The sequence below is a fragment of the Salvelinus alpinus genome, chromosome 27, assembly GCF_045679555.1.
Source record: "Salvelinus alpinus chromosome 27, SLU_Salpinus.1, whole genome shotgun sequence".
In the NCBI taxonomy this organism is placed as follows: Eukaryota; Metazoa; Chordata; class Actinopteri; order Salmoniformes; family Salmonidae; genus Salvelinus; species Salvelinus alpinus.
Window position 1 is genome coordinate 7,955,810 of NC_092112.1, and position 67,058 is coordinate 8,022,867.

Here is a 67,058-nt window from a genome sequence, read left to right on the forward strand (position 1 = left end):
ACAAGGCAGGTCCTACAGGCCCTAGTTTCTACCTTCTTAACAGCACTATCAACAAGGCAGGTCCTACAGGCCCTAGTTTCTACCTTCTTAACAACTATCAACAAGGCAGGTCCTACAGGCCCTAGTTTCTACCTTCTTAACAACACTATCAACAAGGCAGGTCCTACAGGCCCTAGTTTCTACCTTCTTAACAACACTATCAACAAGGCAGGTCCTACAGGCCCTAGTTTCTACCTTCTTAACACTATCAACAAGGCAGGTCCTACAGGCCCTAGTTTCTACCTTATTAACAACACTTTCAACAAGGCAGGTCCTACAGGTCCTAGTTTCTACCTTCTTAACAACACTATCAACAAGGCAGGTCCTACAGGCCCTAGTTTCTACCTTCTTAATAACACTATGAACAAGGCAGGTCCTACAGGCCCTAGTTTCTACCTTCTTAACAACACTATCAACAAGGCAGGTCCTACAGGCCCTAGTTTCTACCTTCTTAACAACACTATCAACAAGGCAGGTCCTACAGGCCCTAGTTTCTACCTTCTTAACAACACTATCAACAAGGCAGGTCCTACAGACCCTAGTTTCTACCTTCTTAACAACACTATCAACAAGGCAGGTCCTACAGGCCCTAGTTTCTACCTTCTTAACAGCACTATCAACAAGGCAGGTCCTACAGGCCCTAGTTTCTACCTTCTTAACAACACTATCAACAAGGCAGGTCCTACAGGCCCTAGTTTCTACCTTCTTAACAACACTATCAACAAGGCAGGTCCTACAGGCCCTAGTTTCTACCTTCTTAACAACACTATCAACAAGGCAGGTCCTACAGGCCCTAGTTTCTACCTTCTTAACACTATCAACAAGGCAGGTCCTACAGGCCCTAGTTTCTACCTTATTAACAACACTTTCAACAAGGCAGGTCCTACAGGTCCTAGTTTCTACCTTCTTAACAACACTATCAACAAGGCAGGTCCTACAGGCCCTAGTTTCTACCTTCTTAATAACACTATGAACAAGGCAGGTCCTACAGGCCCTAGTTTCTACCTTCTTAACAACACTATGAACAAGGCAGGTCCTACAGGCCCTTGTTTTGTCGCACCTGAACTACTGTCCAATCATGTGGTCAAGTGCCACAAAGAGGGACTTAAGAAAATTACAATTGTCCCAGAACAGGGCAGCACGGAGAGCTAACATTAATAATATGCATGTCAATCTCTCCTGGCTCAAAGTAGAGGAGACATTGACTTCACCACTGCTTGTATTTATGAGAGGTATTGACATGTTGAATGCACCAAGCTGTCTGTTTGAACTACCTACACACAGCTCGGACCCATGCATACCCCACAAGACATGCCACCAGAGGTCTCTTCACAGTCCCCAAGTCCAGAACAGACTATGGGAGGCGCACAGTACTACATAGAGCCATGACTACATGGAACTCTATTCCACATCAGGTAACTGATGCAGCAGCAGAATCAGATTTAAAACAAGATACAAAAACACCTTGTGGACAGCGGGGACTATAAAGAGACACACATATAAGCACAATAACATACACACTATACACACAATAACATACACACTATACACACAATAACATACACACAATACACACTATAACATACACACTATAACATACACACTATAACATACATACAATAACATACACACTATAACATACACACTATACACACAATAACATACACACTATACACACAATAACATACACACTATAACATACACACTATAACATACACACAATACACACTATAACATACACACTATACACACAATAACATACACACTATAACATACACACTATAACATACACACTATAACATACACACTATAACATACACACTATAACAAACACACTATAACATACACACTATACACACTATAACATACACACTATAACATACACACTATAACATACACACTATAACATACACACTATAACAAACACACTATAACATACACACTATACACACAATAACATACACACTATACACACAATAACATACACACTATAACAAACACACTATAACATACACACTATACACACTATAACATACACACTATAACATACACACTATACACACTATAACATACACACTATAACATACACACTATAACATACACACTATAACATACACACTATAACAAACACACTATAACATACACATTATACACACTATAACATACACACAATAACATACACACTATAACATACACACTATAACATACACACTATAACAAACACACTATAACATACACACTATACACACTATAACATACACACTATAACATACACACTATAACATACACATTATACACACTATAACATACACACAATAACATACACACTATAACATACACACTATAACATACACACTATAACATACACACTATAACAAACACACTATAACATACACACTATAACAAACACACTATAACATACACATTATACACACAATAACATACTTACTACACACACAATAACATCCACAATATACATACACACAATAGCATACTCACTTTACACACTATACACACAATAACATACTCACTATACATACACGTATTTTGTATTGTAGATATGTGGTAGTAGAGTAGTGGCCTGAGAGAAAACACTTAATATGTTGTGAAATCTGTTCTGAAATGTAATAAGAAACCCCAGGAAGAGTAGCTGCTGCCTTGTCAGGAACTAATGGGGATCCATAATAAACACCAGGAAGAGTAGCTGCTGCATTGGCAGGATCTAATGGGGATCCATAATAAACCCCAGGAAGAGTAGCTGCTGCCTTGGCAGGAACTAATGGGGATCCATAATAAACCCCAGGAAGAGTAACTGCTGCCTTGACAGGAACTAATGGGGATCCATAATAAACCCCAGGAAGAGTAGCTGCTGCCTTGTCAGGAACTAATGGGGATCCATAATAAACCCCAGGAAGAGTAGCTGCTGCCTTGGCAGGAACTAATGGGGATCCATAATAAACCCCAGGAAGAGTAGCTGCTGCCTTGGCAGGAACTAATGGGGATCCATAATAAACCCCAGGAAGAGTAACTGCTGCCTTGTCAGGAACTAATGGGGATACATAATAAACACCAGGAAGAGTAGCTGCTGCCTTGGCAGGAACTAATGGGGGTCCATAATAAACCCCAGGAAGAGTAACTGCTGCCTTGTCAGGAACTAATGGGGATCCATAATAAACACCAGGAAGGGTAGCTGCTGCCTTGGCAGGAACTAATGGGGATCCATAATAAACACCAGGAAGAGTAGCTGCTGCCTTGTCAGTAACTAATGGGGATACATAATAAACACCAGGTAGGGTAGCTGCTGCCTTGGCAGGAACTAATGGGGATCCATAATAAACCCCAGGAAGAGTAGCTGCTGCCTTGGCAACAGGAACTAATGGGGATCCATAATAAACACCAGGAAGGGTAGCTGCTGCCTTGGCAGGAACTAATGGGGATCCTTAATAAACCCCAGGAAGAGTAGCTGCTGCCTTGGCAGGAACTAATGGGGATACATAATAAACACCAGGAAGAGTAGCTGCTGCCTTGTCAGGAACTAATGGGGATACATAATAAACACCAGGAAGAGTAGCTGCTGCCTTGGCAGAAACTAATGGGACCATAATAAACCCCAGGAAGAGTAGCTGCTGCCTTGTCAGGAACTAATGGGGATACATAATAAACACCAGGAAGGGTAGCTGCTGCCTTGGCAGGAACTAATGGGGATCCATAATAAACACCAGGAAGAGTAGCTGCTGCCTTGTCAGGAACTAATGGGGATACATAATAAACACCAGGAAGAGTAGCTGCTGCCTTGGCAGGAATTAATGGGGATCCATAATAAACCCCAGGAAGAGTAGCTGCTGCCTTGTCAGGAACTAATGGGGATCCATAATAAACACCAGGAAGAGTAGCTGCTGCCTTGTCAGGAACTAATGGGGATACATAATAAACACCAGGAAGAGTAGCTGCTGCCTTGGCAGGAACTAATGGGGATCCACAATAAATACAAATACTAAAAGAAAGAAAGAGGAAGAGGGAAAGAGAGAGGAAGAAGTCATACAGAGAGGAGAGCAAGAAACTAAGAAAAGGGAGGGAAGCTGGAATAGACAGACACTGTTAAATACTCCCGTTGTTTTGAAAGACCTTCTGGTCACAATGTTGTGACATTGAAACCCTTGGCCCAGGAACACACAGCAAACGACATTGTAACCCTGGGCCCAGGAACACACAGCAAATGACATTGTAACCCTGGGCCCAGGAACACACAGTAAACGACATTGTAACCCTTGGCCCAGGAACACACAGCAAACTACATTGTAACCCTGGGCCCAGGAACACACAGCAAATGACATTGTAACCCTGGGCCCAGGAACACACAGTAAACGACATTGTAACCCTTGGCCCAGGAACACACAGCAAACTACATTGTAACCCTGGGCCCAGGAACACACAGTAAACGACATTGTAACCCTGGGCCCAGGAACACACAGCAAACGACATTGTAACCCTGGGCCCAGGAACACACAGTAAACGTGTAGTATTCAGACTAAAAGAGGTAGGCCTGCTGAACACTATCACAGTATAATCTTCACATTGGATTTCCTCTCACATTCGACACGTCAGTCAAGTCAAATGGAAGAACATTATTATTTTATTGACAGAAAGTATAAAGCAGTTATATTATATTAATGATGATATAATCTGATTTATAAACTGGCTGTGTATCCCTGGAAATAACCAGAATTCATGTACACATTCATTTAGAAAACATTGCTTCCCCCCCCCCCAAAAAAAAAGTGGTCTCTTGGAACAACTTACCCCAGGTACGGGTCAATTAGCCATGAAATCCCTAGTTTGAAAGTGACTTTACCTGAAGCTGTGCCATTTACCCTACATTTCCCCCCATGTGGGCCAGCCCGCTAGCAATTGGATAACGCTGGGCAGGCCTCTAGCTAGATGTCGCTCATGCTGATCCTCAACACTGGAGCCCCTCAGGGGTGCGTGCTCAGTCCCCTCCTGTACTCCCTGTTCACTTATGGCTGCACAGCCAGGCACGACTCCAACACCATCATCAAGTTTGCAAACGACACAACAGTGGTAGGCCTGATCACCGACAACGATGAGACAGCCTATTGGGAGGAGGTCAGAGACCTGGCCGTGTGGTGCCAGAATAACAACCTATCCCTCAACGTAACCAAGACTAAGGAGATAATTGTGGACTACAGGAAAAGAAGGACCGAGCACGCCCCCATTCTCATCGACTGGGTTGTAGAGGAGCAGGTTGAGAGCTTCAAGTTCCTTGGTGTTCACATCACCAACAAACTATCATGGTCCAAACACACCAAGACAGTCGTGAAGAGGGCACGACAAAACCTATGTCGTGCCCTCAGGCAACATCAGGAAACTAAAAAGATTTGGCATGGGTCCTCAGATTCTCAAAAGGTTCTACAGCTGCAACATCGAGAGCATCCTGACTGGTTGTGCCAAGTCTAAGACAAAAAGGCTTCTCAACAGTTTTTACCCCCAAGCCATAAGACTCCTGAACAGGTAATCAAATGGTTACCCGGACTATTTGCATTGTGTGCCCCCCCCAACACCTCTTTTACACTGCTGCTACTCTCTGTTTATCATATATGCATAGTCACTTTAACTATACATTCATGTACATACTATCTCAATTGGCCCAACCAACCAGTGCCCCCGCACATTGGCTAACCGGGCTATCTGCATTGTGTCCCACCCACCACCCACCAACCCCTCTTCTACGCTGCTGCTACTCTCTGTTTATCATATATGCATAGTCACTTTAACCATATCTACATGTACATACTACCTCAATCAGCCTGACTAAGCGGTGTCTCTATATAGCCTCTCTACTGTATATAGCCTCACTACTGTATATAGCCTCTCTACTGTATATAGCCTCTCTACTGTATATAGCCTCACTACTGTATATAGCCTCTCTACTGTATATAGCCTCTCTACTGTATATAGCCTCACTACTGTATATAGCCTCTCTACTGTATATAGCCTCTCTACTGTATATAGCCTCTCTACTGTATATAGCCTCTCTACTTTTACAGCCTCTCTACTGTATATAGCCTCACTACTGTATATAGCCTCTCTACTGTATATAGCCTCTCTACTGTATATAGCCTCTCTACTGTATATAGCCTCTCTACTTTTACAGCCTCGCTACTGTTATTTTTCACTGTCTTTTTACTGTTGTTTTATTTCTTTATTTACCTATTGTTCACCTAATACCTTTTTTGCACTGTTGGTTAGAGCCTGTAAGGAAGCAATTCACTGTAAGGTCTACTACACCTGTTGTATTCAGCATTTCACTGTGAGGTCTACTACACCTGTTGTATTCAGCATTTCACTGTAAGGTCTACTACACCTGTTGTATTCAGCATTTCACTGTAAGGTCTACTACACCTGTTGTATTCAGCATTTCACTGTGAGGTCTACTACACCTGTTGTATTCAGCATTTCACTGTGAGGTCTACTACACCTGTTGTATTCAGCATTTCACTGTAAGGTCTACTACACCTGTTGTATTCAGCATTTCACTGTAAGGTCTACTACACCTGTTGTATTAGGCGCACGTGACAAATAAACTTTGATTTGAGGTGCATGCTGCTACCTACTGTATGGGTTACTAAACTATAGAAGACATTCAAATACAAAATACAAAAACAGACACATACAATAAAAAAAGTCACATTCAAATTCAAGTCACATCCTTTGACATGATTTTTTTGCATTGCCTCGACTGTAAACTCATTGAGACCCAAAAAGCGTTCTGCTGCACTCACAATAATTAAAATGTTCTCCGATTTATTCTCCGTTTGTGCTTGTGTGTACAGTTTATGACCATTGCAATAAATGCTACAAAATCCACCTTTTTTTTAACATGCAAATATATCAGGATGGATCCCTTCGGTTCCTGGAATGAATTAATCTGGATAATCTCTTATCTGGGTTCATGCAACAAGTGATCACAGCGTCTCTCTCTGGCGCAACTATGGAACTACACCGTAAAGTGGTACGGGGGTTGCCATGGCACCGCGTCACAGTGACCAGAGCGGACCGACCAAAGGGCTAGGCGGGGAATCTGCCATGTAGCTGGCGGCGAGTCCTGTGCCTATCCATAGCTAGCTTTTAGTAGATCCACCCCAATTAGAGGGCAATACATTACCAATATCCTAAATAGATAGCTAAAGAGCCATGGACATATTCTGGCATAAATGCAGGGTAAAATGTTACTAGGGTGGCAGGCTTTGTTGTTGTTAGCTAGGTTGCTAATTTAGTTAACGCGTTAACGTCGTTAGCTATATTACTAGCTATTCAGAGCTAACGACCGGTGCTAGGTAGCAAGACAAATATCTAGACTAGTTAGCTACCAAGTTGACCAGACAGAGACCATTCCGCGAAAGGGAGAAGTCATGGAGACGTGACGCCAAGGTAATCTAAACGAGGTGGGTTGATAATGCCTCTTTCCAAACTTTTAATTTAAAATTTGCCTAAACAAATAGCAAATTGACTCAAATAAATGTTGATTAAATCTGGTGACGTAGCAGCTAGCTAACATTAGCCACATGTTGCTTTCTTAATAACAATGATGGGGGGCTAGCTGGGGATTACGTTTTGCAACGGAAAGGCTTTTATAACTAAACCAAGATAGACCACAGCTTGTCGTTTCCAATGGGAACAAATGAGTCATAGTGTCCGGAAGAAACAATTAGGTGGCTTGCTAAGCGAAACACCCGCTGGGGATATCTTATTGACGCAGTCTAGTATACATCTGCATATTTCCGTTAAGGAACGCATACTCTTTGAAGTGTGCGTATGCAATAACTTAACTCACCTTTGCACTCCTTTATAAACAGCGTGATTAAAATAAAATAAAAACTTTTGCAAAGGGTGAAGTCTACAAAACGTAGTCCGTTGTGTTCATAACATATTTTAGTTTTGGTAACAGAAAACTGTATTGAGATCAAATGTTTAATTGATGAGAAGATTTGCAAAATCTCGGCCAAAATCCATCTCGTTCCGTCTTCTCCCACTGCCCGCCAGTGGGCTTCCTCTCACTACCAAATTTGGTAGTGAGAGGAAACGCCAACCGGATGCTTCACATTTATACATCCAGTGAAATGTCTGTGCGTTTACCGTTTACTGTTTAAGAACCAAACAGAGTAAACAGAACGAAACGGGGCAGGACCTACCTGAACTTGTCCAATAGAAAAACTATTTTTTGTTCAAAACGTTTGTTTGAGTTAACTTTTTGGACTCATCACACGCAACTGCTACTGTTCACTATCTGTCACTTTATTCATATTTGTGTATTTGATTTGAACATCGCAGTGGTCTAAGGCACTGCATCTCAGTGCTAGAGATGTCACTACAGACACCCTGGTTCGAATCCAGGCTGTATCACAACCGGTCGTGATTGGGAGTCCCATAGGGCGGCGCACAATTGGCCCGGCGTTGTCCGTGTTTGGCCGGGGTAGGCCGTCATTGTAAATAAGAATTTGTTCTTAACTGACTTGCCCAGTTAAATAAAGGTTAAATAAATAAAAAATTAAGTGAAAGCTTCTGAGACCTGTCCTACTGAATTGCATTACTGTGAAATACAATGACAAAATGGCTAAAGCTGGCACGAGATGTCCTCGTGCCAGCAGCATACCACCCTGCATACCACCCTGCATACCACCCTGCATACCACCCTGCATACCACCCTGCATACCACTGCTGGCTTGCTTCTGAAGCTAGGCAGGGTTGGTCCTGGTCAGTCCCTGGATGGGAGACCAGGTGCTGCTGGAAGTGGTGTTGGAGGGCCAGTAGGAGGCACTCTTTCCTCTGGTCTAAACAAAGATCCCAATGCCCCAGGGCAGTGATTGGGGACACTGCTCTGTGTAGGGTGCCGTCTTTCGGGTTGGGACGTTAAACGGGTGTCCTGACTCTCTGAGGTCATTAAAGATCCCATGGCACTTATCGTAAGAGTAGGGGTGTTAACCCCGGTGTCCTGGCTAAATTCCCAATCTGGCCCTCAACCATCAAGGTCACCTAATAATCCCCAGTTTACAATTGGCTCATTCATCCCCCTCCTCTCCCCTGTAACTATTCCCCAGGTCGTTGCTGCAAATGAGAACGTGTTCTCAGTCAACTTACCTGGTAAAATAACGGTAAAAAATAAATACAAATAAAGCAATCGACTGACTAGGCTAGGATGTTATGCCTTAGAGAGAATGATTAAGGCTGTGTACCAAATGGCACCCTATTGCCTTTGTAGTACACTAGGTTATATCAATGTTATTGACTGGTAGGGAGCCTACACAGTCAGTGATACAGACAGTGTAATAGGACTAGAATCATCGGGTTGACTTCTTCTGTGTATCCATCTATCCATATCCATGAAGAATCTCCTGTCAGAGGGACAACATGGATACCGAGAACATTCCTCACCCTTACGAGGACAACCGAGATGCGGAGCACCAGAGTCGTCAGTCCCGCAGGAGCACGGCCGGGAAAGGTTCCGAGGCGTCGGTACGAACTCTGAAACGGGACGAGAGTCGGGACGGAGAAAGAGATGACAGGGATAGCTGTGCTGGGGACCAGGCTAAGACACGGACACAGGAACCGGATCCGGACCGGGATCGCATGTCAGACAGAGAGCATAGGAGGAGCAGCTCATTCTACTCTGAGGACTACGAGAACCTAACACCCTCGGAACACACGCTGTCGCCCTACTCCCGTACGCCATCCCCCAGCCCTCGCAGAAAGGGACCTCGCGCCAAGAGGGTCTCCAGCAGTCCTCTACACAAAACAGGTACTCTACACCCACACCCACCCACGCAATGTGTCCAGTAGATAGCAGTGTAGCTAGCTAGCACACTTCAAATAGGGTCTCTGTACTACTCCTGTCCTAGTTGTTATGTAGGTGTAACACAGAGTTGTCCTCGTTGTTATGTAGGTGTAACACACAGAGTTGTCCTCGTTGTTATGTAGGTGTAACACACAGAGTTGTCCTCGTTGTTATGTAGGTGTAACACACAGAGTTGTCCTCGTTGTTATGTAGGTGTAACACACAGAGATGTCCTCGTTGTTATGTAGGTGTAACAGAGAGTTGTCCTCGTTGTTATGTAGGTGTAACAGAGAGATGTCCTCGTTGTTATGTAGGTGTAACAGAGAGATGTCCTCGTTGTTATGTAGGTGTAACACACAGAGATGTCCTCGTTGTTATGTAGGTGTAACAGAGAGTTGTCCTCGTTGTTATGTAGGTGTAACAGAGAGATGTCCTCGTTGTTATGTAGGTGTAACAGAGAGATGTCCTAGTTGTTATGTAGGTGTAACAGAGAGATGTCCTCGTTGTTATGTAGGTGTAACAGAGAGATGTCCTAGTTGTTATGTAGGTGTAACAGAGAGATGTCCTCGTTGTTATGTAGGTGTAACACACAGAGTTGTCCTCGTTGTTATGTAGGTGTAACACACAGAGATGTCCTCGTTGTTATGTAGGTGTAACACACAGAGTTGTCCTCGTTGTTATGTAGGTGTAACACACAGAGATGTCCTCGTTGTTATGTAGGTGTAACACACAGAGTTGTCCTCGTTGTTATGTAGGTGTAACAGAGAGATGTCCTCGTTGTTATGTAGGTGTAACAGAGAGATGTCCTAGTTGTTATGTAGGTGTAACACACAGAGTTGTCCTCGTTGTTATGTAGGTGTAACAGAGAGATGTCCTAGTTGTTATGTAGGTGTAACACACAGAGTTGTCCTCGTTGTTATGTAGGTGTAACACACAGAGATGTCCTCGTTGTTATGTAGGTGTAACAGAGAGATGTCCTAGTTGTTATGTAGGTGTAACACACAGAGTTGTCCTCGTTGTTATGTAGGTGTAACAGAGAGATGTCCTAGTTGTTATGTAGGTGTAACACACAGAGTTGTCCTCGTTGTTATGTAGGTGTAACACACAGAGTTGTCCTCGTTGTTATGTAGGTGTAACAGAGAGATGTCCTCGTTGTTATGTAGGTGTAACACACAGAGAGATGTCCTAGTTGTTATGTAGGTGTAACAGAGAGATGTCCTCGTTGTTATGTAGGTGTAACAGAGAGATGTCCTAGTTGTTATGTAGGTGTAACAGAGAGATGTCCTCGTTGTTATGTAGGTGTAACAGAGAGATGTCCTAGTTGTTATGTAGGTGTAACAGAGAGATGTCCTCGTTGTTATGTAGGTGTAACACACAGAGTTGTCCTCGTTGTTATGTAGGTGTAACACACAGAGATGTCCTCGTTGTTATGTAGGTGTAACACACAGAGTTGTCCTCGTTGTTATGTAGGTGTAACACACAGAGATGTCCTCGTTGTTATGTAGGTGTAACACACAGAGTTGTCCTCGTTGTTATGTAGGTGTAACAGAGAGATGTCCTCGTTGTTATGTAGGTGTAACAGAGAGATGTCCTAGTTGTTATGTAGGTGTAACACACAGAGTTGTCCTCGTTGTTATGTAGGTGTAACAGAGAGATGTCCTAGTTGTTATGTAGGTGTAACACACAGAGTTGTCCTCGTTGTTATGTAGGTGTAACACACAGAGATGTCCTCGTTGTTATGTAGGTGTAACAGAGAGATGTCCTAGTTGTTATGTAGGTGTAACACACAGAGTTGTCCTCGTTGTTATGTAGGTGTAACAGAGAGATGTCCTAGTTGTTATGTAGGTGTAACACACAGAGTTGTCCTCGTTGTTATGTAGGTGTAACAGAGAGATGTCCTAGTTGTTATGTAGGTGTAACACACAGAGTTGTCCTCGTTGTTATGTAGGTGTAACACACAGAGGTGTCCTCGTTGTTATGTAGGTGTAACAGAGAGATGTCCTAGTTGTTATGTAGGTGTAACACACAGAGTTGTCCTCGTTGTTATGTAGGTGTAACAGAGAGATGTCCTAGTTGTTATGTAGGTGTAACACACAGAGTTGTCCTCGTTGTTATGTAGGTGTAACACACAGAGATGTCCTCGTTGTTATGTAGGTGTAACACAGAGATGTCCTCGTTGTTATGTAGGTGTAACACACAGAGTTGTCCTCGTTGTTATGTAGGTGTAACACACAGAGATGTCCTCGTTGTTATGTAGGTGTAACACAGAGATGTCCTCGTTGTTATGTAGGTGTAACACACAGAGATGTCCTCGTTGTTATGTAGGTGTAACACAGAGATGTCCTCGTTGTTATGTAGGTGTAACACACAGAGTTGTCCTCGTTGTTATGTAGGTGTAACACACAGAGATGTCCTCGTTGTTATGTAGGTGTAACACACAGAGTTGTCCTCGTTGTTATGTAGGTGTAACACACAGAGATGTCCTCGTTGTTATGTAGGTGTAACAGAGAGATGTCCTCGTTGTTATGTAGGTGTAACAGAGAGATGTCCTCGTTGTTATGTAGGTGTAACACACAGAGTTGTCCTCGTTGTTATGTAGGTGTAACACACAGAGATGTCCTCGTTGTTATGTAGGTGTAACACACAGAGATGTCCTCGTTGTTATGTAGGTGTAACACACAGAGTTGTCCTCGTTGTTATGTAGGTGTAACACACAGAGTTGTCCTCGTTGTTATGTAGGTGTAACACACAGAGTTGTCCTCGTTGTTATGTAGGTGTAACACACAGAGATGTCCTCGTTGTTATGTAGGTGTAACACACAGAGTTGTCCTCGTTGTTATGTAGGTGTAACACACAGAGTTGTCCTCGTTGTTATGTAGGTGTAACACACAGAGTTGTCCTCGTTGTTATGTAGGTGTAACACAGAGATGTCCTCGTTGTTATGTAGGTGTAACACACAGAGATGTCCTCGTTGTTATGTAGGTGTAACACACAGAGTTGTCCTCGTTGTTATGTAGGTGTAACACACAGAGTTGTCCTCGTTGTTATGTAGGTGTAACACACAGAGATGTCCTCGTTGTTATGTAGGTGTAACAGAGAGATGTCCTCGTTGTTATGTAGGTGTAACACAGAGAGTTGTCCTCGTTGTTATGTAGGTGTAACACACAGAGATGTATGAAACTTACTCCTCAGATGTAAGAGCTAGCTTTTGAGTGGAGCGACCGGGTGAGACGCTTGAGGGAGGACAGTCATGTGTGTTTGTAATGCAGAGGGCCTGGGTTGGATCCAGGTATGTGCTGAATCAGAAGGAAGTGGTACTGGCTAAGGAAGCAGCGTGACATCCTGAGGGAGTGATGCATAGTTTCATGTCCTTTGTCTTGTGTGTGTCCCAGGTGTGTGTCCCAGGTGTGTGTCCCAGGTGTGTGTCCCCCAGGTGTGTACTCTGTGTAACCCTGTGTGTGTCCCCCAGGTGTGTACTGTGTGTTACCCTGTGTGTGTCCCCCAGGTGTGTACTGTGTGTAACCCTGTGTGTCCCCCCCCAGGTGTGTACTGTGTGTTACCCTGTGTGTGTCCCCCAGGTGTGTACTGTGTGTTACCCTGTGTGTGTCCCCCAGGTGTGTACTGTGTGTTACCCTGTGTGTGTCCCAGGCGTGTACTGTGTGTTACCCTGTGTGTGTCCCAGGTGTGTACTCTGTGTAACCCTGTGTGTGTCCCAGGTGTGTACTGTGTGTGTCCCCCAGGTGTGTACTGTGTGTTACCCTGTGTGTGTCCCCCAGGTGTGTACTGTGTGTTACCCTGTGTGTGTCCCCCAGGTGTGTACTGTGTGTTACCCTGTGTGTGTCCCCCAGGTGTGTACTGTGTGTTACCCTGTGTGTGTCCCCCAGGTGTGTACTGTGTGTTACCCTGTGTGTGTCCCCCAGGTGTGTACTGTGTGTTACCTTGTGTGTGTCCCCCAGGTGTGTACTGTGTGTAACCCTGTGTGTGTCCCCCAGGTGTGTACTGTGTGTTACCCTGTGTGTGTCCCCCAGGTGTGTACTCTGTGTGTGTCCCCCAGGTGTGTACTGTGTGTTACCCTGTGTGTGTCCCCCAGGTGTGTACTGTGTGTTACCCTGTGTGTGTCCCCCAGGTGTGTACTGTGTGTTACCCTGTGTGTGTCCCCCAGGTGTGTACTCTGTGTTACCCTGTGTGTGTCCCCCAGGTGTGTACTGTGTGTTACCCTGTGTGTGTCCCCCAGGTGTGTACTGTGTGTAACCCTGTGTGTGTCCCCCAGGTGTGTACTCTGTGTGTGTCCCCCAGGTGTGTACTGTGTGTTACCCTGTGTGTGTCCCTCAGGTGTGTACTGTGTGTTACCCTGTGTGTGTCCCCCAGGTGTGTACTGTGTGTTACCCTGTGTGTGTCCCCCAGGTGTGTACTGTGTGTTACCCTGTGTGTGTCCCCCAGGTGTGTACTGTGTGTTACCCTGTGTGTGTCCCCCAGGTGTGTACTCTGTGTTACCCTGTGTGTGTCCCCCAGGTGTGTACTGTGTGTTACCCTGTGTGTGTCCCCCAGGTGTGTACTCTGTGTTACCCTGTGTGTGTCCCCCAGGTGTGTACTCTGTGTAACCCTGTGTGTGTCCCCCAGGTGTGTACTCTGTGTAACCCTGTGTGTGTCCCCCAGGTGTGTACTCTGTGTTACCCTGTGTGTGTCCCCCAGGTGTGTACTGTGTGTTACCCTGTGTGTGTCCCCCAGGTGTGTACTCTGTGTTACCCTGTGTGTGTCCCCCAGGTGTGTACTGTGTGTTACCCTGTGTGTCCCCCCCAGGTGTGTACTCTGTGTAACCCTGTGTGTGTCCCCCAGGTGTGTACTGTGTGTTACCCTGTGTGTGTCCCCCAGGTGTGTACTGTGTGTAACCCTGTGTGTCCCCCCCAGGTGTGTACTGTGTGTTACCCTGTGTGTGTCCCCCAGGTGTGTACTCTGTGTGTGTCCCCCAGGTGTGTACTGTGTGTCCCCCCCAGGTGTGTACTGTGTGTTACCCTGTGTCCCCCCCCCAGGTGTGTACTGTGTGTAACCCTGTGTGTGTCCCCCAGGTGTGTACTGTGTGTTACCCTGTGTGTGTCCCCCAGGTGTGTACTGTGTGTTACCCTGTGTGTGTCCCCCAGGTGTGTACTGTGTGTTACCCTGTGTGTGTCCCCCAGGTGTGTACTGTGTGTTACCCTGTGTGTGTCCCCCAGGTGTGTACTGTGTGTTACCCTGTGTGTGTCCCCCAGGTGTGTACTGTGTGTTACCCTGTGTGTGTCCCCCAGGTGTGTACTGTGTGTTACCCTGTGTGTGTCCCCCAGGTGTGTACTGTGTGTTACCCTGTGTGTGTCCCCCAGGTGTGTACTCTGTGTTATCCTGTGTGTGTCCCCCAGGTGTGTACTCTGTGTGTTACCCTGTGTGTGTCCCCCAGGTGTGTACTCTGTGTTACCCTGTGTGTGTCCCCCAGGTGTGTACTCTGTGTAACCCTGTGTGTGTCCCCCAGGTGTGTACTGTGTGTTACCCTGTGTGTGTCCCCCAGGTGTGTACTGTGTGTAACCCTGTGTGTGTCCCCCAGGTGTGTACTGTGTGTTACCCTGTGTGTGTCCCCCAGGTGTGTACTGTGTGTAACCCTGTGTGTGTCCCCCAGGTTTGTACTGTGTGTAACCCTGTGTGTGTCCCCCAGGTGTGTACTGTGTGTTACCCTGTGTGTGTCCCCCAGGTGTGTACTGTGTGTTACCCTGTGTGTCCCCCAGGTGTGTACTGTGTGTAACCCTGTGTGTGTCCCCCAGGTGTGTACTCTGTGTGTGTCCCCCAGGTGTGTACTGTGTGTTACCCTGTGTGTGTCCCCCAGGTGTGTACTGTGTGTTACCCTGTGTGTGTCCCCCAGGTGTGTACTGTGTGTTACCCTGTGTGTGTCCCCCAGGTGTGTACTGTGTGTAACCCTGTGTGTGTCCCCCAGGTGTGTACTGTGTGTTACCCTGTGTGTGTCCCAGGTGTGTACTGTGTGTTACCCTGTGTGTGTCCCCCAGGTGTGTACTGTGTGTTACCCTGTGTGTGTCCCAGGTGTGTACTGTGTGTTACCCTGTGTGTGTCCCAGGTGTGTACTGTGTGTAACCCTGTGTGTGTCCCCCAGGTGTGTACTGTGTGTTACCCTGTGTGTGTCCCCCAGGTGTGTACTGTGTGTTACCCTGTGTGTGTCCCCCAGGTGTGTACTGTGTGTTACCCTGTGTGTGTCCCCCAGGTGTGTACTCTGTGTTACCCTGTGTGTGTCCCCCAGGTGTGTACTGTGTGTTACCCTGTGTGTGTCCCCCAGGTGTGTACTCTGTGTTACCCTGTGTGTGTCCCCCAGGTGTGTACTGTGTGTTACCCTGTGTGTGTCCCCCAGGTGTGTACTGTGTGTTACCCTGTGTGTGTCCCCCAGGTGTGTACTGTGTGTAACCCTGTGTGTGTCCCCCAGGTGTGTACTGTGTGTAACCCTGTGTGTGTCCCAGGTGTGTACTGTGTGTTACCCTGTGTGTGTCCCAGGTGTGTACTGTGTGTTACCCTGGTGTGTGTCCCAGGTGTGTACTGTGTGTTACCCTGGTGTGTGTCCCAGGTGTGTGTCCCTGGTGTGTGTCCCAGGTGTGTACTGTGTGTAACCCTGTGTGTGTGTCCCAGGTGTGTACTGTGTGTTACCCTGGTGTGTGTCCCAGGTGTGTTTCCCTGGTGTGTGTCCCAGGTGTGTACTGTGTTTAACCCTGTGTGTGTCCCAGGTGTGTACTGTGTGTTACCCTGTGTGTGTGTTTCTCCTCCATAGGCGTCCGTCGGGGTGTGTCTCGCCCTCCCCGTGTGGGTGCCCAGCCCCAGCGGCCTCAGCGTTGGGGGGTACGGACCGAGTCCCAGATCAAGGACTCCACGGCGCCCCCTAAAGATCTTGACCTGGTGACCAAGCGCATGCTGTCGGCCCGCCTGTTGAAGATCAACGAGCTACGCAACACCCTGGCTGAGCTACAGCTCCACACCGACCAGCTAACCAAGGAGAACCGCATCCTCAGACAGGTAACCAAGGAGAACCGCATCCTCAGACAGGTAACCAAGGAGAACCGCATCCTCAGACAGGTAACCAAGGAGAACCGCATCCTCAGACAGGTAACCAAGGAGAACCGCATCCTCAGACAGGTAACCAAGGAGAACCGCATCCTCAGACATGTAACCAAGGAGAACCGCATCCTCAGACAGGTAACCAAGGAGAACCGCATCCTCAGACAGGTAACCAAGGAGAACCGCATCCTCAGACAGGTAACCAAGGAGAACCGCATCCTCAGACAGGTAACCAAGGAGAACCGCATCCTCAGACAGGTAACCAAGGAGAACCGCATCCTCAGACAGGTAACCAAGGAGAACCGCATCCTCAGACAGGTAACCAAGGAGAACCGCATCCTCAGACAGGTAACCAAGGAGAACCGCATCCTCAGACAGGTAACCAAGGAGAACCGCATCCTCAGACAGGTAACCAAGGAGAACCGCATCCTCAGACAGGTAACCAAGGAGAACCGCATCCTCAGACAGGTAACCAAGGAGAACCGCATCCTCAGACAGGTAACCAAGGAGAACCGCATCCTCAGACAGGTAACCAAGGAGAACCGCATCCTCAGACAGGTAACCAAGGAGAACCGCATCCTCAGACAGGTAACCAAGGAGAACCGCATCCTCAGACAGGTAACCAAGGAGAACCGCATCCTCAGACAGGTAACCAAGGAGAACCGCATCCTCAGACAGGTAACCAAGGAGAACCGCATCCTCAGACAGGTAACCAAGGAGAACCGCATCCTCAGACAGGTAACCAAGGAGAACCGCACCCTCAGACAGGTAACCAAGGAGAAACGCATCCTCAGACAGGTTACCAAGGAGAACCGCATCCTCAGACAGGTAACCAAGGAGAACCGCATCCTCAGACAGGTAACCAAGGAGAAACGCATCCTCAGACAGGTAACCAAGGAGAACCGCATCCTCAGACAGGTAACCAAGGAGAACCGCATCCTCAGACAGGTAACCAAGGAGAACCGCATCCTCAGACAGGTAACCAAGGAGAACCGCATCCTCAGACAGGTAACCAAGGAGAACCGCATCCTCAGACAGGTAACCAAGGAGAACCGCATCCTCAGACAGGTAACCAAGGAGAACCGCATCCTCAGACAGGTAACCAAGGAGAACCGCATCCTCAGACAGGTAACCAAGGAGAACCGCACCCTCAGACAGGTAACCAAGGAGAAACGCATCCTCAGACAGGTTACCAAGGAGAACCGCATCCTCAGACAGGTAACCAAGGAGAACCGCATCCTCAGACAGGTAACCAAGGAGAAACGCATCCTCAGACAGGTAACCAAGGAGAACCGCATCCTCAGACAGGTAACCAAGGAGAACCGCATCCTCAGACAGGTAACCAAGGAGAACCGCATCCTCAGACAGGTAACCAAGGAGAACCGCATCCTCAGACAGGTAACCAAGGAGAACCGCATCCTCAGACAGGTAACCAAGGAGAACCGCATCCTCAGACAGGTAACCAAGGAGAACCGCATCCTCAGACAGGTAACCAAGGAGAACCGCATCCTCAGACAGGTAACCAAGGAGAAACGCATCCTCAGACAGGTTACCTAACTGACCCCTAACCCTCAGACAGGTAACCTAACTAACCCTGACCCTCAGACAGGTAACCTACTAACCCTAACCCTCAGACAGGTAACCTACTAACCCTGACCCTCAGACAGGTAACCTAACTAACCCCTAACCCTCAGACAGGTAACCTAACTAACCCTGACCCTCAGACAGGTAACCTACTAACCCTAACCCTCAGACAGGTAACCTAACTAACCCTGACCCTCAGACAGGTAACCTAACTAACCCCTAACCCTGACCCTCAGACAGGTAACCTAACTAACCCTGTACTCAGACAGGTAACCTAACTAACCCTGACCCTCAGACAGGTAACCTAACTAACCCTGACCCTCAGACAGGTAACCTAACTAACCCTGACCCTCAGACAGGTAACCTAACTAACCCTGACCCTCAGACAGGTAACCTAACTAACCCTGACCCTCAGACAGGTTACCTAACTAACCCTGACCCTCAGACAGGTAACCTAACTAACCCTGACCCTCAGACAGGTAACCTAACTAACCCTGACCCTCAGACAGGTAACCTAACTAACCCTGACCCTCAGACAGGTTACCTAACTAACCCTGACCCTCAGACAGGTAACCTAACTAACCCTAACCCTCAGACAGGTAACCTAACTAACCCTGACCCTCAGACAGGTAACCTAACTAACCCTGACCCTCAGACAGGTAACCTAACTAACCCTGACCCTCAGACAGGTAACCTAACTAACCCTGACCCTCAGACAGGTAACCTAACTAACCCTGACCCTCAGACAGGTAACCTAACTAACCCTGACCCTCAGACAGGTAACCTAACTAACCCCTAACCCTCAGACAGGTTACCTAACTGACCCCTAACCCTCAGACATGTATTGCCTAACGTTCTGACTAGGGTTGAAAAATTCCAGTAACTTCAAAACAATTCCCATGTTTTCTAACTCTAAATCAGGTAAAAGCGATGGTACTTAGTTGCCTTGTGTCCCCCCAATGTCATTTTTATTGTACAGTTACTTTAATACAGCCTGTCCATAGAGATAGATAGAGGACTATTGATGGATAAAACCCATTTTAGCATGGGCATTGCCAAGGGCTTCCACAATTTAAAAGTAGTCAACTGGGTATGGTTTCCTATGGGATCAGCCAATGATCAGAGCATTGTGTTTTTCATGTTGGGTTGCCTGTGATTTGTAAATTGCTTTAAAGCTATATCACTGCCATTTAGTGGCCACAATAAATTAATGACACATGATATTTGGTTTAGGTCAATCACCAATATAAGATTTATGCTTTTTTTTTTCAAAAACACAAAAGTAGAATAAAATGGACTACTTTAAAATGGAGATAACCTCAATGGTGCTGTCACAGACGCCATAATAACCCAGAATCCTCTATTTCAATGAGCCTGTCTGTGTGTGATTCCTAAAGCTACAGCACCGCCAGGAGAGGGCGCTGCAGCGATACGACGACACGGAGAGTGAGATCTCCCAGCTGCTGTCGCGCCACGCCAACGAGACCACAGCTCTGCGGGAACGTCTACGGCGGACACAGGAGAGGGAGAGGGACGCTGAGAGGCGTCTCAAAGACACACAGGTACGGAAAGCCAGAGGGCTCATACTTGACCAGATCTAAATGTAGAAAGTGTTGGCTTTTTGTTGGAAGAGTACGAAATAAATCAAATAGGTTTAAGTGTGAGCTGACCAGAGGTGCCTGTCTGTCTGTCTGTCTGACTGTCCCTCCATCCTCCCTCCATCCCTACATCCTCCCTCCATCCTCCCTCCCTCCGTCCTCCCTCCATCCCTACATCCTCCCTCCATCCTCCCTCCCTCCGTCCTCCCTCCATCCTCCCTCCATCCTCCCTCCCTCCATCCTCCCTCCATCCAGGAGCAGCTGCAGCGTAGCCAGTCGTCCCTGGGTCGTCTGAGGCGTCTGGCAGAACAGCAGGAGCTAGGTCCCAGGGAGGAGCTCACCAGGAGACTGGAGCAGGAGAGGACCAAAGACCAGGAGAACCAGCTAAGGATCAAGGTACAGTAGCTACTGACACACGACAGACTGGAGCAGGAGAGGACCAAATACCAGGAGAACCAGCTAAGGATCAAGGTACAGTAGCTACTGACACACGACAGACTGGAGCAGGAGAGGGCCAAATACCAGGAGAACCAACTAAGGATCAAGGTACAGTAGCTACTGACACACGACAGACTGGAGCAGGAGAGGGCCAAATACCAGGAGAACCAGCTAAGGATCAAGGTACAGTAGCTCCTAACACACTACAGACTGGAGCAGGAGAGGACCAAAGACCAGGAGAACCAGCTAAGGATCAAGGTACAGTAGCTCCTAACACACTACAGACTGGAGCAGGAGAGGACCAAATACCAGGAGAACCAGCTAAGGATCAAGGTACAGTAGCTACTGACACACGACAGACTGGAGCAGGAGAGGACCAAAGACCAGGAGAACCAGCTAAGGATCAAGGTACAGTAGCTACTGACACACGACAGACTGGAGCAGGAGAGGGCCAAATACCAGGAGAACCAGCTAAGGATCAAGGTACAGTAGCTACTGACACACTACAGAGTCCATCTCCTGCACCTGTTAAACGAAGATCACACATCACAGAGCTCTAAAGGTGAAGTACAGGACACTAGTTCACACACAGACACAGACACAGACACAGGCAGGCGGGCAGGCAGGCAGAGCAGAGCAGAGCAGACCGGCAGAGCAGACAGGCAGAGCAGGGCAGAGCAGAGCAGAGCAGAGCAGAGCAGGGCAGAGCAGAGCAGAGCAGAGCAGGGCAGAGCAGAGCAGAGCAGAGCAGAGCAGGGCAGAGCAGAGCAGAGCAGTACCTGTCCCCACAGGACACTAGTTCACAGACACAGACACACACAGGCAGGCAGAGCAGAGCAGAGCAGAGCATTCCAAATACCGGATTTTTAACAGGGTCGTTAGCATTTTAGTTTTCAGAGTATTTCCTGCACCTACCTAACTCGAGACGTCGGATTACAACGAGACTATAGCGTCCATAAAGCGACTATTGGACTTTAAAAAAAAATCAGATTGTCTTAAGTTTGTGGGTGCAACAGTTTTATTAAATGTATCATTTATCGGTTTCACATGCTAATTTCTGTCCATTAATTAATCAAAAAAAGTGTTAAACAAATCTATATATATATATCTAATCTCATTAGGCTGTATGTTTTTTTTAATGTATATTCTTCATTGCAAAAAATATATACAAATACACACAACTTTAAGCTCCATATTACATTTGATAGAGGTAATGAATTGTCCATTGATCAGCACAGCAACTGATAAACCAGGACCATGTTTGAAAAGTTTATGTCAAGGTAAGCTAACGGCTCCAGAAATCAGGAATGGAGACATGCTCTGTAGACCTCTGTATCTATCTGAGCTACTGTGTCCAACACACCACCACATGTTGTTATCCTCTTTGGGCTAGGGGGCAGTATTTTCACAACCGGATGAAAAGCGTGCCCAAAGTAAACTGCCTGTTCCTCAGGCCCAGAAGCTAGGATATGCATATAATTGGTAGATTCCGATAGAAAACACTCTAAAGTTTCTAAAACTGTTAAAATCATGTCTGTGAGTATAACAGAACTTATTTGGCAGGCGAAACCCCGAGGACAAGCCATCCAGGGAATTTGTTGTTGTTGAGATCACTGTGTTTTCAATTGGTTTTCTATGGGGAACTAGATTTATGAGGCACCTGGTTACAGTTCCTATGGCTTCCACTAGATGTCAACAGTCTTTAGAAATTGGTTGATGTTTTTCCTTTGAGAAATGTTTAGTGCGCGCGACCTGGAACTCGCTCCACTTTCATTTTATCCGCTATTGAACACAGTATATTCCGTCTGAAATTTTATCGATTATTTACGTTTTAAAATACCTAAAGTTGGATTAGGAAAGTTGTTTGAAATGTTTGGACCAAGTTTACAGTCGAACGCGCCAAATAAATGGACATTTTGGGGATATAACGAAGGAATTTATCGAACAAAACGACCATTTGTGATGTTTCTGGGACATATTGGAGTGCCAACAGAAGAAGATCTTCAAAGGTAAGGCATGAATTATATCCTTATTTCTGACTTTGTCGCACCTGCACGGTTGAAATATGATTTTCATGTGTTGGTATGACAGGGCACTGTCCTCAGATAATTGCATGGTCTGCTTTCGCCGTAAAGCCTTTTTGAAATCTGACACGGTGGCTGGATTAACAAGAAGTTAAGCTTTATTTTGGTGTATTGCACTTGTGATTTTATGAAAGTTAAATATTTCTAATAATTTAATTAGTATTTCGCGCTCTGCAATTTCACCGGATGTTGTCGAAAACGTTCCGCTAGCGGAACCCCTAATCGTAACAGGTTTTAAACCTTTATTTTAGCAATAAATATATTTCATAACTTATTTTTTGGTCCGTAGATACAGGATGTGGTGTAGGTAGAGGCATAAATACAGGCAGCCACCACATTACTAGAAAACAGCTCACCCAATCAAGCCTGGTGGTGTTGTAAGTACAAAAACAAAGCTTGAAAAGGTAGTGGAATGGGGTAATGTCTTAGTGTGGGGTGGGAGTAATGCAATACATTACCTTGTATGGGGTACAAATCACATTACTGTGGGAGTATGAATTATGCTGTTTGAGAAGGTTTGAATTCTAAGCAACCTGCACACATTGTCTGAAGTACAAGAGGACAACGTAGCTGCTGTAGCAGGTCAAAGCTGTGTGCTGAGAAACCTTGGTGGAGCATGGGTGGAGTAGGCATTGTGGTGCTGTAAAACCTTGGTGGAGCATGGGTGGAATAGGCATCGTGGTGCTCATGTGAATTTCCTTTCTTTTCCGGCTTCAGACCAATGTCTACTTCTCATTTTAAAACTTAGTTGTTGATGTTCCTAGTGTCCAGTTCCCTCTCCTTTTCCTACAAGGGTTAGAGTTAGCTTCTATAATGCAAATTATAGTGTGTGTGTGTGTGTGGGTTTAGGATCTGGAGCGCAGAGTGGAACTGAGCAGCAGTAGTTACCAGAGACAGCTAGCTACAGAGAGGAGGAAGACCATCAGTTCCCAGGACCAGGTCTCAGACCTACAGGAGGAGGTGGAACGACTCAGCAACAAACTCAAGGTACACACACACGGACACACACACACACACACACACACACACACACACACACACACACACACACACACACAGACAAACACAAACACACACATGAACAAACCCATGGACAAACATACACGGATACACACACACACACACACTGTACGTTGCTTATTGACCTTTATACTCCATCTACTGTATATCATGTGTACACTGCATTCTGAAAACTATTCAGAGCCCATAACTTTTTACACAATTTTTATGCTACAGCCTTATTCTAAAATAGATTCAATCGTTTTTTTCCCTCACCAATCTACACACAATACCCCATAATGACAAAGCAAAAATTTATTTTTGATTTTTTTTCCAAATGTATTTAAAATAAAACCCTAAAATAATCATATTTACATAAGTATTCAGACCCTTTACTCAGTACTTTGTTGAAGCACCTTTGGCAGTTATTACAGCATCGAGTCTTCTTGGGTATGACGCTAAAAGCTTGGCACACCTGTATTTGGGGAGTTTCTCCCCATTCTTCTCTGTAGATCCTTTTAAGCTGTCAGGTTGGATGGGGAGCGTCACTGCACAGCTATTTTCAAATAAAATCAAATCCAAAAAATTATTTGTCACATACACATGGTTAGCAGATGTTAATGCGAGTGTAGCGAAATGCTTGTGCTTCTAGTTCCGACAATGCAGTAATAACCAACAAGTAATCTAACCTAACAATTCCACAACTACTACCTTATACACACAGTGTAAAGGGATAAAGAATATGTACAAAAAGATATATGAATGAGTGATAGTACAGAACGGCATAGGCAAGATGCAGTAGATGGTATAGAGTACAGTATATACATATGAGATGAGTAATGTAGGGTATGTAAACATAAAGTGGCATAGTTTAAAGTGGCTAGTGATACATGTATTACATAAAGATGGCAAGATGCAGTAGATGATATAGAGTACAGTATATACATATACATATGAGATGAGTAATGTAGGGTATGTAAACATTATATTAAGTGGCATTGTTTAAAGTGGCTAGTGGTACATTTTTACATAATTTCCATCAATTCCCATTATTAAAGTGGCTGGAGTTAAGTCAGTATGTTGGCAGCGGCCACTAAAAGTTAGTGGTGGCTGTTTAACAGTCTGATGGCCTTGAGATAGAAGCTGTTTTTCAGTCTCTCGGTCCCTGCTTTGATGCACCTGTACTGACCTCGCCTTCTGGATGATAGCGGGGTGAACAGGCAGTGGCTTGGGTGGTTGTTGTCCTTGATGATCTTTATGGCCTTCCTGTGACATCGGGTGGTGTAGGTGTCCTGGAGGGCAGGTAGTTTGCCCCCGGTGATGCGTTGTGCAGACCTCACTACCCTCTGGAGAGCCTTACGGTTGTGGGCGGAGCAGTTGCCGTACCAGGGGGTGATACAGCCCGACAGGATGCTCTCGATTGTGCATCTGTAGAAGTTTGTGAGTGCTTTTGGTGACAAGCCGAATTTCTTCAGTCTCCTGAGGTTGAAGAGGCGCTGCTGCGCCTTCTTCACAACGCTGTCTGTGTGGGTGGACCAATTCAGTTTGTCCGTGATGTGTACACCGAGGAACTTAAAACTTTCCACCTTCTCCACTACTGTCCCGTCGATGTGGATAGGGGGGTGCTCCCTCTGCTGTTTCCTGAAGTCCACAATCATCTCCTTTGTTTTGTTGACGTTGAGTGTGAGGTTATTTTCCTGACACCACACTCCGAGGGTCCTCACCTCCTCCCTGTAGGCCGTCTCGTCGTTGTTGGTAATCAAGCCTACCACTGTAGTGTCGTATTTTCAGGTCTCTCCAGAGATGTTCGGTAGGGTACAAGTCCGGGCTCTGGCTGGGCCACTCAAGGACATTCAGATACTTGTCCCGAAGCCACTCCTGTGTTGTCCTGTTGGAAGGTGAACTTTCGACCGAGTCTGAGGTCCCGAGCTCTTTGAAACAAGTTTTCATCAAGGATCTCTGTACTTTGCTACATTCATCCTTACCTCAATCCTGACTAGTCTCCCAGTCCCTGCCGCTGAAAAACATCCCCACAGCATGATGCTGCCACCACCATGCTTCACCGTAGGGATGGTGCCAGGTTTTCTCCAGACGTGACAATTGGCATTCAGGCCAAAGAGTTCAATCTTGGTTTCATCAGACCAGGGAATCTTGTTTCTCATGGTCTGAGAGTCTTTAGGTGCCTTTTGGCAAACTCCAAGCAGGCTGTCATGTGCCTTTTACTGAGGAGTGGCTTCCGTCTGGCCACTCTACCATAAAAGCCTGATTGGTGGAGTGCTGCAGAGATGGTTGTCCTTCTGGAAGGTTCTCCCATCTCCACAGGGGAACTCTGGAGCTCTGTCAGAGTGACCATCGGGTTCTTGGTCACCTCCCTGACCAAGGCCCTTCTCCCCTGATTGCTCAGTTTGGCCGGGTGGCCAGCTCTAGGAAGAGTCTTGGTGGTTCCAAACTTCTTCCATTTAAGAATGATGGAGGCCACTGTGTTCTTAGGGACCTTCAATGCTGCAGACATTTTTTGGTATCCCTCCCCAGATCTGTGCCTCGACACAGTCCTGTCCCGGACCTCTACGGACAATTCCTTCGACCTCATAGCTTCATTTTTGCTCTGACATTCACTGTCAACTATGGGACTTTATTTAGACAGGTGTGTGCCTTTCCAAAGCATGTCCAATCAATTGAATTACCACAGGAATGATCAATGGAAACATGATGCACCTGAGCTCAATTTCGAGTCTCATAGCAAAGGGTCTGAATTGTTATAGTACCAGTGAAAAGTTTGGACACACCTACTCATTCCAGGGTTTTTCTTTATTTAGATTTTTTTAAACATTTTACATAATAGTGAAGACATCAAAATTATGAAATAACACACATGGAATCATGTAGGAACCAAAAAAGTGTTAAACAAATCAAAATATATTTTATATTTTAGGTTCTTCAAAGTAGCCATCCTTTGCCTTGATGACAGCTTTGCACACTTTTGGCATTCTCTCAACCTGCTTCATGAGGTAGTCACCTGGAATGCATTTCATTTAATAGGTGTGCCTTGTTAAAAGTAAATTTTTGGAATTTCTTTCCTTTATGCATTTGAGCCAATCAGTTGTGTTGTGACAAGGTACGGGTGGTATACAGAAGATAGCCCTATTTGGTAAAAGACCAAGTCCATATTACGGCATGAACAGCTCAAAGTCCATCATTACTTTTAGACATGAAGGCCAGTCAATCCGGAAAATTCCAAGAACTTTGAAAGTTTCTTCAAGTGCAGTCACAAAAACCATCAAGCGCTATGATGAAACTGGCTCTCATGAGGACCGCCACAGGGAAGGAAGACCCAGACTTACCTCTGCTGCAGAGGATAAGTTCATTAGAGTTAAGTGCACCCGAGCTTGCAGCCCAAATAAATGCTTCACAGAGTTCAAGTAACAGACACATCTCAACATCAACTGTTCAGAGGAGACTACGTGAGTCAGTCCTTCATGGTTGAATTGCTGCAAAGAAACCACTACTAAAGGACACCAATAATAAGAAGAGACTTGCTTGGGCCAAGAAACACAAACAATGGACATTAGACCGGTGGAAATCTGTCCTTTGATTTGATGAGTCCAAATTTGAGATTTTTGGTTCCAACCGCCTTGTCTTTGTGAGACGCAGAGTAGGTGAACGGATGATCTCCACATGTGTGGTTCCCACCGTGAAGCATGGAGGAGGAGGTGTGGGGGTTCTTTGCTGGTGACACTATCAGTGATTTATTTAGAATTCAAGGCACACTTAACCAGCATGGCTACCACAGCATGCTGCAGGGATACGCCATCCCCTCTTAGTGGGATTATCATTTGTTTTTCATCAGGACAATGACCCAAAACACACCTCCAGGCTGTGTAAGGGCTATTTGACCAAGGAGAGTGATGGAGTGCTGCATCAGATGACCTGGCCTCCACAATCACCCGACCTCAACCCAATTGAGATGGTTTGGGATGAGTTGGACCGCAGAGTGAAGGAAAAGCAGCCAAGAAGTGCTCAGCATATGTGGGAACTCCTTCAAGACTGTTGGAAAAGCATTCCTCATGAAACTGGTTGAGAGAATGTCAAGAGTGTGCAAAGGGTGGCTACTTTGAAGAATCTAAAAAAAAAAAAATATTTGTTTAACACTTTTTTTGGTTACTACATGATTCCATATGTGTTATTTCATAGTTTTGATGTCTTCACTATTATTCTACAATGTAATACATAGTAAAAAAAAAAATGTTTAAACTTGAATGAGTAGGTGTGTCCAAACTTTTGTAAATATGTATGTATTTAAATAAGGTATTTTTACGTTTTTTTTTTTTTGTAATCAATTTTCCCCAAATTCTTCAAAACTGTTTTTGCTTTGTCATTATGAGGTATTATGTGTAGATTGATGAGGAACATTTTCTATTTAATCCGTTTCAGAATAAGGCTGTAATGTAACAAAATGTGGGAAAAGTCAAGGGGTCTGAATACTTTCCGAATGCACACAGAGACACGCACGCGCACACACGGAGACAGAATGACACACACACACATGAAGGCACACACTACGTTGCGTTTATAACAGCGAACTCTAACCCTTGTAGGAGAAGGAGAGGGAACTGGACACTAGGAATATCTATGCCAACCGCTTGTTGAAACCATCGCCCAGGAACATAGACAACACCACAAAGAGGAAAGGTAGGGTCGCTTGGCGTTAAACGCACTCCAGGGTTAAACGTCCCCCTCCTGTAAGTCTCACAGAAACCACTTTGTCACCCCCCCCCCAAAAAAAATGTAACACTTTCCCTGGACGCCACTAGTCCTGCTCAACTAAAAACATGTTAAAGTCACTCCAAGAAAACTATTGAGGTAAATGTATTTAATAATTAGTCATTTAGAGAAAGTGATGTTGTTTATATATACAGTATATCACAAAAGTGAGTACACCCCTCACATTTTTGTAAATATTTGAGTATATCTTTTCATGTGACAACACTGAAGAAATGACACTTTGCTACAATGTAAAGTAGTGAGTGTACAGCTTGTATAACAGCGTAAATTCGCTGTCCTCTCAAAATAACTCAACTCACAGCCATTAATGTCTAAACCGCTGGCAACAAAAGTGAGTACACCCCTAAGTGAAAATGTCCAAATTGGGCCCAATTAGCCATTTTCCCTCCCCGGTGTCATGTGACTGGTTAATGTTACAAGGTCTCAGGTGTGAATGGGGAGCAGGTGTGTTAAATTTGGTGTCATCGCTCTCACACACCCTCATACTGACTGGTTACTGGAAGTTCAACATGGTACCTCATGGTAAAGTACTCTCTGAGGATCTGAAAAAAAGAATTGTTGCTCTACATAAAGATGGCCTGGGCTATAAAAAGATTTCCAAGACCCTGAAACTGAGCTGCAGCACGGTGGCCAAGACCATACAGCGGTTTAACTGGACAGGTTCCACTCAGAACAGGCCTCGCCATGGTCGACCAAAGAAGTTGAGTGCACGTGCTCAGCGTCATATCCAGAGGTTGTCTTTGGGAAATAGACGTATGAGCGCTGCCAGCATTGCTGCAGAGGTTGAAGGGGTGGGGGGTCAGCCTGTCAGTGCTCAGACCATACGCCGTACACTGCATCAAATTGGTCTGCATGGCCGTCGTCCCAGAAGGAAGCCTCTTCTAAAGATGATGCACAAGAAAGCCCGCAAACAGTTTGCTGAAGATAAGCAGACTAAGGACATGGATTACTGGAACCATGTCCTGTGGTCTGATGAGACCAAGATAAACTTATTTGGTTCAGATGGTGTCAAGCGTGTGTGGCGGCAACCAGGTGAGGAGTACAAAGACAAGTGTGCCTTGCCTACAGTCAAGCATGGTGGTGGGAGTGTCATGGTCTGGGGCTGTATGAGTGCTGCCGGCACTGGGGAGCCACAGTTCATTGAGGGAACCATGAATGCCAACATGTACTGTGACATACTGAAGCAGAGCATGATCCCCTCCCTTCGGAGACTGGGCCGCAGGGCAGTATTCCAACATGATAACGACCCCAAACACACCTCCAAGACAACCACTGTCTTGCTAAAGAAGCTGAGGGTGAAGGTGATGGACTGGCCAAGCATGTCTCCAGACCTAAACCCTATTGAGCATCTGTGGGGCATCCTCAAACATCCACCAGCTCTGTGATGTTGTCATGGAGGAGTGGAAGAGGACTCCAGTGGCAACCTGTGAAGCTCTGGTGAACTCCATGCCCAAAACCGCTGGCAACAAAAGTGAGTACACCCCTAAGTGAAAATGTCCAAATTGGGCCCAAAGTGTCAATATTTTGTGTGGCCAGTGCTAGAAAATGATGGTGGCCACACAAAATATTGACACTTTGGGCCCAATTTGGACATTTTCACTTAGGGGTGTACTCACTTTTGTTGCCAGCGGTTTAGACATTAATGGCTGTGTGTTGAGTTATTTTGAGGGGACAGCAAATTTACACTGTTATACAAGCTGTACACTCACTACTTTACATTGTAGCAAAGTGTCATTTCTTCAGTGTTGTCACATGAAAAGATATACTCAAATATTTACAAAAATGTGAGGGGTGTACTCACTTTTGTGATATACTGTATACCAGTTGGGGAGCCTAAAGGTATATTGTTTAATTTATATATATATACCAGTAGGGGAGGCTAAAGGTATATTGTTTAATTTATATATATATACCAGTAGGGGAGATTAAAGGTATATTGTTTAATTTATATATATACACCAGTAGGGGAGATTGAAGGTATATTGTTTAATTTATATATATATACCAGTAGGGGAGCCTAAAGGTAATAATAATAATCCACAGTTAGAGAGAAGAAATTGTAATAAATAAATTGTACTAAAATGTCAAGTTTGGTTGCACCCTACTGCTCTGTCTGTCTGTCTGTCTGTCTGTCTGTCTGTCTGTCTGTCTGTCTGTCTTTACGTGAATCTATACTGTGTGTGTTTACGTGAATCTATACTGTGTGTGTTTACGTGAATCTATACTGTGTGTGTGTGTGTTTACGTGAATCTATACTGTGTGTGTGTGTGTTTACGTGAATCTATACTGTGTGTGTTTACGTGAATCTATACTGTGTGTGTGTGTGTTTACGTGAATCTATACTGTGTGTGTGTGTGTATACGTGAATCTATACTGTGTGTGTTTACGTGAATCTATACTGTGTGTGTGTTTACGTGAATCTATACTGTGTGTGTGTGTGTGTTTACGTGAATCTATACTGTGTGTGTGTGTGTGTGTTTACGTGAATCTATACTGTGTGTGTGTGTGTTTACGTGAATCTATACTGTGTGTGTTTACGTGAATCTATACTGTGTGTGTGTGTGTTTACGTGAATCTATACTGTGTGTGTTTACGTGAATCTATACTGTGTGTGTGTGTGTGTTTACGTGAATCTATACTGTGTGTGTGTGTGTGTGTATACGTGAATCTATACTGTGTGTGTGTGTGTGTTTACGTGAATCTATACTGTGTGTGTGTGTGTTTACGTGAATCTATACTGTGTGTGTTTACGTGAATCTATACTGTGTGTGTGTGTGTGTTTACGTGAATCTATACTGTGTGTGTTTACGTGAATCTATACTGTGTGTGTGTGTGTGTTTACGTGAATCTATACTGTGTGTGTGTGTGTATACGTGAATCTATACTGTGTGTGTTTACGTGAATCTATACTGTGTGTGTTTACGTGAATCTATACTGTGTGTGTTTACGTGAATCTATACTGTGTGTGTGTGTGTTTACGTGAATCTATACTGTGTGTGTGTGTGTATACGTGAATCTATACTGTGTGTGTATGTGTGTTTACGTGAATCTATACTGTGTGTGTTTACGTGAATCTATACTGTGTGTGTGTGTGTTTACGTGAATCTATACTGTGTGTGTGTGTGTTTACGTGAATCTATACTGTGTGTGTATGTGTGTTTACGTGAATCTATACTGTGTGTGTTTACGTGAATCTATACTGTGTGTGTGTGTGTTTACGTGAATCTATACTGTGTGTGTATGTGTGTTTACGTGAATCTATACTGTGTGTGTTTACGTGAATCTATACTGTGTGTGTGTGTGTTTACGTGAATCTATACTGTGTGTGTTTACGTGAATCTATACTGTGTGTGTGTGTGTTTACGTGAATCTATACTGTGTGTGTGTGTGTTTACGTGAATCTATACTGTGTGTGTTTACGTGAATCTATACTGTGTGTGTTTACGTGAATCTATACTGTGTGTGTTTACGTGAATCTATACTGTGTGTGTGTGTGTTTACGTGAATCTATACTGTGTGTGTGTGTGTTTACGTGAATCTATACTGTGTGTGTGTGTGTTTACGTGAATCTATACTGTGTGTGTTTACGTGAATCTATACTGTCTGTGTGCGTGTCTGTGTGTGTGTCTGTGTGTGTGTCTGTGTGTGTGTGTGTGTGTGTGTTTACGTGAATCTATACTGTGTGTGTATAGGCCCCAGTAAGTCCAGCTCTAAGACAGTACAGACAGTGAAGGAGAACTCGAGTCTAGACTTCCCGTCACCGCCCCCGGCCGTCACCGAGGGCAACTATCACTACAACGACCAAGCCCCTGATGACTACCTGTCACTCAAGCCAGGTGTCTCTAGTACACCTTACAGCTCTAGGGTGAGTCACAAAGTGTACCCTATTTGCTCTATAGTGCACTACTTTTGAACCTTATTCCCTACATACAGTGCCTTACAAAGGTATTCAGATCCCTTGGATTTCTTCCAAGTGTTACAAAGTGGGATTAAAATTGATTTAATTGTAATTTTTTTGTCAACAATCTACAGAAAATACTCTGTCAAAGTGTGGGGGGGGAAGTACATATATTTTAGGATAAATAAAAAATTCATAACTATAGTATAGTCATACTATGTGTGAAATAATAGGGGTTGACATGCTTTTTGAATGACTAACCCCTTCCTCTGTCCCTCGTACATACAACACCTGTATGGTCCCTCGTACATACAACACCTGTAAGGTCCCTCGTACATACAACACCTGTATGGTCCCTCGTACATACAACACCTGTAAGGTCCCTCGTACATACAACACCTGTAAGGTCCCTCGTACATACAACACCTGTAAGGTCCCTCGTACATACAACACCTGTAAGGTCCCTCGTACATACAACATCTATGGTCCCTCGTACATACAACACCTGTAAGGTCCCTCGTACATACAACATCTATGGTCCCTCGTACATACAACACCTGTAAGGTCCCTCGTACATACAACACCTGTAAGGTCCCTCGTACATACAACACCTGTAAGGTCCCTCGTACATACAACACCTGTAAGGTCCCTCGTACATACAACACCTGTAAGGTCCCTCGTACATACAACACCTGTATGGTCCCTCGTACATACAACACCTGTAAGGTCCCTCGTACATACAACACCTGTAAGGTCCCTCGTACATACAACACCTGTAAGGTCCCTCGTACATACAACACCTGTAAGGTCCCTCGTACATACAACACCTGTAAGGTCCCTCGTACATACAACACCTGTAAGGTCCCTCGTACATACAACACCTGTAAGGTCCCTCGTACATACAACACCTGTAAGGTCCCTCGTACATACAACACCTGTAAGGTCCCTCGTACATACAACACCTGTAAGGTCCCTCGTATATACAACACCTGTAAGGTCCCTCGTACATACAACACCTGTAAGGTCCCTCGTACATACAACACCTGTATGGTCCCTCGTACATACAACACCTGTAAGGTCCCTCGTACATACAACACCTGTAAGGTCCCTCGTACATACAACACCTGTAAGGTCCCTCGTACATACAACACCTGTAAGGTCCCTCGTACATACAACACCTGTATGGTCCCTCGTACATACAACACCTGTAAGGTCCCTCGTACATACAACACCTGTAAGGTCCCTCGTACATACAACACCTGTAAGGTCCCTCGTACATACAACACCTGTAAGGTCCCTCGTACATACAACACCTGTAAGGTCCCTCGTACATACAACACCTGTAAGGTCCCTCGTACATACAACACCTGTAAGGTCCCTCGTACATACAACACCTGTAAGGTCCCTCGTACATACAACACCTGTAAGGTCCCTCGTACATACAACACCTGTAAGGTCCCTCGTACATACAACACCTGTAAGGTCCCTCGTACATACAACACCTGTATGGTCCCTCGTACATACAACACCTGTAAGGTCCCTCGTACATACAACACCTGTATGGTCCCTCGTACATACAACACCTGTAAGGTCCCTCGTACATACAACACCTGTAAGGTCCCTCGTACATACAACACCTGTAAGGTCCCTCGTACATACAACACCTGTATGGTCCCTCGTACATACAACACCTGTAAGGTCCCTCGTACATACAACACCTGTAAGGTCCCTCGTACATACAACACCTGTAAGGTCCCTCGTACATACAACACCTGTATGGTCCCTCGTACATACAACACCTGTAAGGTCCCTCGTACATACAACACCTGTAAGGTCCCTCGTACATACAACACCTGTAAGGTCCCTCGTACATACAACACCTGTATGGTCCCTCGTACATACAACACCTGTAAGGTCCCTCGTACATACAACACCTGTAAGGTCCCTCGTACATACAACACCTGTAAGGTCCCTCGTACATACAACACCTGTATGGTCCCTCGTACATACAACACCTGTAAGGTCCCTCGTACATACAACACCTGTAAGGTCCCTCGTACATACAACACCTGTAAGGTCCCTCGTACATACAACACCTGTAAGGTCCCTCGTACATACAACACCTGTAAGGTCCCTCGTACATACAACACCTGTATGGTCCCTCGTACATACAACACCTGTATGGTCCCTCGTACATACAACACCTGTAAGGTCCCTCGTACATACAACACCTGTAAGGTCCCTCGTACATACAACACCTGTAAGGTCCCTCGTACATACAACACCTGTAAGGTCCCTCGTACATACAACACCTGTAAGGTCCCTCGTACATACAACACCTGTATGGTCCCTCGTACATACAACACCTGTAAGGTCCCTCGTACATACAACACCTGTATGGTCCCTCGTACATACAACACCTGTATGGTCCCTCGTACATACAACACCTGTATGGTCCCTCGTACATACAACACCTGTAAGGTCCCTCGTACATACAACACCTGTATGGTCCCTCGTACATACAACACCTGTATGGTCCTTCGTACATACAACACCTGTAAGGTCCCTCGTACATACAACACCTGTAAGGTCCCTCGTACATACAACACCTGTAAGGTCCCTCGTACATACAACACCTGTAAGGTCCCTCGTACATACAACACCTGTAAGGTCCCTCGTACATACAACACCTGTAAGGTCCCTCGTACATACAACACCTGTAAGGTCCCTCGTACATACAACACCTGTAAGGTCCCTCGTACATACAACACCTGTAAGGTCCCTCGTACATACAACACCTGTAAGGTCCCTCGTACATACAACACCTGTAAGGTCCCTCGTACATACAACACCTGTAAGGTCCCTCGTACATACAACACCTGTAAGGTCCCTCGTACATACAACACCTGTAAGGTCCCTCGTACATACAACACCTGTAAGGTCCCTCGTACATACAACACCTGTATGGTCCCTCGTACATACAACACCTGTAAGGTCCCTCGTACATACAACACCTGTATGGTCCCTCGTACATACAACACCTGTAAGGTCCCTCGTACATACAACACCTGTAAGGTCCCTCGTACATACAACACCTGTAAGGTCCCTCGTACATACAACACCTGTATGGTCCCTCGTACATACAACACCTGTAAGGTCCCTCGTACATACAACACCTGTAAGGTCCCTCGTACATACAACACCTGTAAGGTCCCTCGTACATACAACACCTGTATGGTCCCTCGTACATACAACACCTGTAAGGTCCCTCGTACATACAACACCTGTAAGGTCCCTCGTACATACAACACCTGTAAGGTCCCTCGTACATACAACACCTGTATGGTCCCTCGTACATACAACACCTGTAAGGTCCCTCGTACATACAACACCTGTAAGGTCCCTCGTACATACAACACCTGTAAGGTCCCTCGTACATACAACACCTGTATGGTCCCTCGTACATACAACACCTGTAAGGTCCCTCGTACATACAACACCTGTAAGGTCCCTCGTACATACAACACCTGTAAGGTCCCTCGTACATACAACACCTGTAAGGTCCCTCGTACATACAACACCTGTAAGGTCCCTCGTACATACAACACCTGTATGGTCCCTCGTACATACAACACCTGTATGGTCCCTCGTACATACAACACCTGTAAGGTCCCTCGTACATACAACACCTGTAAGGTCCCTCGTACATACAACACCTGTAAGGTCCCTCGTACATACAACACCTGTAAGGTCCCTCGTACATACAACACCTGTAAGGTCCCTCGTACATACAACACCTGTATGGTCCCTCGTACATACAACACCTGTAAGGTCCCTCGTACATACAACACCTGTATGGTCCCTCGTACATACAACACCTGTATGGTCCCTCGTACATACAACACCTGTATGGTCCCTCGTACATACAACACCTGTAAGGTCCCTCGTACATACAACACCTGTATGGTCCCTCGTACATACAACACCTGTATGGTCCTTCGTACATACAACACCTGTAAGGTCCCTCGTACATACAACACCTGTAAGGTCCCTCGTACATACAACACCTGTAAGGTCCCTCGTACATACAACACCTGTAAGGTCCCTCGTACATACAACACCTGTAAGGTCCCTCGTACATACAACACCTGTAAGGTCCCTCGTACATACAACACCTGTAAGGTCCCTCGTACATACAACACCTGTAAGGTCCCTCGTACATACAACACCTGTAAGGTCCCTCGTACATACAACACCTGTAAGGTCCCTCGTACATACAACACCTGTAAGGTCCCTCGTACATACAACACCTGTAAGGTCCCTCGTACATACAACACCTGTAAGGTCCCTCGTACATACAACACCTGTAAGGTCCCTCGTACATACAACACCTGTAAGGTCCCTCGTACATACAACACCTGTAAGGTCCCTCGTACATACAACACCTGTAAGGTCCCTCGTACATACAACACCTGTAAGGTCCCTCGTACATACAACACCTGTATGGTCCCTCGTACATACAACACCTGTAAGGTCCCTCGTACATACAACACCTGTAAGGTCCCTCGTACATACAACACCTGTAAGGTCCCTCGTACATACAACACCTGTAAGGTCCCTCGTACATACAACACCTGTATGGTCCCTCGTACATACAACACCTGTAAGGTCCCTCGTACATACAACACCTGTAAGGTCCCTCGTACATACAACACCTGTAAGGTCCCTCGTACATACAACACCTGTAAGGTCCCTCGTACATACAACACCTGTAAGGTCCCTCGTACATACAACACCTGTAAGGTCCCTCGTACATACAACACCTGTAAGGTCCCTCGTACATACAACACCTGTAAGGTCCCTCGTACATACAACACCTGTAAGGTCCCTCGTACATACAACACCTGTAAGGTCCCTCGTACATACAACACCTGTATGGTCCCTCGTACATACAACACCTGTAAGGTCCCTCGTACATACAACACCTGTAAGGTCCCTCGTACATACAACACCTGTAAGGTCCCTCGTACATACAACACCTGTAAGGTCCCTCGTACATACAACACCTGTAAGGTCCCTCGTACATACAACACCTGTAAGGTCCCTCGTACATACAACACCTGTAAGGTCCCTCGTACATACAACACCTGTATGGTCCCTCGTACATACAACACCTGTAAGGTCCCTCGTACATACAACACCTGTATGGTCCCTCGTACATACAACACCTGTATGGTCCCTCGTACATACAACACCTGTATGGTCCCTCGTACATACAACACCTGTAAGGTCCCTCGTACATACAACACCTGTAAGGTCCCTCGTACATACAACACCTGTATGGTCCTTCGTACATACAACACCTGTATGGTCCCTCGTACATACAACACCTGTAAGGTCCCTCGTACATACAACACCTGTAAGGTCCCTCGTACATACAACACCTGTATGGTCCTTCGTACATACAACACCTGTATGGTCCCTCGTACATACAACACCTGTAAGGTCCCTCGTACATACAACACCTGTAAGGTCCCTCGTACATACAACACCTGTAAGGTCCCTCGTACATACAACACCTGTAAGGTCCCTCGTACATACAACACCTGTAAGGTCCCTCGTACATACAACACCTGTAAGGTCCCTCGTACATACAACACCTGTAAGGTCCCTCGTACATACAACACCTGTAAGGTCCCTCGTACATACAACACCTGTAAGGTCCCTCGTACATACAACACCTGTAAGGTCCCTCGTACATACAACACCTGTAAGGTCCCTCGTACATACAACACCTGTAAGGTCCCTCGTACATACAACACCTGTAAGGTCCCTCGTACATACAACACCTGTAAGGTCCCTCGTACATACAACACCTGTAAGGTCCCTCGTACATACAACACCTGTAAGGTCCCTCGTACATACAACACCTGTAAGGTCCCTCGTACATACAACACCTGTAAGGTCCCTCGTACATACAACACCTGTAAGGTCCCTCGTACATACAACACCTGTATGGTCCCTCGTACATACAACACCTGTATGGTCCCTCGTACATACAACACCTGTAAGGTCCCTCGTACATACAACACCTGTAAGGTCCCTCGTACATACAACACCTGTATGGTCCCTCGTACATACAACACCTGTAAGGTCCCTCGTACATACAACACCTGTAAGGTCCCTCGTACATACAACACCTGTAAGGTCCCTCGTACATACAACACCTGTAAGGTCCCTCGTACATACAACACCTGTAAGGTCCCTCGTACATACAACACCTGTAAGGTCCCTCGTACATACAACACCTGTAAGGTCCCTCGTACATACAACACCTGTAAGGTCCCTCGTACATACAACACCTGTAAGGTCCCTCGTACATACAACACCTGTAAGGTCCCTCGTACATACAACACCTGTAAGGTCCCTCGTACATACAACACCTGTAAGGTCCCTCGTACATACAACACCTGTATGGTCCCTCGTACATACAACACCTGTAAGGTCCCTCGTACATACAACACCTGTAAGGTCCCTCGTACATACAACACCTGTAAGGTCCCTCGTACATACAACACCTGTATGGTCCCTCGTACATACAACACCTGTAAGGTCCCTCGTACATACAACACCTGTAAGGTCCCTCGTACATACAACACCTGTAAGGTCCCTCGTACATACAACACCTGTATGGTCCCTCGTACATACAACACCTGTAAGGTCCCTCGTACATACAACACCTGTAAGGTCCCTCGTACATACAACACCTGTAAGGTCCCTCGTACATACAACACCTGTATGGTCCCTCGTACATACAACACCTGTAAGGTCCCTCGTACATACAACACCTGTAAGGTCCCTCGTACATACAACACCTGTAAGGTCCCTCGTACATACAACACCTGTAAGGTCCCTCGTACATACAACACCTGTATGGTCCCTCGTACATACAACACCTGTAAGGTCCCTCGTACATACAACACCTGTAAGGTCCCTCGTACATACAACACCTGTAAGGTCCCTCGTACATACAACACCTGTAAGGTCCCTCGTACATACAACACCTGTAAGGTCCCTCGTACATACAACACCTGTATGGTCCCTCGTACATACAACACCTGTAAGGTCCCTCGTACATACAACACCTGTAAGGTCCCTCGTACATACAACACCTGTAAGGTCCCTCGTACATACAACACCTGTAAGGTCCCTCGTACATACAACACCTGTATGGTCCCTCGTACATACAACACCTGTAAGGTCCCTCGTACATACAACACCTGTATGGTCCCTCGTACATACAACACCTGTAAGGTCCCTCGTACATACAACACCTGTAAGGTCCCTCGTACATACAACACCTGTATGGTCCCTCGTACATACAACACCTGTAAGGTCCCTCGTACATACAACACCTGTAAGGTCCCTCGTACATACAACACCTGTAAGGTCCCTCGTACATACAACACCTGTAAGGTCCCTCGTACATACAACACCTGTAAGGTCCCTCGTACATACAACACCTGTATGGTCCCTCGTACATACAACACCTGTAAGGTCCCTCGTACATACAACACCTGTAAGGTCCCTCGTACATACAACACCTGTATGGTCCCTCGTACATACAACATCTGTATGGTCCCTCGTACATACAACACCTGTAAGGTCCCTCGTACATACAACACCTGTAAGGTCCCTCGTACATACAACACCTGTATGGTCCCTCGTACATACAACACCTGTATGGTCCTTCGTACATACAACACCTGTAAGGTCCCTCGTACATACAACACCTGTAAGGTCCCTCGTACATACAACACCTGTAAGGTCCCTCGTACATACAACACCTGTAAGGTCCCTCGTACATACAACACCTGTAAGGTCCCTCGTACATACAACACCTGTATGGTCCCTCGTACATACAACACCTGTAAGGTCCCTCGTACATACAACACCTGTAAGGTCCCTCGTACATACAACACCTGTAAGGTCCCTCGTACATACAACACCTGTATGGTCCCTCGTACATACAACACCTGTAAGGTCCCTCGTACATACAACACCTGTATGGTCCCTCGTACATACAACACCTGTATGGTCCCTCGTACATACAACACCTGTAAGGTCCCTCGTACATACAACACCTGTATGGTCCCTCGTACATACAACACCTGTATGGTCCCTCGTACATACAACACCTGTAAGGTCCCTCGTACATACAACACCTGTAAGGTCCCTCGTACATACAACATCTGTATGGTCCCTCGTACATACAACACCTGTAAGGTCCCTCGTACATACAACACCTGTAAGGTCCCTCGTACATACAACACCTGTAAGGTCCCTCGTACATACAACACCTGTAAGGTCCCTCGTACATACAACACCTGTAAGGTCCCTCGTACATACAACACCTGTAAGGTCCCTCGTACATACAACACCTGTAAGGTCCCTCGTACATACAACACCTGTAAGGTCCCTCGTACATACAACACCTGTAAGGTCCCTCGTACATACAACACCTGTAAGGTCCCTCGTACATACAACACCTGTAAGGTCCCTCGTACATACAACACCTGTAAGGTCCCTCGTACATACAACACCTGTAAGGTCCCTCGTACATACAACACCTGTAAGGTCCCTCGTACATACAACACCTGTAAGGTCCCTCGTACATACAACACCTGTAAGGTCCCTCGTACATACAACACCTGTAAGGTCCCTCGTACATACAACACCTGTAAGGTCCCTCGTACATACAACACCTGTAAGGTCCCTCGTACATACAACACCTGTAAGGTCCCTCGTACATACAACACCTGTAAGGTCCCTCGTACATACAACACCTGTAAGGTCCCTCGTACATACAACACCTGTAAGGTCCCTCGTACATACAACACCTGTATGGTCCCTCGTACATACAACACCTGTAAGGTCCCTCGTACATACAACACCTGTAAGGTCCCTCGTACATACAACACCTGTAAGGTCCCTCGTACATACAACACCTGTAAGGTCCCTCGTACATACAACACCTGTATGGTCCCTCGTACATACAACACCTGTAAGGTCCCTCGTACATACAACACCTGTAAGGTCCCTCGTACATACAACACCTGTAAGGTCCCTCGTACATACAACACCTGTAAGGTCCCTCGTACATACAACACCTGTAAGGTCCCTCGTACATACAACACCTGTAAGGTCCCTCGTACATACAACACCTGTAAGGTCCCTCGTACATACAACACCTGTAAGGTCCCTCGTACATACAACACCTGTAAGGTCCCTCGTACATACAACACCTGTAAGGTCCCTCGTACATACAACACCTGTAAGGTCCCTCGTACATACAACACCTGTAAGGTCCCTCGTACATACAACACCTGTAAGGTCCCTCGTACATACAACACCTGTATGGTCCCTCGTACATACAACACCTGTAAGGTCCCTCGTACATACAACACCTGTAAGGTCCCTCGTACATACAACACCTGTAAGGTCCCTCGTACATACAACACCTGTATGGTCCCTCGTACATACAACACCTGTAAGGTCCCTCGTACATACAACACCTGTAAGGTCCCTCGTACATACAACACCTGTAAGGTCCCTCGTACATACAACACCTGTATGGTCCCTCGTACATACAACACCTGTAAGGTCCCTCGTACATACAACACCTGTAAGGTCCCTCGTACATACAACACCTGTATGGTCCCTCGTACATACAACACCTGTAAGGTCCCTCGTACATACAACACCTGTAAGGTCCCTCGTACATACAACACCTGTAAGGTCCCTCGTACATACAACACCTGTAAGGTCCCTCGTACATACAACACCTGTAAGGTCCCTCGTACATACAACACCTGTATGGTCCCTCGTACATACAACACCTGTAAGGTCCCTCGTACATACAACACCTGTAAGGTCCCTCGTACATACAACACCTGTAAGGTCCCTCGTACATACAACACCTGTAAGGTCCCTCGTACATACAACACCTGTATGGTCCCTCGTACATACAACACCTGTAAGGTCCCTCGTACATACAACACCTGTATGGTCCCTCGTACATACAACATCTATGGTCCCTCGGTCAACTATTGAATTTCGAGCACATATTAAACTTTTTGAAAGCCTCATAAAGAAGAGCAGTGATTGGTGGATGGGTAACAATAACAAATCTAGACATTGAATATCTCTTTAAGCATGGTCAAGTTAATAATTATTCTGTGGATTACGTATTAAACCACCCAGACACATCAAAGATACAAATCAAATGTAATTTTGTCACATGCGTAAACAACAGGTGTAGACCAACAGTGAAATGCTTACTAATGCTTCCCAACAATGCAACAACAAAAATATTTACAAGAAAATAGAAAAATAATAACACAAAGAATATATACACAATGAGTAACGATAACTTGGCTATGTACACGGGGTACCAGTACCGAGTCGATGTGCAGCAGTACGAGGTAGTTTGAGGTAGAGATGTACATATGACTAGGAATAAAATGACAGATAATAAACAGTAGCAGCAACGTATGTGATGAGTCAAAAGAGTGCAGAAAGGATCAATGCAGAAAGTCCGGGTAGCTATTGATTAACTATTGAACTATTTAGTAGTCTTATGGCATGGGGGTAGAAGCTGTTCAGGGTCCTGTTGGTTCCAGACGGTAGCAGAGAGAACAGTTTGTCTTGGGTGGCTAGAGTCTTTTGATACTTTTTAGGCAGCCAGTCAAGATGCTCTCAATGATGCAGGTGTAGAACTTTATGAGGATCTGAGGGGGCCATGCAGAATCTTTATAGCCTCCTGAGGGGGGAGAGGCGTTGTTGAGTTGAGGATCTGAGGGGGCCATGCAGAATCTTTATAGCCTCCTGAGGGGGGAGAGGCGTTGTTGAGTTGAGTTGAGGATCTGAGGGGGCCATGCAGAATCTTTATAGCCTCCTGAGGGGGGAAGAGGCATGGTTGAGTTGAGTTGAGGATCTGAGGGGGCCATGCAGAATCTTTATAGCCTCCTGAGGGGGGAAGAGGCATGGTTGAGTTGAGTTGAGGATCTGAGGGGGCCATGCAGAATCTTTATAGCCTCCTGAGGGGGGAGAGGCGTTGTTGAGTTGAGTTGAGGCTCTGACGGGGGCCATGCAGAATCTTTTAGACTATTCGAAGACGGAAGCAAGCTATTGTTTGCTGAATGTTAAATACAGCAGTCAATAGTTTGAAAGAAGAGTGAACGCGCAATCGTGGTAGACTATAGTAGTTATTAATTCAGACCCATAACCATTCAGATGGTGGTAGACTATAGTAGTTATTAATTCAGACCCATAACCATTCAGATGGTGGTAGACTATATTAGTTATTCATTCAGACCCATAACCATTCAGATGGTGGTAGACTATATTAGTTATTAATTCAGACCCATAACCATTCAGATGGTGGTAGACTATATTAGTTATTAATTCAGACCCATAACCATTCAGATGGTGGTAGACTATAGCAGTTATTAATTCAGACCCATAACCATTCAGATGGTGGTAGACTATAGTAGTTATTAATTCAGACCCATAACCATTCAGATGGTGGTAGACTATAGCAGTTATTAATTCAGACCCATAACCATTCAGATGGTGGTAGACTATAGCAGTTATTAATTCAGACCCATAACCATTCAGATGGTGGTAGACTATAGTAGTTATTAATTCAGACCCATAACCATTCAGATGGTGGTAGACTATAGCAGTTATTAATTCAGACCCATAACCATTCAGATGGTGGTAGACTATAGCAGTTATTAATTCAGACCCATAACCATTCAGATGGTGGTAGACTATAGCAGTTATTAATTCAGACCCATAACCATTCAGATGGTGGTAGACTATAGCAGTTATTAATTCAGACCCATAACCATTCAGATGGTGGTAGACTATAGTAGTTATTAATTCAGACCCATAACCATTCAGATGGTGGTAGACTATAGCAGTTATTCATTCAGACCCATAACCATTCAGATGGTGGTAGACTATAGCAGTTATTAATTCAGACCCATTCAGATGGTGGTAGGCTATAGCAGTTATTAATTCAGACCCATTCAGATGGTGGTAGGCTATAGCAGTTATTAATTCAGACCCATAACCATTCAGATGGTGGTAGACTATAGCAGTTATTAATTCAGACCCATAACCATTCAGATGGTGGTAGACTATAGCAGTTATTAATTCAGACCCATAACCATTCAGATGGTGGTAGACTATAGCAGTTATTAATTCAGACCCATTCAGATGGTGGTAGACTATAGCAGTTATTAATTCAGACCCATAACCATTCAGATGGTGGTAGACTATAGCAGTTATTAATTCAGACCCATTCAGATGGTGGTAGACTATAACAGTTATTAATTCAGACCCATAACCATTCAGATGGTGGTAGACTATAGCAGTTATTAATTCAGACCCATAACCATTCAGATGGTGGTAGACTATAGCAGTTATTAATTCAGACCCATAACCATTCAGATGGTGGTAGACTATAGCAGTTATTAATTCAGACCCATAACCATTCAGATGGTGGTAGACTATAGCAGTTATTAATTCAGACCCATAACCATTCAGATGGTGGTAGACTATAGCAGTTATTAATTCAGACCCATAACCATTCAGATGGTGGTAGACTATAGCAGTTATTAATTCAGACCCATAACCATTCAGATGGTGGTAGACTATAGCAGTTATTAATTCAGACCCATAACCATTCAGATGGTGGTAGACTATAGTAGTTATTAATTCAGACCCATAACCATTCAGATGGTGGTAGACTATAGCAGTTATTCATTCAGACCCATAACCATTCAGATGGTGGTAGACTATAGCAGTTATTAATTCAGACCCATTCAGATGGTGGTAGGCTATAGCAGTTATTAATTCAGACCCATTCAGATGGTGGTAGGCTATAGCAGTTATTAATTCAGACCCATAACCATTCAGATGGTGGTAGACTATAGCAGTTATTAATTCAGACCCATAACCATTCAGATGGTGGTAGACTATAGCAGTTATTAATTCAGACCCATAACCATTCAGATGGTGGTAGACTATAGCAGTTATTAATTCAGACCCATTCAGATGGTGGTAGACTATAGCAGTTATTAATTCAGACCCATAACCATTCAGATGGTGGTAGACTATAGCAGTTATTAATTCAGACCCATTCAGATGGTGGTAGACTATAACAGTTATTAATTCAGACCCATAACCATTCAGATGGTGGTAGACTATAGCAGTTATTAATTCAGACCCATAACCATTCAGATGGTGGTAGACTATAGCAGTTATTAATTCAGACCCATAACCATTCAGATGGTGGTAGACTATAGCAGTTATTAATTCAGACCCATAACCATTCAGATGGTGGTAGACTATAGCAGTTATTAATTCAGACCCATAACCATTCAGATGGTGGTAGACTATAGCAGTTATTAATTCAGACCCATAACCATTCAGATGGTGGTAGACTATAGCAGTTATTAATTCAGACCCATAACCATTCAGATGGTGGTAGACTATAGCAGTTATTAATTCAGACCCATAACCATTCAGATGGTGGTAGACTATAGCAGTTATTAATTCAGACCCATAACCATTCAGATGGTGGTAGACTATAGCAGTTATTAATTCAGACCCATAACCATTCAGATGGTGGTAGACTATAGCAGTTATTAATTCAGACCCATAACCATTCAGATGGTGGTAGACTATAGCAGTTATTAATTCAGACCCATAACCATTCAGATGGTGGTAGGCTATAGCAGTTATTAATTCAGACCCATAACCATTCAGATGGTGGTAGGCTATAGCAGTTATGCCTAGTTAAATAAAGGTTCAATTTAAAAAATAAAATTAGGAGTTCCTCAAGGGCCTATGATGCTAACAGAGGTATATGAGTTCCTCAAGGGCCTATGATGCTAACAGAGGTATATGAGTTCCTCAAGGGCCTATGATGCTAACAGAGGTATATGAGTTCCTCAAGGGCCTATGATGCTAACAGAGGTATATGAGTTCCTCAAGAGCCTATGATGCTAACAGAGGTATATGAGTTCCTCAAGAGCCTATGATGCTAACAGAGGTATATGAGTTCCTCAAGGGCCTATGATGCTAATAGAGGTATATGAGTTCCTCAAGAGCCTATGATGCTGACAGAGGTATATGAGTTCCTCAAGAGCCTATGATGCTAACAGAGGTATATGAGTTCCTCAAGGGCCTATGATGCTAACAGAGGTATATGAGTTCCTCAAGAGCCTATGATGCTAACAGAGGTACATGAGTTCCTCAAGGGCCTATGATGCTAACAGAGGTATATGAGTTCCTCAAGAGCCTATGATGCTAACAGAGGTATATGAGTTCCTCAAGGGCCTATGATGCTAACAGAGGTATATGAGTTACTCAAGAGCCTATGATGCTAACAGAGGTATATGAGTTCCTCAAGAGCCTATGATGCTAACGGAGGTATATGAGTTCCTATGCAAATCACAATGTTGGAATAGTTACCACTTTATTACTGTATGTAATCAGCAATGTTAATATTATTCATATTATATTAGAATATGTACCGTAATATGCATGTTCAAGGAACACTTTAATTTTCAGTGTACAAAAACATTTACGCTAACGGGTTACCAAAAATAACTATCTGAAAGCCATGCCTCCAATAAGCCACTCCTCCAATCTGATAGGCTGCTACCTCCTATAATATAGAATTAAAAGGGTAAAAAATGTAACCCTTCCCACTGGTTTTGAACAGCTTGTTGATGGATGTCCTCTCTCCCTTTGTCTCGCTCTCTCTCCTTCTCTGGACAGGAGGTTGACATAGCAGAGCGAAGGCCGAAGGAGACTGAGGAGAGAAAGGAGAGAGAGGGGCGAGAGAGTGTACAGAAGGAGAGAGAGAGGGAGAAGCAGAGGATTGACCCGGAGTTGGACACACTTGAGGAAAAGAACAAGAGACTGAAAGATGGTGAACTACAACCACAACACCACCACGTATAAACATATCCTGAACATACTCTGACCAGCACCACCACGTATAACCATATCCTGAACGTACTCTGACCAGCACCACCACGTATAACCATATCCTGAACATACTCTGACCAGCACCACCACGTATAACCATATCCTGAACGTACTCTGACCAGCACCACCACGTATAACCATATCCTGAACGTACTCTGACCAGCACCACCACGTATAACCATATCCTGAACGTACTCTGACCAGCACCACCACGTATAACCATATCCTGAACGTACTCTGACCAACACCACCACGTATAACCATATCCTGAACGTACTCTGACCAACACCACCACGTATAACCATATCCTGAACGTACTCTGACCAGCACCACCACGTATAACCATATCCTGAACGTACTCTGACCAGCACCACCACGTATAACCATATCCTGAACGTACTCTGACCAACACCACCACGTATAACCATATCCTGAACGTACTCTGACCAGCACCACCACGTATAACCATATCCTGATCAATATGTCTCTGTCTCTCCACAGGCTGGGAGAGAGACGAGGAGGAGAGGAAGAGGCGGATCCATAAGGAGGAAGAGAACAGAAAGAGGCGTGGCCAAGTCCTGGAAGAGGTTGCGAGGCGGAACCAAGAGGCGCTAGCCAGTCAGGAAGTGGCGGAGGCAGAGCTTCGCAGGAAGGAGCATCTATTGGCAAAGCTGAGGGAAATTGACAAGAAGAACGAGCCACCCCAGAACGCTGGGCTGTTCTACGAGGTTGACCCAGAACCCCTAGAGTCTAGCTCAGGTTCCACTGCACGTTCTCCTCCACGGTTCTCCGACCCACGGAACCAGAAACCTTCCATCTTCAGCTTCACTGAGCCGGAGGAGATGAGCGTTCTGCGTGGGGGGGCGGGGAGCAGGGAGGGGGGCAAGTCAGGGCGAGGGGGGGAAGAGAGCGGTTTGGGTCCAGGGGCGGGGACAGGGACTGGGAGGAGAGGGGTGAGGGCTCAGAACTCAAACGAGGACCTGGCTTTCGGTAGCTACGCCCCGTCCTTTGGACGGCCGGCCCCACGAGGGGGTACAGGCTTCCCGACCCCTCCCCCGCCCTCTGCTCTGGACGCGCTGCTGGGACGGTCAGAGAGAGGGAAGGAGAGAGGAGGACTAGGACCAGGCCCGGGAAAGGAGAGGAAGTCCACTTTGTTGCAGCAGCTCTTTGGCCCCCCATCTAGCCCCTCCCCGATCTCCGACAGCCCCCCAGACGTCCTCCTTAGCCCTCCCACTTCCACCCTCACCGGGCCCCGCAACTGCAGAGAAGGCTTTGAGCCCAAGTCCCCAGCCCCCGCAGGTCCCCTTGCACCCTTCCTTTCCTGCCTCCACGTGACCGAGAGCAGGCCGACCGTACGAGCCATTGCTTCCTTCGACGACGACATCGAGGAACTCAAACTTTGATCAAATCACTTCTTTTTTTTTTTTCAAATGATTCGTCTGTTGAGTAGGAACTCGCCGTCTGATTCGTCAACGAAGGAGGAAGTGACACTTGGATTGGCCGTTGAGGCTGTTAGTCACTATACTAAAGGTGGACCCGGTGGTTGGGGTTTCACAGGGTTTTATAAAAAGCACTAAGTCGTGTTTGTTCTGATATCAGATAAATCTAAGCCTGGTTATGGACTGTTTAATCTGATAGATAAATGTCTCCCAGTGTGTCAATACTGTGTGTGTGTGTTGCTCAGGGGAGTCTGTACAATCAGGGAAGAACATCAGCATTTTCAGACAGACTTAGGCTCCGCCTCAAATGATGCCCTGATGTTGACAGCTTTAACGCTGACGTGCTTCTACACCTGCATTGCTTGCTGTTTGGGGGGTTTTAGGCTGGGTTTCTGTACAGCACTTTGAGACATCAGCTGATGTAAGAAGGGCTTTATAAATACATTTGATTTGATTTGACGTTGACAGCTTTAACGTTGACAGCTGTAACGTTGACAGCTGTATCGTTGACAGCTGTAAGGTTGGTTATTGAATTGTTGCAGAGATACACTATCTATACAAAAGTATGTGGACACCCCTTCAAATTAGTGGATTTCACTATTTCAGCCACACCCGTTCCTGACAGTTATATAACATGTAGCACACAGCAATGTGATCTCCATAGACAAACATTGGCAGTAGAATGGGCCTTACTGAAGAGCCCAGTGACTTTTAACGTGGCACCGTCATAGGATGCCACCTTTCCAACAAGTCAGTTCGTCAAATTTCTGCCCAGCTAGAGCTTCCCCGGTCAACTGTAAGTGCTGATATTGTGATGTGGAAACTTCTAGGAGCAACAACGGCTCAACAGCAAAGTGGTAGGCCACACAAACTCACAGAAAGGGACAAGCGAGTGCTGAAGCGCGTAGCGCGTACAAATCGTCTGTCCTCGGTTGCAACACTCACTACCGAGTTCCAAACTGCCTCTGGAAGCAACGTCAGCACAAGAGCTGTTAGTCGGGACCTTTAGGAAAAGGGTTTCCATGGCTGAGCAGCAGCACACAAGCCTAAGATCACCATGCGCAATGCCAAGCGTCGGCTGGAGTGGTGTAAAGCTCGCCGCCATTGGACTCTGGAGCAGTGTAAACACGTTCTCTGGAGTGATGAATCACGCTTCACCATCTGGCAGTCTGACGGACTAATCTGGGTTTGGAGGATGCCAGGAGAACACTACCTGCCCCTATGCATACAGACAACTGTAAAGTTTGGTGGAGGAGGAATAATGGTCTGGGGTTGTTTTTCATGGTTCGGGCTAGGCCCCTTAGTTCCAGTGAAGGGAAATCTTAAAGCTACAGCATACAATGATATTCTAGACTGGGGAAGGCCCTTTCCTGTTCCAGTATGACAATGCCCCCGTGCACAAAGCTAGATCTATACAGAAATGGTTTGTTCGAGATCGGTGTGGAAGAACTTGACTGACCTGCACAGAGCTCTGACCTCAACCCCATCGAACACCTTTGGGATGAATTAGAATGCCGACTTCGAGCCGGGCCTAATCGCCCAACATCATGGAAGCAAGTCCAGGCAGCAATGTTCCAACATCTAGTGGAAAGCCTTCCCAGAAGAGTGGAGGCTGTTATAGCAGCAATGTTCCAACATCTAGTGGAAAGCCTTCCCAGAAGAGTGGAGGCTGTTATAGCAGCAATGTTCCAACATCTAGTGGAAAGCCTTCCCAGAAGAGAGGAGGCTGTTACAGCAGCAATGTTCCAATATCTAGTGGAAAGCCTTCCCAGGAGAGTGGAGGCTGTTATAGCAGCTAAGGGGGGGACCAAATCCATATTAATGCCCATGATTTTGGAATGAGATGTTCAAGGAGCAGGTGTCCACATACTTTTGGTCATGTAGTGTACTTGAGTGTGCAGCTATTCCTTTTATTTTAAAGTGTGCATCAAATGGCACCTTTTTTCCATATTTGGTGCACTACTTTTAACCAGCCCATCAAGCTCTGGCCAAAGTAGTGCACTATATCGGGAATAGGGTGCCATTTGGGACTACCTAAGTCGGAGCCCTGAAAGGGCCAAAGGGTGTTTGACCTGTTTGGCAGTTAGGTTTCAAACTTATAGACTCTTTTTTAATTTGCTCTTAACCCTCTTGAGTCAATTACCCGGCCACGCGGAAATCGAATTAGCATAATACAAAAAATCCTAGAGATATATCTGGGTGGCCGGGCTAATAGCTGTGTTTGTCAGATCAGGAGACATCCTGAAACATCGGTCTTCTCACAAAAACGTCTGTAGGCTACATGCTAATATGACCCCTCTGTGGGAAGGTGAGTCTCTCACGAACACGTGTATGTATGTTGTGTTGCTCTAGGACACCCAAGGGGTTCAATATGTGTCAAAAATAAAATAGTTTCCTGATCTTTCTTATATCTCTGATATAGGACAGACATTTCAGAACTTCCTTTAAAGTTTTTTTTTGGGGGGGGGGACTATCTGTTGTTCCATGTATGAATCTGTTATTCAAAGCGCTTCTCTGGGCTAATAGCAGTAAGGCCAAATGTAATGTTTCATAATTTTAATATATATCTTTTTTTTATACATATGTATGACCAACTTAAAACAATTGCATATGTTAGCTTAGTAGAAAACCCTCCCTTAGTCTTAACCTTTAAAGCAGTGATCACCAATCGATCGCGATCTCTAAGGCATTTCTAGTCGATCGCCAAACATTTCTGTGGGCTGTTGGTGGTAGGTGCAGCCAATTCAGCTGCCCTGCGCGCCGGGAGGCAAACTGTTGCCATTTCATGTGTCTGAAGGTACAATCTCTGCCTTCCCGGTGGGCCTGGAGAGAAAATCAAGTGCACTATGCCTCCGCTGGCCAATCAGATTGCTCAGATGACCGAGTCTGCAGTAACGTAGCGGGTATAAAAGAATTCTACGGCAAAGATGATAATGTGAGCTTTCAAAACGTTTCAAACCATGACTAGAGAGAGACTGTCAACGAATACAGCAAAGAGATGCTGTTTTTATGAGTGAGTTTATGTTTAAGTTCTTACTCAGCACTGTCAACACTTTGTATTCAACACTTTTATAACCCATAAAATGCCTGTTCTTCCTATTTCCACTCAGCGCTACAACAAGCAGTGCGGCAGTAATGCACGAGGAGGAACGTTTATCTATAGGCGTTGTTGTTATTATTAGCGGCTTAGGTATTTTTTAATATCGATAAATATTTCACTTTCTCTGTTCATAGGAGAAACAACATGAATTAGTACACGAGGCAGAACTAGTGCGACTCGAGTTTCGCCTTCAGCTGGAAGACGGTGTCCCTTTTGGGTCAGTGGAGGAAAGGGAGAGCGGAGGGATGTTGAGAGACGGACCCTCAGTCTGCTGCTTTCTCCCTCCGCTGAGACTGGCCATCAGATGCAGGCACCATCACCCCAGTAAAATAAGAAAGCGAATTATTTAAATGTATGCTCACTAAGCTGTGTCTCACAAGTAATACAACAATGGATCTATTACCGGTGTGATCATATAGCCTACCTCAAATTTTGAAATATATATATTTTTTAAATGTCCAACACAACAATGCATTGACAAATTCAAGCAAAGCCAATATGTGGATGATAATGTAATGGGCCTATATCTTACTGCACAAACCTCATTACTACAGAACTGTTTTTAATTGGTTAATGTTGCATAGGCTTTTTAAAGTCATGTTAATAAAGAATCAGAGCAGTAGATCTCTGCATGCATTTAGACTCAAAGTGATCTTGACTCAGAAAAGGTTGGTGACCCCTGCTCTGAATGGTTAACTCTCCTGTGTGTGTGTGTGTGTGTGTGTGTGTGTGTGTGTGTGTGTGTGTGTGTGTGTGTGTGTGTGTGTGTGTTCATCAGGTCTGCATTCCAGAATGGCACCTTATTCCCTATAACAGCGGTTCTCGAACTCTTTGTGTCCGTGGACCCCTTTTTGTGATAGTAAATTCATCAGGGACCACCTCAGAATCACAACACAACTCCAGTCAGTTAAAATTAGCATACAAGGAGTTGTGCACGGCCAGACGAACCAGGTCTTGGGCCCCGGAAGGAACATTTTAAAGGCCCTTGGCATCGGACAGAATATGTTGCCGTTTTCATTTCTACACATTTTTTGTTGTTGGCTAATATTCAGTTTTAACGCTTAAATTACAGTGCATTTATGTAAAAATAAATACATTTGGGGGGAATACAACACATATTGAGTTGGTGGGGTACTGTGGATACCAATATCCCTGTGAGCTTCCCAGACCCATGTTGCCCAGGTTTAAGAACAGAGTACTGTGGATACCAACATCCCTGTGAGCTTCCCAGACCTGAGCTTCCCAGACCCATGTTTCCCAGGTTTAAGAACAGAGTACTGTGGATACCAACATCCCTGTGAGCTTCCCAGACCTGAGCTTCCCAGACCCATGTTTCCCAGGTTTAAGAACAGAGTACTGTGGATACCAACAGGATCATGTTGCCCAGGTTTAAGAACATACATTGTAGATTAATAATATGACATTGTATTTTATTGAATTACACCATCTAAATGGTATTAGTCCACAGATCTCTTAGCCCAAATTTGTTTAATCTGTTGTTAGTAATATTCATAAAAATACAAATAAACAATGTAATGTTTTGAGAACTAGCTGTGGACTCCCTGCAGTACGTAGACCCCCTGCAGTACGTAGACCCCCTGCAGTACGTGGACCCCCTGCAGTACGTAGACCCCCTGCAGTACGTAGACCCCCTGCAGTACGTGGACCCCCTGCAGTACGCGGACCCCCTGCAGTACGCAGACCCCCTGCAGTACGTAGACCCCCTGCAGTACGTAGACCCCCTGCAGTACGTAAATTACTTGTTAACAAACTATAGTTTTGGCAAGTCGGTTAGGACATCTACTTTGTGCATAACACAAGTCATTTTTCCAACAATTGTTTACAGAAAGATTATTTCACTTATAATTCACTGTATCACAATTCCAGTGGGTCAGAAGTTTACATGCACTAAGTTGACTGTGCCTTTAAACAGCTTGGAAAATTCCAGAAAATGTGGTCTTGGCTTTAGAAGCTTATGATAGGCTAATTGACATAATTTGAGTCAATTGGAGGTGTACCTGTGGATGTATTTCAAGGCCTACCTTCAAACTCAGTGCCTCTTTGCTTGACATCATGGGACAATCAAAAGAAATCAGCCAAGACCTCAGAAAAAAAATTGTAGGCCTCCACAAGTCTGGATCTTCCTTGGGACCAATTTCCAAATGCCTGAAGGTACCACGTTCATCTGTACAAACAATAGTACACAAGTATAAACATAAACACCATGGGACCACGCAGCCGTCATACCGCTCAGGAAGGAGACGCGTTCTGAATGTATTTTGGTGCGAAAAAGTACAAATCAATCCCAGAACAAGAGTGAAGGACCTTGTGAAGATGCTGAAGGCAACAGGTACAAAAGTATTTATATCCACAGTAAAAACGAGTCCTATATCGACATAACCTGAAAGGCCACTCAGCAAGGAAGAAGCCACTGCTCCAAAACCACCATAAAAAAGCCAGACTACAGTTTGCAACAGCACATGGGGACAAAGATCGTACTTTTTGGAGAAATGTCCTCAGGTCTGATGAAACAAAAATAGAACTGTTTGGTCATAATGACCATTATGTTTGGAGGAAAAAGGGGGAAGCTTGCAAGCCGAAGAACACCATCCCAGCAATGAAGCACGGGGGTGGCAGCATCATGTTGTGGGGGTGCTTTGCTGCAGGAGGGACTGCTGCACTTCACAAAATAGATGGCATCATGAGGTAGGACAATTATGTGCATATATTGAAGCAACATCTCAAGACATCAGTCAGGAAGTTAAAGCTTGGTCGCAAATGGGTCTTCCAAATGGACAATGACCCCAAGCATACTTCCAAAGTTGTGGCAAAATGGCTTAAGGACAACAAAGTCAAGGTATTGGAGTGGCCATCACAAAGCCCTGACCTCAATCCTATAGAAAATTTGTGGGCAAAACTGAAAAAGCGTGTGCGAGCAAGGAGTCCTACAAACCTGACTCAGTTACACCAGCTCTGTCAGGAGGAATGGGCCAAAATTCACCCAACTTCTATCAGAACACTGGGTGTGAATATGGGCGCAGTACTAACTGTTTCTCAAAGGGTTATAGTTCTTGCCGTTATGTCCTCGCCGGTGGAGGCTCCTCAGAGGAGGAAGGGGAGGACCATCTTCCTCAGTGATTTTTTTTTCTTTCTAATGAAACAGGAAGGTTATCCTTTTTAGATAAAACTATAATAAATATATTCACATCACCTGTAACTGACTAAAGCACACTGTTTTTGCAATGAAGGTCTACAACAGCCTCAACAGCACTCTGTAGGTTAGCACCATGGTGTAGCCGGAGGACAGCTAGCTTCCGTCCTCCTCTGGGTACATTGACTTCAATACAAAACCTAGGAGGCTCATGGTTCTCACCCTCTTCCATAGACTTACACAGTAATCAGGACAACTTCCGGAGGACGTCCTCGAACCTACCAGAGCTCTTGCAGTAACTAACATCTTGTCCATCCAATCAAAGGATCAGAGAATGAATCTAGTACTGAAAGCATAAGCTACAGCTAGCTAGCACTGCAGTGCATAACATGTGGTGAGTAGTTGACTCAGAGAGAAAGACAATAACAGCAGAGAGGGACATAGCCGTGGGGAGTACGGGCGCTGTAGGTGCTGCAGCATCCCCTGGTGGTGAGATGGTACAACTGCAAGAATGTGTGTTGCAATAAAAAAAAACGATACAAATTGATTGATATAAATGGGATTGGGGAAAGACATGGGATGTTTACCTATGGGCTCCATTCTGCATCTAAGCGGTGTGCTGATGATATCCTCTTATGTATTCAGTTGTGAGAGTTTGGAGTCGGACACGCTCTGCTGTATGATAGACAGTTTAGTCGTCAGGTCTCTTCCCCCTGGTGGTGATCTGTAGCAGCGTTTGGAATAGATCTCCACTTCTATTTTATCTAGTAGTTTATCATTCTAAACTTGGAGAAATGGGACCAATATCAAATAATATTCTCTCGTCTTCGACTTGCAAGCCGGTTCTGGAACTTTTGTCATGTATTTGTACGCTTTATTTGGACCCAGAAAGAGTAGCTGCTGCATGTGCAGTAGCTAATGGGGATCCTAATAAACTAAACTAGCCATGTCAAACACTAGCCAACGCAGCCCAGCGAGTAATTAGCAACTTTGCAACTATTTACTACATTTTAGCTACTTTGCAACCACTTAGCATGTTAGCTAACCCTTCCCCTAACCTTAATCCTGTTAGCTAACCCTTCCCCTAACCTTAATCCTGTTAGCTAACCCTTCCCCTAACCTTAACCCTGTTAGCTAACCCTTCCCCTAACCTTAACCCTGTTAGCTAACCCTTCCCCTAACCTTAACCCTGTTAGCTAACCCTTCCCCTAACCCTGTTAGATAACCCTTCCACTAACCCTGTTAGATAACCCTTCCACTAACCCTGTTAGATAACCCTTCCACTAACCCTGTTAGATAACCCTTCCACTAACCCTGTTAGATAACCTTTCCGCTAACCCTGTTAGCTAACCCTTCCACTAACCCTGTTAGATAACCCTTCCACTAACCCTGTTAGCTAACCCTTCCACTAACCCTGTTAGATAACCCTTCCACTAACCCTGTTAGATAACCCTTCCACTAACCCTGTTAGATAACCCTTCCGCTAACCCTGTTAGATAACCCTTCCACTAACCCTGTTAGATAACCCTTCCCCTAACCCTTCCCCTAACCTTAACCCTGTTAGCTAACCCTTCCCCTAACCTTAACCCTGTTAGCTAACCCTTCCCCTAACCTTAACCCTGTTAGCTAACCCTTCCCCTAACCTTAACCCTGTTAGCTAACCCTTCCACTATCCTTAACCCTCTGAGCTATTTTCTAAATGATACAAAACATCCACATACAAATGACAACATACAGACACACAAAAATCCACAACATCCTCCCTGCCCAGACCCACATGTTCACACCCCCATCTTCAGCTTCCTGCATCACTCCACCAGACGGCCTCAAACTGCACCATTTTGTTTCTCTCCGTCATCCAAGCACTTTCACCATTTAGATAATAAAGCATTTGGCCTTTCCATTGCGTTAACATCGGAGGATTGGTTGATTTCCAGTTTTCCAGAGTATACGTTTTTTTTCAAGGTGATTGACGAGAAAAGTATTTTCCAACCCGTCGGGTATCTCACTGCACCCTCATGCTATGTCTTGAAATGTGCAGACAGACGGATTAAAAGTAAACGTTACATTGTAATATTTCTGACAGCCAACTTTCTAACTCCTCCCATAACTTCCAGACGTTATAGTATTCCCAGAAGGCAGGCATGATGGATGGATTATTGAGTCATTTTTTGTTTTACATTTAAGACATGACCCTGCCGTTGTGCCGTAGAATTTGTGGATTTTGTCCTTTGTGTATTAAATTCTATACATTCGGTTTATACTGGATTAAGAGTCAATTAAACTGATTAAACTGTCATTTGTTATGTTCCATCCTTCCCTCCACCTTGTGCCAATATCAGTTATGTTTAAGTCTTGGTTCCAATAGTTTATATTTTTTACTAAGAGGTTTTCAGTTGCATAGTTTCTCTGCAAGGTTTTGTATATCATACCGATCATATGAATATCCTTTTCTGATTCAAATAGGATTCCCTCAAGATTGCTCTAATTTCCAAAAGATTTCAAATCAACATGTCTTGCATATGATACTTTTAAGTGACATGTATTTGAAAATATCTACATTGGTCAGTCCAAAATTCATGTTTAAAGCTGTCATAGAAATAAATGTATTTCCTATTACCAAGATTTTAGTGGAACAATTTATCGGTGAATTGTGAAACGCTATCCAAGGATTGTTCCATAGGGTTGTGTTTGTAGGGATACTGGTTCTTGGAGAATATGTTTCACTTTCTTCCATATTGTTATAGTGTTCTTAAAGGAAGTTGTTCATGTTTATAGCTTTATCCTTTTGAAAATAGACACATAAAAATATTCTGGGGATGAGACTACGCATTTTCAGTAATGACCTATTGTTCCTCTTTAGTGCATTTAAATATATTTCTCAAGTAAAAGCCCTGGGTGGAGAGTTTATACAATTCAAAGTCTGGGAGATTAAAACCAGCCTCAGAGTCAGGAAGGTTAAAACCCCCCCTCAGACTCAGGAAGGTTAAAACCACCCTCAGACTCAGGAAGGTTAAAACCACCCTCAGACTCAGGAAGGTTAAAACCACCCTCAGACTCAGGGAGGTTAAAACCACCCTCAGACTCAGGGAGGTTAAAACCACCCTCAGACTCAGGGAGGTTAAAACCACCCTCAGACTCAGGAAGGTTAAAACCAGCCTCAGACTCAGGAAGGTTAAAACCACCCTCAGACTCAGGAAGGTTTAAACCACCCTCAGACTCTGGAAGGTTAAAACCACCCTCAGACTCAGGGAGGTTAAAACCACCCTCAGACTCAGGAAGGTTAAAACCAGCCTCAGACTCAGGAAGGTTAAAACCACCCTCAGACTCAGGAAGGTTAAAACCACCCTCAGATTCAGGAAGGTTAAAACCACCCCCAGACTCAGGAAGGTTAAAACCACCCTCAGACTCAGGAAGGTTAAAACCAGCCTCAGACTCAGGAAGGTTAAAACCAGCCTCAGACTCAGGAAGGTTAAAACCACCCTCAGACTCAGGAAGGTTAAAACCACCCTCAGACTCAGGAAGGTTAAAACCAGCCTCAGACTCAGGAAGGTTAAAACCAGCCTCAGACTCAGGAAGGTTAAAACCACCCTCAGACTCAGGAAGGTTAAAACCCCCCCTCAGACTCAGGAAGGTTAAAACCCCCCCTCAGACTCAGGAAGGTTAAAACCAGCCTCAGGCTCAGGAAGGTTAAAACCCCCCTCAGACTCAGGAAGATATAAAACGTTCCTTTTTATTCTATGAGTTTTAGTTGGCCGTATGAATGAAGTCTGTTATGACTGAGTATACTTTTTAAAAGGATGTCTTCGGTGGGGTAATTGGTATTACCGAGAATCAATATAAAAACTTTGGGACCTTTGCCATTCTGAAGAGGTGTATTCTACCTGCAAGATTTAATATTAAGCATCCTCAGCATTTGATATTTCTTGTGGTCCACTCAAATAAATTCATTAAAAATCCTACAATGTGATTTTCTGGATTTTTTTTCCTAATTTTGTCTGTCATAGTTGAAGTGTACCTATGATGAAAATTACAGGCCTCTCTCATCTTTTTAGGTGGGAGAACTTGCACAATTGGTGGCTGACTAAATACTTTTTTGCCCCACTGTATATACTATAATAACTTATACTATAATAACGTATATACTATGATAACATAACTATATTAACATGTCTCTAATAACATATAATATAATAACATATACTATAATAACATATACTATAATAACATGTATATTATAATAACATATACTATAATAACATATACTATAATAACATATACTATAATTACACATACTATAATAACATATTATAATGACATATTCTATAATACCATATATACTTTAACATATACTATAATAACATATACTATAATAACGTATACTCTAAAAATATATATACTATAATAACATATATACTATACCATATACTATAACATATATTCTATAATAACATATACTATACTAACATATCTATAATAACATATACTTTAATAAATTATATACTATAATAACGTATATACTATAATAAAATATACTATAATAACATATACTATAATAAGTTCAGCAGGAAATCCAGAATAGATTATTTTAACTTTCCTTCAACGTTGAAAAGAAACGTTCAGTGATTGTTAAACGCACAGTAAACGTTGCTCCAACATTGAACTGTTGCCCATGTTCACATTCATTGTTGGTTTGCCATCTTTAAGCCTAATTTAAAGTCAACAATATTTCAAGGTTTGGCAGAGGGAGTTACCTTGTTCCTTATTTTTCCTTTTACTAAAACTGGTAGGAAAAAAACCCTGCATCTTGAAGAAGTTAATAAATGCCACTTCAAGGACTGCTTTCCTGACTCCAACTCATGACATAGCGAGGCCAGTGGCGGTTGGTGCCGTTTAAGATGAGGGAGGACGATACATTTTTTTATGATTATGGCCTATTGGATGACTGTCATTCATATTCCATTCACCCAGCTCAATGTAACATCAATAGGTTTAGACTACTACATGATACTTGAATGTACCATACATCCATCATGAGGTTACTACAACCTAGCCAACAAATTAAAGTATATAATGTAGGTGCACACAGGTCGACAGGGAAATTGGAGTACTCAAGGTGACAGTGGGGTAAAGTAACTTTCTAAATATAATCTGTTACAGTTACTAGTTACTTTCTAAATGTAATCTGTTACTAGTTACCTTCTAAATGTAATCTGTTACCGTTACTAGTTACCTTCTAAATGTAATCTGTTACAGTTACTAGTTACCTTCTAAATGTAATCTGTTACTAGTTACCTTCTAAATGTAATCTGTTACAGTTACTAGTTACCTTCTAAATGTAATCTGTTACTAGTTACCTGTCCAAAAAGTAAAGTAACTTTTGGAGTATCCGAACTCAGTAATGTAATCTGATTACTTTCAGTCAATTACTTTCCCCTAAAATGACATGACAACAAAAAATGTAATCTATTTCAGGATACAATTTTTTTTGGTTTTGTTTACATAGCTGGCCAATAAAATGTAGGCTTCTTCTAACCCATTGATTTCTACTACAGATTATGGTATGATTAGACTATATCTTTACATAATAAAAAAAAAAAACAGGTGTCTGTCAGATTTCCAGTAATCCTAATTAATTTAATACTCCTTGATCATCAAGAATAGGACTTGGAAATATGGAAATATAGATTAGCCAAATTGTTTTACCTCAGCATTACCCCAAAACTAAAGCCTTTTTTGTTTTTTAATAATTTTGTTGTCATGGAGGATCGATTGAGCTCATTGCTTCTAAATGAATAATAAATGCTGCTCTCTGAATGGTATGCTTTGAGCACTGCTGAAAAGTACTATTTACAGGTGAAAAAATGAATGCCATATGCTGCATTTGCTATAGGCCTATTGTTTACCTTTCTGTTGGTGACACTTCAAATCAAATGTTATTGGTCACATGCACATGGTTAGCAGATGTTATTGGTCACATACACATGGTTAGCAGATGTTAATGCGAGTGTAGCGAAATGCTTGTGCTTCTAGTTTTCGGACAGTGCAGTAATATCTAACATGTAATCTAACAATTTCCACAACAACTACCTAATACACACAAATCTAAGTAAAGGAATGGAATAAGAATATGTAAATATATGGATGAGCAATGACAGAGTGGCATAGGTAAGATGAAAAATATATATGTATATACACACACATGAGATGAGTAATGTAGGATATGTAAACATTATTAAAGTGGCATTATTTAAAGTGACTAGTGATACCTTTATTAAATCCATTTATTTAAGTGGCCAGATATTTGAGTCTGTATGTAGGCATCAGCCTCTCTGTGTTAGTGATGGCTATTTAAACAGTCTGATGGCCTTGAGATAGAAGCTGTTTTTCAGTCTCTCGGCCCCAGCTTTGATACACCTGTACTGACCTCACCTTCTGGATGGTAGCGGGGTGAACAGGAAGTGATGCACCTGTACTGACCTCTCCTTCTGGATGGTAGCGGGGTGAACAGGAAGTGATGCACCTGTACTGACCTCTCCTTCTGGATGGTAGCGGGGTGAACAGGAAGTGATGCACCTGTACTGACCTCACCTTCTGGATGGTAGCGGGGTGAACAGGAAGTGATGCACCTGTACTGACCTCACCTTCTGGATGGTAGCGGGGTGAACAGGCAGTGATGCACCTGTACTGACCTCTCCTTCTGGATGGTAGCGGGGTGAACAGGCAGTGATGCACCTGTACTGACCTCACCTGGATGATAGCGGGGTGAACAGGAAGTGATGCACCTGTACTGACCTCTCCTTCTGGATGGTAGCGGGGTGAACAGGAAGTGATGCACCTGTACAGACCTCACCTTCTGGATGATAGTGGGGTGAACAGGCAGTGGTGCACCTGTACTGACCTCGCCTGTACTGACTTTGATATCTTGATAATTTGCAGCTATTTCAGTCTATCAACAGCACGAGTGTGAGCCTATGGGGAAGAAAGTGAATTAGCACGGAATAGACTGAGCAATGAAAGCCCTGCTCGTGGTCTTCTTAAATTAGATCGTTTTTCCTTTGTGGAGCAAAATACCATCGAGGGGTTTAGAAGGGAGGAGCTACCTCAAACTGCTATTCCATAGGCTGAGATCCAGACTATGCAGCTGTTATTCCATAGGCTGGGATCCACACTATGCAGCTGTTATTCTATAGGCTGGGATCCACACTATGCAGCTGTTATTCTATAGGCTGGGATCCACACTATGCAGCTGTTATTCTATAGGCTGGGATCCACACTATGCAGCTGTTATTCTATAGGCTGGGATCCATACTATGAAGCTGTTATTCTATAGGCTGGGATCCACACTATGCAGCTGTTATTCTATAGGCTGGGATCCAGACTATGCAGCTGTTATTCTATAGGCTGGGATCCACACTATGCAGCTGTTATTCTATAGGCTGGGATCCACACTATGCAGCTGTTATTCTATAGGCTGGGATCCACACTATGCAGCTGTTATTCTATAGACTGGGATCCACACTATGCAGCTGTTATTCTATAGGCTGGGATCCACACTATGCAGCTGTTATTCTATAGGCTGGGATCCACACTATGCAGCTGTTATTCTATAGGCTGGGATCCACACTATGCAGCTGTTATTCTATAGGCTGGGATCCATACTATGAAGCTGTTATTCTATAGGCTGGGATCCACACTATACAGCTGTTATTCTATAGGCTGGGATCCACACTATGCAGCTGTTGTTCTATAGACTGGGATCCACACTATGCAGCTGTTATTCTATAGGCTGGGATCCACACTATGCAGCTGTTATTCTATAGGCTGGGATCCATACTATGAAGCTGTTATTCTATAGGCTGGGATCCACACTATGCAGCTGTTGTTCTATAGGCTGGGATCCACACTATGCAGCTGTTATTCCATAGGCTGGGATCCACACTATGCAGCTGTTATTCTATAGACTGGGATCCACACCATACAGCTGTTATTCTATAGGCTGGGATCCACACTATACAGCTGTTATTCTATAGGCTGGGATCCACACTATGCAGCTGTTATTCCATAGGGTGGGATCCACACTATGCAGCTGTTATTCTATAGACTGGGATCCACACCATACAGCTGTTATTCTATAGGCTGGGATCCACACTATGCAGCTGTTATTCTATAGACTGGGATCCACACTATGCAGCTGTTATTCTATAGGCTGGGATCCACACTATGCAGCTGTTATTCTATAGGCTGGGATCCACACTATGCAGCTGTTATTCTATAGGCTGGGATCCACACTATGCAGCTGTTATTCTATAGGCTGGGATCCATACTATGCAGCTGTTATTCTATAGGCTGGGATCCACACTATGCAGCTGTTATTCTATAGGCTGGGATCCACACTATACAGCTGTTGTTCTATAGGCTGGGATCCACACTATGCAGCTGTTATTCTATAGGCTGGGATCCATACTATGCAGCTGTTATTCTATAGGCTGGGATCCACACTATACAGCTGTTATTCTATAGGCTGGGATCCATACTATGCAGCTGTTATTCTATAGGCTGGGATCCACACTATGCAGCTGTTATTCTATAGGCTGGGATCCACACTATGCAGCTGTTATTCTATAGGCTGGGATCCACACTATGCAGTTGTTATTCTATAGGCTGGGATCCTCACTATGCAGCTGTTATTCTATAGGCTGGGATCCTCACTATGCAGCTGTTATTCTATAGGCTGGGATCCACACTGTGCAGCTGTTATTCTATAGGCTGGGATCCACACTGTGCAGCTGTTATTCTATAGGCTGGGATCCACACTGTGCAGCTGTTATTCTATAGGCTGGGATCCACACTATGCAGCTGTTATTCTATAGGCTGGGATCCACACTATGCAGCTGTTATTCTATAGGCTGGGATCCACACTATGCAGCTGTTATTCCATAGGCTGGGATCCACACTATGCAGCTGTTATTCTATAGGCTGGGATCCACACAATGCAGCTGTTATTCTATAGGCTGGGATCCATACTATGCAGCTGTTATTCTATAGGCTGGGATCCAGACTATGCAGCTGTTATTCTATAGGCTGGGATCCACACTATGCAGCTGTTATTCTATAGGCTGGGATCCACACTATGCAGCTGTTATTCTATAGGCTGGGATCCACACTATGCAGCTGTTATTCTATAGGCTGGGATCCACACTATGCAGCTGTTATTCTATAGGCTGGGATCCTCACTATGCAGCTGTTATTCTATAGGCTGGGATCCACACTATGCAGCTGTTATTCTATAGGCTGGGATCCACACTATGCAGCTGTTATTCTATAGGCTGGGATCCACACTATGCAGCTGTTATTCTATAGGCTGGGATCCGCACTGTGCAGCTGTTATTCTATAGGCTGGGATCCACACTATGCAGCTGTTATTCTATAGGCTGGGATCCACACTATGCAGCTGTTATTCTATAGGCTGGGATCCACACTATGCAGCTGTTATTCTATAGGCTGGGATCCACACTATGCAGCTGTTATTCTATAGGCTGGGATCCACACTATGCAGCTGTTATTCTATAGGCTGGGATCCACACTATGCAGCTGTTATTCTATAGGCTGGGATCCACACTATGCAGCTGTTATTCAATAGGCTGGGATCCTCACTATGCAGCTGTTATTCTATAGGCTGGGATCCACACTATGCAGCTGTTATTCTATAGACTGGGATCCACACTATGCAGCTGTTATTCTATAGGCTGGGATCCATACTATGCAGCTGTTATTCTATAGGCTGGGATCCACACTATGCAGCTGTTATTCTATAGGCTGGGATCCTCACTATGCAGCTGTTATTCTATAGGCTGGGATCCACACTATGCAGCTGTTATTCTATAGGCTGGGATCCACACTATGCAGCTGTTATTCTATAGGCTGGGATCCACACTATGCAGCTGTTATTCTATAGGCTGGGATCCACACTATGCAGCTGTTATTCTATAGGCTGGGATCCTCACTATGCAGCTGTTATTCCATAGGCTGGGATCCACACTATGCAGCTGTTATTCCATAGGCTGGGATCCACACCATGCAGCTGTTATTCCATAGGCTGGGATCCACACCATGCAGCTGTTATTCTATAGGCTGGGATCCACACTATGCAGCTGTTATTCTATAGGCTGGGATCCACACAATGCAGCTGTTATTCTATAGGCTGGGATCCATACTATGCAGCTGTTATTCTATAGGCTGGGATCCAGACTATGCAGCTGTTATTCTATAGGCTGGGATCCAGACTATGCAGCTGTTATTCTATAGGCTGGGATCCAGACTATGCAGCTGTTATTCTATAGGCTGGGATCCACACTATGCAGCTGTTATTCTATAGGCTGGGATCCACACTATGCAGCTGTTATTCTATAGGCTGGGATCCACACTATGCAGCTGTTATTCTATAGGCTGGGATCCACACTATGCAGCTGTTATTCTATAGGCTGGGATCCACACTATGCAGCTGTTATTCTATAGGCTGGGATCCACACTATGCAGCTGTTATTCTATAGGCTGGGATCCACACTATGCAGCTGTTATTCTATAGGCTGGGATCCAGACTATGCAGCTGTTATTCTATAGGCTGGGATCCAGACTATGCAGCTGTTATTCTATAGGCTGGGATCCAGACTATGCAGCTGTTATTCTATAGGCTGGGATCCAGACTATGCAGCTGTTATTCTATAGGCTGGGATCCAGACTATGCAGCTGTTATTCTATAGGCTGGGATCCATACTATGCAGCTGTTATTCTATAGGCTGGGATCCACACTATGCAGCTGTTATTCTATAGGCTGGGATCCAGACTATGCAGCTGTTATTCTATAGGCTGGGATCCAGACTATGCAGCTGTTATTCTATAGGCTGGGATCCAGACTATGCAGCTGTTATTCTATAGGCTGGGATCCAGACTATGCAGCTGTTATTCTATAGGCTGGGATCCAGACTATGCAGCTGTTATTCTATAGGCTGGGATCCAGACTATGCAGCTGTTATTCTATAGGCTGGGATCCAGACTATGCAGCTGTTATTCTATAGGCTGGGATCCAGACTATGCAGCTGTTATTCTATAGGCTGGGATCCAGACTATGCAGCTGTTATTCTATAGGCTGGGATCCAGACTATGCAGCTGTTATTCTATAGGCTGGGATCCATACTATGCAGCTGTTATTCTATAGGCTGGGATCCACACTATGCAGCTGTTATTCTATAGGCTGGGATCCACACTATGCAGCTGTTATTCTATAGGCTGGGATCCACACTATGCAGCTGTTATTCTATAGGCTGGGATCCACACTATGCAGCTGTTATTCTATAGGCTGGGATCCACACTATGCAGCTGTTATTCTATAGGCTGGGATCCACACTATGCAGCTGTTATTCTATAGGCTGGGATCCACACTATGCAGCTGTTATTCTATAGGCTGGGATCCAGACTATGCAGCTGTTATTCTATAGGCTGGGATCCAGACTATGCAGCTGTTATTCTATAGGCTGGGATCCAGACTATGCAGCTGTTATTCTATAGGCTGGGATCCAGACTATGCAGCTGTTATTCTATAGGCTGGGATCCAGACTATGCAGCTGTTATTCTATAGGCTGGGATCCATACTATGCAGCTGTTATTCTATAGGCTGGGATCCACACTATGCAGCTGTTATTCTATAGGCTGGGATCCACACTATGCAGCTGTTATTCTATAGGCTGGGATCCACACTATGCAGCTGTTATTCTATAGGCTGGGATCCAGACTATGCAGCTGTTATTCTATAGGCTGGGATCCAGACTATGCAGCTGTTATTCTATAGGCTGGGATCCAGACTATGCAGCTGTTATTCTATAGGCTGGGATCCAGACTATGCAGCTGTTATTCTATAGGCTGGGATCCAGACTATGCAGCTGTTATTCTA

General features: G+C 44.8%; 1 protein-coding gene across 2 annotated transcripts; it reads left to right on the forward strand.

Annotated features, from left to right (window-relative positions):
- Nucleotides 1-7,119: 7,119 nt before the first annotated feature.
- lca5 (lebercilin LCA5) lies at nucleotides 7,120-52,593 on the forward strand. 2 transcript variants are annotated; one of them, XM_071370919.1, is made up of 10 exons: nucleotides 7,120-7,502; nucleotides 9,444-9,853; nucleotides 16,683-16,924; nucleotides 19,948-20,112; nucleotides 20,404-20,544; nucleotides 23,520-23,657; nucleotides 28,265-28,358; nucleotides 32,144-32,316; nucleotides 47,206-47,359; nucleotides 47,920-52,593. In XM_071370919.1, the coding sequence occupies exons 2-10, from the start codon at nucleotides 9,466-9,468 to the stop codon at nucleotides 48,819-48,821; spliced, it is 2,397 nt and encodes a 798-aa protein (XP_071227020.1). In that variant the 5' UTR covers nucleotides 7,120-7,502; nucleotides 9,444-9,465; the 3' UTR covers nucleotides 48,822-52,593. The 2 variants fall into 2 exon arrangements, with proteins under 2 accessions (XP_071227020.1, XP_071227021.1); XM_071370920.1 differs by having other exon boundaries at nucleotides 7,120-7,488.
- The last annotated feature ends 14,465 nt before the right edge of the window (nucleotides 52,594-67,058 follow it).

What these genes read in the sequence shown, in the direction of transcription:
- lca5 (XM_071370919.1), top strand. Translation starts at nt 9,466, where the DNA reads ATGGATACCGAGAACATTCCTCACCCTTACGAGGACAACCGAGATGCG. An exon ending in GGCGTCTCAAAGACACACAG is followed by an intron (nt 20,113 to 20,403) that starts GTACGGAAAGCC and finishes CCCTCCATCCAG; the next exon opens with GAGCAGCTGCAGCGTAGCCA. An exon ending in GTACACCTTACAGCTCTAGG is followed by an intron (nt 32,317 to 47,205) that starts GTGAGTCACAAA and finishes TTCTCTGGACAG; the next exon opens with GAGGTTGACATAGCAGAGCG.